The following is a 72,089-nucleotide window of genomic DNA, read 5'->3' on the forward strand; positions in this document are numbered from 1 at the left end:
CTGTAGAGTATGGGTATGTGGGACAGACCACGACTGAACTAAAGCAAGTGAGAGATCTTGTACTGGGTGTGTTATGCCCTAGTTTATTGTTTTGTGTACTTTGTATTTGTTTATATTGTACACCCCATTAGCTTTTGGACAAATGGGAGCTTGTTAGGGTCGATGCCCTAAATCTCGTAGGGTCCTATAGTTTGTAAACAATGTATGAACAAACTCTTTATGTGATTAATAATATATGATAATTTATTCATTTTGTTTATAAAATATGTGATATTTTAGTTTCATTAACCACAAACCAATAAATTAACATCCAAGGTTATCATTGTAACTTAAACATGTATGTGGTGACATATGGGTGGATCATGGTCTGTAGTATATGGATAAGGTTGGGTACCTTATCTTGGTGACACTACGAGTATGGCCCGCTTTGTAGGTGCTATAATTATTGTAAAGTGCTACAAATGATCTGATCCTGATCATTCATGTATTAGACATTCGAGCGGGGATATTCTATACAAAGAAGTTTGTATAAGACCGGACCACGAAATGTTTAGTCTCATTATATAACACCGTTCATAATATAGACTTACATTTCACTAGGATGACCATAGGTAACATGACCTGAATCCTGATTGAGTTGTGAACTCTTGCTTATGAGGGTGATCATTTGATTTGTATGGGTGAGCATGGCCAGATCGCCGACTCAACAAGCCTATCATTTTGGGAATTCGTCTGATTAAGGAGCTAGGAACACAACTACACAAGATGGAATTCACTCCTTCCTTGAAATATGGGTAAGTAGATTACTCCCTTAAAGGCTGATTCCGGGTCTTGAACAATGTGGCGCCACACCCTCTCCTGGTCCGAGAGGGGTTCAATCATAGTGGGATTATGATCTATTGTTCATTAGAGGAATAAGTGGTACTGAAGGAGTGAGATGTAACTATAGGGGCAAAACGATAATTTAGCCTAGCTGTACTTGCGAGCAATTTGTGAAGGGTCACCGTACTGTTGATTGGTTATATCCAATGGACACAAAAATATATCTGTAGTGCAAAGAGTGTAGCTGTCGGTCTTTAGTGGAGTGCCCGACAGTTAACGGATGGTGAATAATGTAATTAAAGAATTTAGTTAATTATTCATGTATCGTTGGAGCTTCAAGCTACAGATCCATAAGGTCTCCTTGGTAGCTCAAAAGAATTTAGTTGAGAATTAGTTTTTGGGTTAATTTGAATTGTTCAAATTAATAAGAGAGATTTAATTATATATGATATAATTAAATTGTTTTAATTATATATGATATAATTACCATGATGTATTTGATACATTATAATTTAATGGGAGGAAATAAATATTTGAATGTGATTCAAATATATTCTCTATAATTCATAGTTGTTAAATTTAATTTAAATATGATTTATATTAAATGCCATAAAATAGAGAAAAGAAACTATAGTATATATTTTATGTGATACAATATTAAAACTATAGGTTATATGTTATATTTGATATAACATATAATTTAATATACATATAATATGATAAGTTAGTTATCATATTTATTTATATTATTTTATTATTGTTTGAATAATAACTTCTCTCTTTTCTCTCCAACCACCTTAGTGGGTGGTTATTGTTTTTGTGGCAAAAGGAATAAAAGAAAGGTGGTTTTCTTCTTTTTCCTCAACGATTGACAATTTGTTGAACGATTGAGTGACAGAAAGTCTTGTGTTCTTGTTTGTGAGAGAACTCTCAATCTTTTACCTCCTCCACTCAAATATTCCCTCTTAAAAAAATAGTCGAAACTCACCATTCCTGGGTTCTTACCCTGAGAATACTAAATGCTCTTTGTGGTAGTGTCCAGTTTGTTTGGTATGAAAAAATCTTGAAGAAGGTCTTCAAGAGTTGCTATTTCTTTTCGAGGTTCGTGGCTGTTCGAGGGAGGTTTCGTGAAGAAAGGTTCTTCAAAGGTGATATCTTTTGAACTCTTTTTCTTGTAAAAAGCATATTGTAATTTATTTTGAATGCACATCTTGTATGTTTTTACTGTAAATTATGTTTTCAATAATTAATGGAATTTGGACGATTCGTTTCCGCTCAAGGATCTCTTCAATACGAGTTCCTTCAGTCTCTATATATAGTTCAAGACTCATAAGACAACCTAGGATGTTAGTTTATTGGATTTAGAGTTATTAAGACAACACATACAACAATCAATAACACTTATTGAAATAACATTGATAACTCTTTATTGATGACAGTAAATTATTTACATTTACTATTTACGAGTTTTAGAGCATAAAACGCAACAAACTCCCACTTAAACTAAAACTCTAGTTAGTGGGATGTACATAATATCGATAACCTAAAACAACGGGAATGGAAAATAAATAGAATAAACTAGGGCATCCATATATTAATTCCACATCTCCCACTTGCCTTAGATTGTACAATGTACATGTCTCACAGACCTAGATTCTCTAGATAACTATCGAACACTTAAGTCAAGAGAGCCTTCTTAAATAGATCAGTGATGTTGTGCTCTGAAGCGATCTTTATGACGATTACATCTCCTCGTTGCACAATCTCCCATATCAGGTGATACTTCCTCTTAATATATTTTCCTCGTTTTTGATTGCGAGGCACTTTAAAGTTGACTAGCTCCCCATTGTTGTCACAGTATAATAGGCAAGCCCATGTTTGGAACGATTTCCAAATCACTTAGAAACTTTCTGAGCTAAACTACTTCCTTTATTACTTCACAAACAACTACATATTCAACCTCCATAATGGAGTCTGCAATGCATCCTTGTTTGATGCTATGCCATACTACAACTCCCTCATTCATGGTGAACACTAATCCTGACGTGGATTTTCTAGAATCATTGTAAGTTTGAAAACCAGAATTGGTGTATTTCGTAAAGATCAAATCCTTTGTTTCATACATTAGCATGTAGTCCCTCGTTCTTCTAAGACACTTGACGATGTTCTTAACTGTAGTCCAGTGGTCTAACCCTGGATTGGACTGGTACCTACTGACTATTCCCACTGCATAACAAATGTCTAGCCTAGTGCAGAGTATAGTATACATTAAGTTGGCCACAACTGAGGAATAGGGAATATGTCTCATATTCTTAATTTCTTAAGGTGTCTTAGGACACTGTTCTGCCTAAAGGGTAGTAAACCCTTCTTAGAGTTCTGCATCGAATATCGAGTCAACATTTTGTCCATATAAGTTACTTGAGATATAGCCAACGTTCTATTCTTACAATCCCTAATAATTTGGATCCCAATAATATACTATGCCTCTCTCAAATATTTCATTTGGAATTGGGTTGCTAGCAATTTTTTAATATCAGTAAGGTACCCTACATCATTCCCGATGAGTAGGATATCGTCCATATAAAGTACCAAGAAAGTTACTTTATCGTTGATGATTTTCATGTAGACACAAGGTTCATCAATATTCTGATCAAAACCAAAAGGTTTGATCGCAGCATCAAATCTAATGTTCCAAGATCTGGATGCCTATTTCAATCCATAAATGGATTAATGCAACTTACAGACTTTTTGCTCCTGGCCTTGGACTATGAACCCTTCAGGTTGAGACATAAAGACGCTCTCTTCAAGATTGCCATTAAAAAAGCCAGTCTTGACATCAATTTTTCATATTTCATAGTCATAATATGTGGCTATGTTTAGGAGAATTCTTATAGACTTAAGCATCAACAGGGGAAAAAGTTTCCTCATAGTCAAATGCTTCCCTCTAGGTATAATCCTTTGCTATGAATTTAGCTTTGAAGGTCTGTACCTTTCCAGTTATATATCTCTTTCTTTTATAGATCCATCGACACTCATACTGAATTGTATTACATAGACTCGATTTTAAGGTTCATGGCTTTGACCCGTTGGTCCTTGTCTGTGTCATTCATTGCCTACTTATAGGATAATGAATCCTTAACACCATCATCTAGTATGACAACCTGAGTTTCATTTAAAGCCAAGTAACAGTTAGGTTGTGATATAACTCTCCCACTGTGTTAAGGCATTCTCGACGATTGAGAAGGATGAGACCGATCTAGAGTGTTGGGTTCTTAACTCTTGATGAAGGACCGGCTTCATTAACAACCCTTGTTGATTCTTTAGTAGCTTCATTTAATACTACTTTGCTCCGTGGTTTATGATCTCTCATATGGTCTTCCTCCAAGAATGTAGCGTTTGTTGATATAAACACTTTGTTTTCTTGAAAGTCGTAGAACAGATCACCTCTCATTTCCTTATGGTAACCAAGAAATTGGCATAACCTTGAACGAGGTTCCAATTTATTAAGATTTGTCACTAGTATATATGTAGGACAACCCCAGATTCTGAAGTAATGGAAACTAGTTTTACGCCCACTTCATAACTCGAAAGGTTTTTTAGAAACACTATTCTATGGAACATTATTCAAGATATGAACTGCAGTCTCTACTTCATACCCCCAAAACGAGCAAGACAATTGAACATAGCTCATTACAGAACGAACCATGTCTAACAAGGTCTTATTTCTCCTTTCTGATATACCGCTCTATTGAGATATATCAAGTGTTGAAAGTTGGGATTGGATTCCATGTTCTATCATATAGTCTTGGAATTCTAAATTCATATACTCTCCACTCTGATCAGATCGAAGTATTTTAATCGTTTTACATAACAGGTTTTCAACTTCAATCTTATGCTCCTTGAACTTTTAAGAGCTTCAGACTTATGTTCCATTAGGTATAAGTAACTATACCTTGAATAATCATCTATGAAAGAGATGAAGTATTCGTACCCTCCTAGAGCTTTTACATTCATTGGACCGCAAAGATCTGAATGTATGAGCTCTAGGGGCTCTTTGGCTCTATAACATTTTCTACTAAAAGGTCTTTTAGTCATTTTTCCTTCAAGACAGGATTCACATGAAGGTAACGAATCATCTTCTAACTCGCTTGGAAGTCCATTCTTTACAAATCTCCCAATCCTATTGAGATTTATGTGACATAATCTCAAATATTAGAGATAATGCCATTTAGTTTGAGTATTAGCAGTTTCAAACATCTCATGATTTAAAAGTGCTTTTGCTTCAGATGGTCTTAACATATACAAGTTGTTTTCTAATTTAGCTGAACAAACAGTCACGCCATTTATGAACGCTTCATTAAAAGAAAAAGAAACAGAATACAATTGTTCAATTAAGCAAGAAATAGATACAATGCTCCTTTTAATTCAACAGGCTACCATAAGGAAAGACAACTGTTGAAGATTAATAAGAAACCCTATCCATTACTGGAGTTTGCGTTGTTCCGAATCCTATAATCAGGCCCTCCAAAGGGATGGTCACTCCAGGACGGCACACAGGCGAATCATAGGAATCTCATAGTGCAACCTAATAGAGGAGACCATAAGATACATTGACATGTATCCTTCTCCCACTTACTGTAAACACTTTTCCTATTCACCTTAGTATTGACCCATGTAAACATTTTCGAAGAGAGGTCGCGCCCAGTGTGACACGAAGCCGAGCATGGATCTTACGGTATGAACTCTTAGGGATGTGAGAGCTAAAAATTGATATATCCCATATACCATTTTTCTCCCACTAAAGTGTTTTACCATTTTAGGGTTTTATTATACTTAGTTAAATTCCACCTAATGAATCTATCTAAGTATATGTCTATTATAACTCTTATAATAAGGTCTTTACTCTAATTTTCTAGGTGAATTAAACCATTTAATTAACCCAGTGAGATTGCATTCTAACAGGATTAAAGTTAATTCAACTCAAGTTCTGGGTCAGTTTTCAGGTAGGATGTATTTCATAAACCATCATTTTAAGAACCCTCAACCTAGATAAAACTTCACTAGTAGAGTTCCCTTATAACCTAAAGTCTTGTTTATCCTATTAGTCATATTTTAAATCTATCAAAACAGCTAGGACTTAATTCTAATCTTATTAAAATTAACGTGATATAAGGTCTAAATTAATTTTAAACATTTCAAAATTAATTTCAATTCGTTAAGATCCTAAGTTTTCAAATTTTTATTATAGGTCGACGGTTACTAAATATTAATTTTATAACTATTGCAAAATTAATTATTAGCCCTATAATCACGCTTTCTATGGTTTAATTGATTAACAATCAAATTCTAATTAACAAGAAAACTATAATACATGAATTTCATGACTTTAATATAACAATTATATTAAACTATAGATGTGTCATGCTCAATGCAAATTAATTTTCAACTTTATTAATATAAAACTTATATTAAACAACTCATGAAATTCCACCAAGCATATACAAAACATTAATAAATATAATTATTTATATTTACCTAAGTAAAGTTATGCATCATGCTTTTCCAATTTCACATATTTAACATATCAAAATATATTACATAACTCAAGAAATTATATTCAAATATGTTAAATAACTCATGGAATTATATTCACATCATGCATTAATACCATACATTATAACGCTTATAATATATTAAAATGCATGGACATGCTTAACCTATGGTGAGATTTATCTAAATGACATCCACAAAACATTTAAATAGCAAATAAACTGGTAATTTGGCCCCTAAGATAAAATAAAGCAATAAATTACAATAATTATGCAAATTTTATCCTAAAACTGCTTCTGCCACTCCAGAACCATATCAGACCAACTCAAACCAACCCGAACCGCTTCGAATCAGACCCCAAAACCACGAACCAAGCCAACCCAGTACAAAATTGGATCAAACCACTTTGAACCGACCAAACCAGATTGAACCACCAAGGACCGCAGCTGAACTGCACAACGCAAACCCTAGTGTCGCTTGTGTCGTAGCATTATAATGTCGCGACACTAGAAGCCAATTCTGGGCAGTTCGTCGATTGTTCTTTCGTTTTGGCCAAAATTGGTCTTGATCTTCATCACAAACAACCCTAATTCTCGATATGGACTTACAAAAGACTCGAATTACATGATTAAATGCCAGAAAACTTAGAGGCCTTTCCAGATTGATCGAATCAAACTTGAAATTCTATGACTAAAAATTATTGTAAACATTCATTTGCAAAACCACATTCACAAGGCAATTCATCCCACCAAACCCAGTGCAAATTTAAAAAATCTAAATTAATTCTAGGAGATGGCTCTGATACTGATTGTAGGGATAAAAGCCTTAGCGCAGCAGAATCAATCAAGACCTTTTCTCGAAATTAATTTAGAAATTGAAATACCTAGTACACTAGGAAAATCCAGAAAATCACAAAGACTTGAAAAAAACTTACTATAAAATTCTAGGTTAAACATGCTTTTTAGAAATAAGAAATCAATCCTACAAAGAAAGAGAAATAAAACTTATCCACGTAGATGACTCAAACGAAAGGGCCAATTCTCCTTTGGGACTGAAATCTCGAACACCATCAAATCGAAAACCTTCATATTCTTTGAAAAAATGAGGTATTAGTTTTTGGAAACCAATCTCAAAAATAGGGAAAAAGGAAGAGGAAAATTTTGAGATAAATTTTACAGAATCCTTCTTTATTACCAATTACACACCTTGTTTTGTAGGTATATAAATCTAATCAGGGAGAGAGAGGAAACGTGGGAGCTATCCCACGTTTCAGATAACTTCCGTAGGTGGGAGTTATCATTAAAATTTAATAAATTATTTAATTAATTGATTTAAAATAATTAATAATTAATTAAATCTTATTTAATTAATTATTTCATTTAAATCATATTTAAATGAGACATCTCCCATATAACCTATAGTTTTACTTCAATTAGTTTAACTAAATCGAATTAAATTAATAATTAGTTAATTACCAAATTAAATATGAAATATTTAATTTAACCTACATTTGAATCATATTCAATTGTATTTCTCTCATAACCTATAGTTTTATTGAATCCAATTCATATTAAATTTGAACTCCTTCAAATATTTAATTCTCTCATAAATTAATTTTGAATCATATCCAAAATTAAATTTATATTATAAAGTTTAATTAAAATATAAACTTTATATCATAATGTATCATTATACATTATATTATTTTCCTAAGTGAATTTGAACATTTCAAACTCTATTCAAGACATAATTACCTCAATTTTCTTTCCGATCTAGGAAGAAGACCTCATGAACCTATAGATCAGAAGCTCCAACGATATGAGATTAGTTGAATAAACTAATTAACCACATTAATCAATATTCGTTGACTGTGGATACACTCCACTAAGACCCACTACTACAGTCTTCTCATTGTAGATATATTTCTATGTCCACGAATATAGACTAATAAGAGCAAGTTAGTCCTTCACAAGTTTTCATAACACCAGCTGGGTCAAAATTATCATTTTACCCATGGGTTACTTCTTTTTCCTTAAGTACTAATGTTCTTCTAATGAACAACTTGTTAATGATCCAACCATTAAACAGAAACTCCTCTCGGGCCAGTGAGAGGGTAAGGCCCTTTGTTCAAGTCTCGGAGACACCACTTAAGGGAACACTCATCTACTTACCCTAGTGTCGGGAAGGAGTAAAATCCATATTGTATTATTATATTCTCAGCTCTCCACTTAGTCTTGTCCTCAAACTGGTAGGTATATTGAGTCGCCGAACTGGCCACTCTCACCCATACAAATTAAAAGACAATCTCTCGTGAACAAAAGTTTATAATAGACTCAAGATTAAGACTAAGTTGTTTAGGTCATCATATTGAAATAGAAACCTAACTAGTCAACGGAGCTACATCTAGTGGTTACTATTTCGCGGTCCGGTCTCATGCAAAATCATTGCATAGGATATCCCCATTCACATGTTGCCTACACGAACCCGTTGGATCATTATTTCCACATACAGTTCAAGACTCATAAGACAACCTAGGATGTTAGTTTATTGGATTTAAGATTATTAAAACAAAACGCATACAACAAATCAATAATACTTATTGAAATAATATCGATAACTCTTTCTTGATGACAATCAATTATTTACATTTACTATCTACAAGTTTTAGGGCATAAAACCCAACAATTAAAAGGATGATTGTGCATGGGCCTAAATTCTGAGGTAAGTAATCTTTCTATTGGAACCACCTTTGTGCCGGGCGATAAAATTCAAAGATAATTCTAATGTTTTAAGATTGTTTAATTCATGATGCTTGATTAGAGAGGGTATATGAGCTTATTTTAAATATGTTTGAAGTAAGTTTTGAGCATGAGCATGAATTAAATTTTTATATGATATGCTAAGAGGTTGTATGAGCATGAAGTTATATTAGCATGATTGTGGAACTCTGTTTTGATGCATGTAGTTTATGTTAGTGATGATTATCCCCTACCGGTAGTCATGTACTCACTGGAGGTTTGTGGCTCATTCGAGATTCACCAAAGGTTGTGATTTCCTTTGGGATTTCACCAGAGGTTACTAATCTCCTTCGAGATTTCACCAGAGGTTAGTGATCTCCTTCGAAATTTCACCAGAGGTTAGTGTTTCCTTCAGGACTCACCAAATATTTGTGTCTCCTTTGTGATTTACCAGAAGTTGTGATTTCCTTCAAGACTTCACCAGATATTAGTGATCGTCTTCGGGTTTTCATCAAAGGTTTGTGGGTACATCTCACCTACGGTAGGGCGGGTTCAATTATCCACTAGATGGCCATCCATGAAAAGTAGAGGTTTATGCATGTCTCACTAAAAAATAGCATCTACTAGACATAGATGCTTAGCCTGACCCCGACAGTGGGGTTACTTACTGAGTATTTCTTATGCTCATCATTTCTCATGATTCTTTTTTTAGGTAAAGGTAAGAACACGCCAGCGAATGACAAGCGGAATCCGTGAACGAGCCATTTAAACCAGTCATATGCTTCTGCTCGTGTTTTCATATTTTGAAAATTTCTAAACTTGATGTTTGAACTTAGAGTTCTAGTATTTGTGCTTTTAAACTTTTTATGAGAATTTTATAGTTTTGTTTTATGGTTTTAAGGATACCCTGTTAAGTGAATTTCATATATTTACTTTTAATAAAGTCTTTTTTTATTTTATAGTATTTAATTGGATGTTACCAAATCATGTAAAAGTGTCGTTTTGTAATGTATGCATGCATGTAGTAACAGGCTAGTATAAGTCCTAGGGAGACGGTTCAATACAATATTATTTTGTTGGAAAAATAACTTATAAAATAATATAAATTGTATTAATTTAAAAAGAAATTCAAATAGATAAAAACAAATATGCTACATAAGTACAAATGATATTAAATTAATTATAAATTAATTAATAGTTGTAAGGGCATTCTTGAAAAATATTATGTAAATTTTATACATTCCCAAATGGAAATTCTACGAAATAAAAACAATGATCACAATATTCCTAAATATCTACAAAAATAGGGGAACATTCAAAAATAGAAAAATAAGAGAAACTATCTACACAATAAAACAAAATTTTAATAGAGGCTAATAGAAGTCTATCAGTGTTTATCACTTCAGTGATATAAACTAATAGAATTCTATCACTGATAAACACTGGTAGAAATTTATAATGTCTATCAATGTTTTTTTTTTTGCTATTTCTTTAAATAGTTTGACATTTTTTCTATCTGTTAAAATTTTCCATAAAAATATTCTTACAAAACAAACATGGTAATCTAGAGATGTCGAATATCTATAATTTCGTATATTTATAATTCTGGACATCTAAAGATTTTGCTTATCTATATTTTAAAAAAAAAATGCCCCCTAGGGATATGTTCTCAATTTTCTTCTTATTTTCCATTATTATTTTTTAAAAGAACTTTTATTATTGACATTTAAAACGTGATAAGTATAGTATGAAATTTCTTTCACGTTTTTTTAAATATCAAATTTTGTGTTAGGTGAAAAAATCTGAAAAATGTCAAGTTTATATTACTTGATATTTTTCATAAAAACCTCAATTAAAAAGTACAAAATGTCACAACGAATGCCATTTTTCTAGTAATGTTTCCAAAATATGACATGTTTTTTTAAAGTCATTATTCGCCGCAATCACATAATCAATCGATCGATATTTTTTTACTTTGTTAATCAAATGTATGCTTCTCCTTGAGGCATTGTCAATTTAGTGGCCACTTTACTTGTAAATGATGCTGCAAAATACACACATTTATTTATCCTGTCCATAAATAGTATAATTTTTAACTGATCTTACAAAACCATCAAAGGTATGGTGTGAAGGTTGCAATCTGAGTTCATGCTTCTTCAAAGACATGTTACTAGTGTCGCGCTTAACTAAATAAAATGCAAAATTATGAATATGAAGAATCTGTTTAGTAATCATTTGATTTTTTTTTTTTTTTTTTGTTATTGAAAATTAAACCTATAGACATTAGGCCACCTCCAAATTTCTTCACGAGTTATCTATTTTTTACCATTGGTTTAAAAAACTAAGTCGGATTTTGAAAACTAAAAAATGTAGCTTTTAAAATTTTATTTTTGTTTTTGGAAGTTGGCAAAAAATTCTACCATTGTACTTGATAAAGATGTAAATCATTATAAGAAATAAAGAGAAAATAAGTTTAATTTTCAAAAATAAAAAACTAAAAAACGAAATAGTTATTAAATGGAATCAAGATACTCAATAACAAATATCATTTCACCAAATGGTGCAGCAGCGAGCAAGAACAAGAAAATCCGAATAACTTAAAAGTGGCCACTATTTAAAGCATTTGAAACCCATTACTTATTGAAAAAAATATAATATTACATGTTTATAGAACAAAAGTAGAAACCCATTATTTATTGAAAAAATATATATTACATGTTTATAGAACAAAAGTTTTTGTAACAAGAGATAAAACAATGAAAAATATTATCTTAATTAATGTAAGATTTCTTCGCTGTTGAAAGTTAAAGCAATGTTTTAATTTCAAGATAATTTATACATAAATTAACACATTTGAGAGTTAGTATATTAATGGATGAAAGTTGGGCAGACTAATGTATTGAAGAGTTAGAAACGTTAATGAATGTAAGTATATGACTTTAAATGTTTTATGTGTTTGCTACAAAAATTTTGGACTTTAGTGTGGTTAAAAAAAGTGAAATCAAATGTATAGTGTTGGTTTTAAAAAAAAAAAACGGATCTTTAATGTCGGTTTTAAACCGACATTGAAGATGGGATACAATGTTGGTTTAAAACCGACATTAAAGGCCTCTCATTTATTTATTTATTTTAATTTTATTAAAAAATATCTTCTTCATTTCATATCAAATCTTCTCTCTCCTTTCACTTCTTTCCTACCAAACCCCCTCTTCTCCTTAGCTTGGCCATATGAATCACTTCCGATTGTCATCGTCACTGGTGTTGCTTGGATCTTCGTTGTCGTGGGCTTCTTCAAGTGGTGGGTCATCATCGTGGGTGTTTTGCGATTGTTTTTCGTCGTCATGTGGGCGTTCTCCAGTTGTTTTTCATCGTCGCGTGGGCTTGTTCTTTCGGTGGTTATTCGTCATGGTTGTTCTTTCAGTGGGTCAGCTCACCGTTCTTTCAGCTTGTTCCGGTCGTGGAGGTGGGTCGCTGGTGTAGATCTATAGATTTAGTTGTGGATTTTTTCGATCCAGTCGTCTATTTGCCCGATCTACTCGTTGATCTTCTTATCCGGTCATCGACGTTGTACTTTTATCAGATCTGTCGTCTCAACTTTGTTCGCAAGTTCGGTGCTCGCCGGTGTTCCAATCTTCAAGCTCCAGTTCGAATCTCTTCAAGTTTTTGGGTTGTTTAAGTTGTTTGCTTGGAAAGGTAAAATTTTCTTATGAATTTTCAATTTAGTAATTTAAAGTTATTTCATTCATTTTATTTTTGTTTCAATGATTAAGCTTATTGAAATTTTGAAATGTTTGAATTAAATTAGTTGAAGAATATATACTTGGTTGATAGTCTTGCTTGGTGTAGTTTAATTGTATATCAAAGTCTTTTTCGTTCAATTATATATAAACTAATTTGATCTTACTTGGTTGATTAAGTTTGATTGGTGTGGTTCAAGTGTTATTTCATTAATTTTATATTTTGTTCCAATGATTAAGCTTATTGAAATTTGGTAATGTTGGAATGAAATTAGTTAAAAAATATGTACTCGGTTTATGTTTTGTTCCAATTAAATATAAAAAATTAGTTTATATATAATTAAAAGAAAAGGATTTTGATATACACTTAACTACACCAAGGAAGACTATCAACCAAGTATATATTTTCTAACTAATTGCATTCCAACATTAACAAATTTCAAGAAACTTAATCATTGAAACAAAACATAAAATTAATGAAATAACATTTGAACCAACCAATCAAGCTTAATCAACCAAGTAAGACCAATTAATTTATATATAATTGAAAGAAAAGGATTTTGATATACACTTGAACCACATCAAGCAAGACTACCAACTAAGTATATATTCTTTAACAAATTTAGTTCCAACATTTCAAATTTCAATAAGCTTAATCATTGGAACAAAACATAACATTAATGAAATAACACTTGAATCACGCCAATCAAACTTAATAAACCAAGTAAGACCAAATTAGTTTATATATAATTGAAAGAAAATGATTTTGATATACACTTAAACTATACCAAGCAAGACTGTCAGCCAAGTATATATTCTTCAACTAATTTAATTACAACATTTCAAAATTTCAATAAACTTAATCATTAAAATAAGAATAAACTGAATGAAATAACTTTAAATTACTAAATTGAAAATTCATATAAAAATAAAATTTTACCTTTCCAAGCAAACAACTTAAACAACCCACAAACTTGAAGAGATTTGAACTGGAGCTCGAAGATTGGAACGCTGGCGAGCACTGAACCTTGCGAACAGAGTTGAGACGGTAGATCTGACAAAAATACAATGTCGACGGTCAGATCAGAAGACCCACGAGTAGATTGGCCAAATAGATGACCGGATCAGAAAAACCCACAACTAAATCTATAGATCCACGTCGGCGACCCACCTCCACGACCGGAACAAGCTGGACAAACGGCGAGCTGACCCACCGGAAGAACAACCACGACGAACAACCGGAAGGACAATGCCCACGTGACGACGAAAAACAACCGGAGAACACCCACGACGATGGAGATCCAAGCAATACTGGTGACGACGACGATCGAAAGTGATTCGCACGGCCAAGCTAAGGAGAAGAGAGAGTTTGGTAAGAGAGAAGTGAAAGGAGAGAGAAGATTTGATATGAAATGAAGAAGATATTTTTTAATGAAGTTAAAATAAATAAATAAATGAGAGCCCTTTAATATCGGTTTTAAATCGGGATTGTAGTCCATCTTCAATGTCGGTTTAAAACCGACATTAAAGATCCATTTTTTTTTTAAATCGACATTATACATCCGATTTCACTTTTTTCAACCAACATTAAAGTCCGAAATTCTTGCAGTGAACAAAGAATTTTAAACCAGCAAGAACCATCATTCTTCGTATCCAAAATCAGAAGACGGGAATTAAAAGGCCTTCAATATGTCCGAACGTAAAAAAAATGGTGTTGCAGGTGAACTTCCATTAGAAATTCGCTTCAACTCTTCATCATTTGTATTCTTATGCATACAAAGGAATTATCTTTCAGGACCTGTACCAAATCTTTTATTGTCTACTGTTTAGCCACTTTTCAAGAAGATGACTTAACAATTTAGGTTTCGTTTGGCCACCATTTGAATTTTAGTTTCTTTTTTAAAGCTATTTTCTTTTTAATTCTCAAAATTTGACCTAATTTTTTTAAATTATTTGATAAAAAGTAGATAGCAAAAAGAAAAAGTTTGAATGTGAAAATAGTGTTCATAGACTTAATTTTTAAAAACAAAAATAAAAAACAAAATAGTTATAAATGAGAGCTTAACAATTAATAAAGTATTTTCAACCTGGAAAAAGGCTCTCATGAGAGCCAAAAGTACTTGACAAGAGAGGGAAAAAACATCAAAAGCACTTTAATATTTAAAAGTGCTCAAAACGTGTCTAGCTAAAGATTCTTTCAACAACAAACCAGTGACGTCACGTTAAACGTCATATGACATATTAATGAAAATGGAATCCTAATATCAAAACTAATGACAAAAACTAAGAACACGAAAACACGAAGCCATCAATAAGAACCTTGACAAAAATATTTGGATAATTTCAATTGCTAGTATTTTTAAAAATAATAATCAAGTGTATAACATCATTTTAAATAAATTATAAATATAGAACGATAGACTTAGACTTTTACGAGTGATATGATCTATCACAGATAGACTATTTAAATTTGACTATATTTGTAATTTTTTTTATATTATGTTATATCTGCTAATACTTTGAATCTAATGTCTATATTTGTAATTGTCAATTTTCAAGAGAAACCATGAACTAATCAACACAAGCAACTAAACATTTTCAATAATTAATATATGATTATCATAATTGCATAATAGTTTATGATAATTCAGTGATACCAAATCAACTTTTAATTTAATATACTTTAGAACAAACTAGAGTTTTAAGAAGAAAGTTGTACGAAGCTGTCAAAGTTTTATCACTGAAAATGAATTTGCTTGTAGTAACATGATGATACACCATTTTTTCTTAATCTAGGATACATGCACGATAAAGACATGTTTTTTAACCAAACATTTTTTTAAAATATGTCATTTTTTAAATAAAAACATTCAAAGTCAATAGGTTTATGCATTTAGGCCATGTTTATCCTTGGAAAACATAATAAATCGATGGCAATCTAAAAAGTGGACTCTATTTGATTACGTTTGGTGTTGTTTACTTGTGTTTTGTACTCGTACTGACATATGAAACTCACATCTAAATTTGAAATTAAAAAAAATGCAAACTAATTGACGAATAGAGGATGCTCATTGCTCAATCCAATTGCCTTTGAAAATCACACCAATATTGTTATCATTATTGTTATTGTTACAACATGAAAATTATGAAGTTGTCACATTTGCTGTTATCATCATCGTTTATTATTGTTACCATTTTCATTATCCTTTGACCCTAAACGGTAATGGTAACAGTAAATATGTCAAATTCATAATTAAGTAATGTGATCAAAAGCGATCCAATTACGTTTACAATTGTGATCCATTATAATTGATCTATCAATGGAATCCCATTTCGACTATACTAATTTTCATTATAGATTGATTACTTAAAAAATGAATTGGATGCATTTTGCTCTCGAATTTTATACTTTTTATCATGTCTCCTTAGTCTCCATAATTAATGTTTGACTATCTTTACTGTCTTGACTATCTTAATGGGCTACTCAAGCTCGTGTGTGCTTCAACTATTGAGTCAACTACTTTTCAAATTTGAACAATTTGTGTCAATTTCCATATCTGCCAGAGGAGCATATTGATGTGGTTGAGCTGTTGTTGACTGAGAGCCAAGAAAGGGTGAATTCTTTTTTCAAATTAAATTAGACATAAAGGTGACTTAACTTTAGGATTGTTGAAGAAATTGGCACAAAAAACAGAGACAATACAAATTATGGACATAGACTACTTTTTTACTCTTTCAATACTCACTTTTACTCACCCTTTCTAAGTTTCTCTAGCTTCCTTGAACTTCTTCTCCCTGACTTACAAATAGAAATATAATTCTCATTTATAGGTGAGATCCTTGAAGCTCATCCAAATGGATTTTTCTAGACCCATCGGATTAAAAAATATCCTACAAAATTCTTTGAAGTTTATCCTAGTCAAAAAGAAATTAAAGATAGCTTAAGTTATTTCTAGATCTTTTTTTTAGATATTTATTTATATACTTCAAGATAAATCTTTAGAGGTCTAATATTTAGATATTAAGTTATTTATGTAAATACGTCAAGAAACTTCTCGATAGTTAATGTTTTCTTTTACGGACTAGATAGTAAGTATTGCCTTCTACTTTACCACATGTTTAGTTTCAATTTAAAGATCCTTCTCCTTTTGTTTCTTTTCCCCCCTTTCTATGTGGTTGTTTGGTTGTCTTATGTTCTTTTCAGTGTAAAGTACTACTTTTGTCGCTCTTTGTTAGTAAGACAACTAAGACTCAAACACAAAATGATTGCTTTAAACTACTTGATTCATCAATTACTCGAATTTCAAAAACACTATAAAGTTTACAATAGTATCTTTTTCAATGCTATCGTATATGATATTTATCATGGTAGATTTTCTAACTTAAGGAAAACTGTCCAAATCAAATCTTGCCTTGCCTTTTTGGCAACATTAAATTAATCATAACCCAGAAGAATAGGATAATTCAGCCTTGATTACACCATCATTTTGCAAATAATCCTACATCATGTGTGCAAATGTAAGAAAAGGAAATAGATAAAGAGACTTATAAATTTTGTGTTCATGGTCCTTAGCACACAATTATGGATGACGAAACCAACACATCTATGGTTGTTCCTATCAAGAGAAAACAAAAATGAGAATCCATGAAGTTCTGTTTTGTAATATTGAATAAATTCTAAACAATCTCTTTGTTGCGTGAAATACTGTTAAACATCAAATTATTTATACATATAAACATAGGGGTATGAAGGGAAATAACCAATCAGCTAAGGTGGCTGAAGGAGAAGAAAACAGTTAGGACCACAAAAACGATATATAAAGGACAATAGAGTGGAAAGGAAAGGAGGGGAATATTTTGGTAAAAGCTAAGAGTGGCTTTTACAGGAGAAGACCACTAGCTCTCTCAAATTTGCTGGTTATTTTCCTATTTTGGTTGATCATCTTCTTTCTTTTTAGGAGGGGAATGTCTATTTGTTTTAGGATTGTTCTTGAAATGTCGATGGACTGTTTTGATAGCTCTTTAGAGCAGTGTTTATAAATAAATATCAGCTATATTACTCTATTTCCTTCTTGTTCCTTCTCGTGTTTTCTTTGTTAAGTTGCTTAACGTAGGGAAGAAGAACCTAACAAGTGGTATCAGAATCCGTTTCATTATGGGGCGAACGAGAGCTATGGCTCAGAAGCAGGTGGAGGAAAGAATAGAGAAGAATGAAAAGGAGATCTCATAAATGAAAGAGATGCTGATGAGATTATGCAAAAATATTGAGAAGCTCACTGAAGAAATGAGAAAGAGACTCTATCCAAAAGGCTGAAGAGTCAAGGACAATTGATGCCCATTGAATGAAGCTTAAAGGGAAGATAGAAGAGTTCGACTCGCCACCACGTATCGGGACGGGAGGACCTGATAAGAGTAAGTATAAGAGGCTGAAAATATCTGTCTTCACAGGGGAAAACCCGAAGTCATGGGTGTATAGAGCGGAGCACTACTTTGAGATCCATGAGCCGACGAATCCGGAGAAGGTGAAGATAGCTGTGATTAGTTTTGGACCAGACGAGGTCGACTAGTTTCGTTTGAGTCACAACCGGAAGGCGATCACTATGTGGGATGAACTGAAGAGAAAGAGTTTGAATACTTCAGACCGACCGAAGAAGGAAGCTTATGCGTGAGGCTGCTAAGAATGCGGCAAGAAGGATCGTACACAGAGTACGTGAAGAAGTTTGTAACATACTCGACTCCCCTCTCGGACTTAGCAAAGGATGTTTTCAAAGACGCCTTCATCAATGGACTAGAACCTACTCTGAGAGCAGAGGTGATTAGCAGAAAATCGACTTCATTAGAGGACTGTATGCGTGAAGCCCGACTGGTAAGTGATCGAAACATGGCCCTAAAGATAGCATTAACGGACCTAGGAGTTGTTGGGCTCGGAAAGAGAGAAGCCCAATCGAAGAAGGGCTCAACATTTGAACGAAGGAGTGGAAGGCCGCTGGACGCTCAAGCTACCAAACGAATCACCATACCGATGAAAGGAAACTATATGAAAAGAGATCCTCCCATGAAACGCCTATCTGATAGTGAATTTCGTGATCGGTTGGACAAGGAGAAAAAGGAAAAGGAAAAAAACGAAAATGAAAATGAAACACAAACGAAGATGGAGGAAAAGGAAGAAGAAGAAACACAAACGAAAATGAAAGCCATTGAGGTCAAGGAGAAGGCAAAAATTGCTCTGAGGTCCATGTTTGGGTTGTCTGCTCGAGGGACGATGAAGCTAAAAGGGGAGTTGAAGGGAAAAAAAATTCCTCAATCTAATAGATTGTGGAGCAACCCACAATTTTATTCATAAAAAATAGTTAGAGAGCTACACCTTCCGGTCCATAAGAAAAACTTCAACGTGGTGATTGGGAATGGTACGACAATACAAGGGGAAGAGGTATGCAAGGTACTAGAGTTGGAGCTCCCTGAGTTGACCGTGAAGGTTGACTTTCTTGCCATTGATCTTGGACAAATGGACCTGGTGTTGGGAATGTCGTGGTTATGTACAACGAGATTTGTGGGAGTTCATTGGCCTTCACTAACCATGTCCTTCTTGGCAAGTAATTCATAGGTCATACTACGCGACGATCCCTCCTTCACCAAGATCGAAGTGTTGATTAAGGCCTTGGCGAAGACATGGCAGGCAGAGGATCAGGGATTTTTGATTGAGTTGCAGAAGTTTAAGTCTGAAGAAGAGACATGGGTGGGAGAAGAATGAGAATCCACGCAGAGCAGAGCTGACGAACTCCTAGACATGATAAAAACATTATTGGAATAGAGTGAGGATGTGTTTGCATCTCCTTCAGCCTTACCTCAAAGAAGAACGGTAGATCATCGTATCCTGACTTATGCAAATCAGAAACCGGTCAACGTGAGGCCTTACAAATATGGCCATAGCCAGAAGGAAGAAATTGAACAGTTGGTTGAAGAGATGTTGAACGCAGGGATTATTCGACTAAGCGTAGCCCTTACTTGAGTCCTATCTTGTTAGTAAAGAAGAGGATGGAGGGTGGAGGTTCTGTGTGGATTATCAGAAGTTGAATCAAGCCACAGTGTCAGATAAGTTCCCCATTCCAGTTATAGAAGAGCTCTTGGACGAACTACATGGAGCATCGATGTATTCGAAGTTGGATCTTAAGTCTGGCTACCATCAGATTCGAATGAATGAGGGGGATATTGAGAAGACCGCGTTTAGAATTCACGAGGGGCATTATGAGTTCTTGGTGATGCCTTTTGGGTTAACAAATGCCCTGGCCACCTTCCAATCACTAATGAACCAAGTATTTAGGCCATTTCTTCGTTGATTTGTTTTAGTCTTCTTTGACGATATTTTAGTCTACAGCCCCAATCTTTCCAAACATGTAACACACTTGGGAATGGTGTTTAATATCCTTCACGATAATAAGTTGTATGCCAACAAAAAGAAATGCATCTTTTGCCAAACCAAGATACAATATTTAGGCCATTGGATATCAGCACAAGGTGTGGAAGTAAACGATGGCAAGATCAAGGTGATGAAAGATTGGCACCAACTGAAGAATGTGTCTGAGCTGAAGGGATTCTTAGGCCTCACTGGCTATTATAGAAGATTTGTAAAAGGCTATGGGAGCATTGCAACACCCCTCACCCGACTCCTTCAAAAGAACTCCTTCGTGTGGAATTATGAAGCATCTCAAGCGTTTGATCAACTGAAACAAGTCATGGTGACAACCCCTGTTCTGGCTCTTCCAGATTTCTCGAAGACTTTTATTATAGAAACCGATGCTTCAAGGTTTGGGTTAGGTGTTGTACTGTCTCGAGAATCCAAACCTATAGCCTATTTTAGTCAAAAGTTATCGACGTGAGCCCAAGCCAAGTCTATATATGAGAAAGAATTGATGGCAGTAGTGTTAGCTGTGCAAAAATGGAGGCATTATTTGCTAGGGAAGAAGTTTACCGTGATATCAGATCAAAAGGCTCTCAAATTCCTAATTGAACAACGTGAAGTCCAGCCACAGTTCCAAAGATGGTTGACAAAGCTACTTGAATATGATTTTGAGATACTCTATCAACCTGGCTTGCAAAACAAAGCAGATGATGCATTATCCCGAGTTCCCAATCCAAGTGAATTATGTGTGTTGATAGCTCCTTCCTTGATGGACAGTGAAGTCGTGCGGAAAGAAGTGGAAAAGGACGAGGAACTGCAAAGAATAATCACCATCTTGAAGAAGGATCTGGATGGAAAACCTAAATATAAGTGGCAACATAACAAATTCTACAAGGACGGGTTAGTACTCTCCATGAATTCCAGTTTGATCCCATCTTTGCTGCATACATTCCATGATTCGGTATTGAGAGGGCACTTTGGGTTCCTAAGGACGTATAAAAGAATGAGTGGGGAATTGTTCTAGCAAGGAATGAAGGGAGATGTAAAAAAGCATGTGGAAAGGTGTGAAATTTGTCAAAGGAACAAGACTGAGTCCTTGTCTCCAGCCGAATTATTGCAGCCACTCCCCATCCCTTGCCTGATCATGGAAGAATGGTGTATGGACTTTGTAGAAGGCTTACCAAAAGCAGGAGGATATGACTCCATCATGGTGGTGGTGGATCAGCTAAGTAAGTATGCCCAATCACTCTCAAACATCCATTCACTGCAAAACAGATAGCAGAGGTGTTCGTGTAAGAGGTGTTCGTCACCATGGAATTCCACTTGCAATCCTGACAGACCGAGATAAAATTTTCTTAAGTAACTTTTGGAAAGAGATGTTCCCATCCATGGGCACACAGCTGAAGAGAAGCACGACCTTCCACCCTCAGACAGGGTCAATAGGTGTTTAGAAACTTACCTCAGATGCTTCTGCAATGAACAACCTACTAGATGGAATAAATGGATTGCATGGGTTGAATTATGGTACAATACCACCTTCCACATATTGATAAAGACCACTCCTTACCAGGCTGTTTATAGGAGACCTCCTCCACCCTTGTTTTCGTATGGAGATAGGAAAACCACCAACAATTCGGTCGAGCAGCAGCTGTAAGAAAGAGACTTGGCGCTTAATGCCTTAATGGAGAACTTAACCTTGGCTCAAAACCGAATGAAGAAGCAGTCCGATAGGCATCCAAGAGAATTGAGTTTTGAAGTTGGAGATGAGGTTTATTTGAAGTTGCATCCCTATAGACAGAGGTCCTTAGCAAGGAAAAGAAGTGAGAAGCTGTCACCTAGATTCTATGGACCTTACCGAATCCTCAAAAGAGTTGGAGAAGTGACTTACAAGTTGGCTTTACCTCCTGAAGCTGCAATCCACAACGTGTTTCACATATCTCAATTGAAAAAGAAGTTAGGCCAAGGTCACCAGATTCAACAACATGCTCCAATTTTAACCGAAGAATTTGAGCTACAAACCACACCAGAGACAGTCCTAGGGGTGAGATGGAATAGGGAGCTAGCAACCAACGAATGGCTTGTGAAATGGTAGGGGCTATTAGAGAATGAAGCGACATGGGAAACAGTTCACCTAATGAAGCAACAATTTCCTAATTTCAACGTTGAGGACAAGGTGCATTTCAATAGAGGCGGTATTGTTAAACCTCAAATTATTTACACATATAAATATAGGGGTAAGAAGGGAAATAACCAATCAACTAAGGTGGCAGAAGGAGAAGGAAACGGTTAGGACCACAAAAACGATATATAAAAGACAGTAGAGTCGAGAGGAAGGGAGGGGAATATTTTGGGTAAAAGCTGAGAGTGGCTTTTGCAGGAGAGGACCACCAACTCTCTCAAATGTGTTGGTTATTTTTCCATTTTGGTTGATCATCTTCTTTCTTATTAGGGGGGAATGTCTATTTGTTTTGGGATTGTTATTGTAATGTCAATGGACTGTTTTGGGTAGCTCTTTAAAGCAGTGTTTATAACTAAATATCAGCTATATTACTCTATTTCCTTCTTGTTCCTTCTTGTGTTTTCTTTGTTAGGTTGCTTAACGTAGGGAAGAACCTAATAGATACAAGCCTAAAAGGTACATTTTCTTCTCCTCAAGCTCAATACAAATTCGAGAGCAAAATCCAAATATTAACAAATTGATGATTCTGCCTCCATGGAATGTTATCAGAAACAAGAAAAAGTCCAAACTTTCTCAGCATTGAATGAGGTATAATCTTGATGCAAAGAAACTAGGAGAATAACAATCTTTGTCAATACTCCTCTTAAAGACGTTTGAGAGATCGTTAAATACACAAACGAATCCAGATAACATCATGCCATGAGAAAATCTCGACTGTTTACCGTTAAGCATGTCGACTAATCAAAAGAAAGCACTTCATGCTTGCAGACTTTAGGCTGCAGAATCACAAACACTGTATCCCTGTGTAAACAACTTCAATTTTGTAGTTTCTCCAACTGACGAAAGCCATTCAGTTAAAATCTCCATTGTTATATAATCGGCATTACACGCCTCCTCAACCATTCTATCCATAAGTTTGAATGCTTTGTCCAACCAATTCTTCTCCCTAAGGGCTTCGAAAATAGTGTTGTATGTTGTGGTGTTCGGCTTCACCCTTCTAAATTTCATATCATCCAATAGGGAAAGAGCGTAATTGACTTCATTCCTTTTGCATAAAGAATCAATCAATATATTGTATATTACTGTATTAGGAGGAACCTTTGATGTAGCACTCATTTCCTTGAAAAGCTTCATGGCTTCATCAGTGTTATTGTTCAAGCAATAGGCATGAATAAGAGCTCCATAAGTGAAGACAGTGGGTAAAAGACCGTCCTCCTTGGTCATCTTTTTCATAAATTCGTGAGCTAATTTGAAATTCCCAATTTTACTAAAGTGGGAAATCAAAGTGTTGTATGTTACACAATCAGGCTTAACTCCAACCAGCTCCATTTCATTCAACAATTCATAAGCTCTATCTAATTTCTTCTTCTTACAAAACTCACTGATAAGAATATTGTAGCAAACAAGATCTAGACAGAACCCTGCCTCTTTCAACTTTGACACAACAGAGTTGGCATCATCCAACCTTCCAGCTTGGGCTAAACCACATATCAAAGTATAATACACAATGACATCAGGCAAACATCCATCTTTGGACATTTCATCCCAAAATTCCATTGCTTTGTTCATATTGTTGACTTTGCAAAAAGCATTAATGAACACCGTGTAAGTAACAGAATTTCCTTTCAAACCCTTCTGCTGCATTTCCCTGAAGAACTCAACTGCACTACTTATTCTGCTATGGTTGCACATTCCATTGACTAAAGTATTGACAGTAATTATGTTCGGCACAACTTGTTCACTTACCATCTGATTAAAGAGCTCATGAGCTCTCTCAATTTCACCTGACTTACAATACCCATCAATCAAACAATTGTACGTAACGGTATTGGGTGCACAGTCATCTAATCTCATCATTCCCATCAAGCGCAATCCTTCTTCTTGCCTCCCCACTTTACAGAGCCCATCAATCAAAGTATTGTACATGATTACATCAGGTGCAACATCCTTGGCCTCCTCTTTTTCCGCTTTCAGTTTCTCAAACACCTCTAATGCATCATCAATCCTTCTGAACTTGCACAAATGGTTGATAAGGATACCAAAAGTAATAACATTAGGCTGAATATTCATGTCTTTCATCTTTCGCATCAACAGATTCATCTTCTCAAATTCCCTTGCCTTTCCCAATCCTGTCAAAAGTGCATTGCAGGGTGCAGCATCCTTAAGACCATTCAACATCATCACGTTATCTAAAACATCCCATGCAAGATTTGTATTTCTATTCCAACAAAGCTTCGTGATCAACTGCGTCAATGTAATGGTATTTGGGACAACGTTATGTTTACCAAATTTGGCTACCAACCCAGCAATTTCATCTTCCTTGGCTCCCCCCTCCAGCCCATTCATCTTCTCCAACAATTTATTGAAAACAATATCAGCAGTTCTATCATTGGGTCGAAACTCCGAACCTGGAAGAAGCATTTCGTCGAGCACATTCAATGCATTGTCAACTCGCCCAGATTTCAGAAGCAAAGCAATGATCACATTACGAACTTTTGTGTTTTTCGCATGTGAATCGAGAGTAGAAAATGCAGCAAGCGCCTCATCGACCATGCCAGTCCTTCCAAGGCGCCGAAGCAGATGAACAGCACTCTGGGCAGTTAAGAGAGACATTTGGCTTGTTTGCGGCCTCTAAAGGCTCAAAATCAAATTAAGTCAATTGGGTTCTTGAGTGGCGAGCTCGATAATGGCCTATAGAGTGGCAAACAACAAACACCGATCAGATTCCAGCAGTGCATCAGTTCGAACATAATTTTTTTTTTTTTTTTAAAAAAAAAAATAGAGTTCTGTTGGTCCTCAACTCATTCTGTCAAGTTGTTGAAAACAAAGTTATTGAATTTTTTCTTACGTACGCTTCAGATTTCAAAAAGTGAAGAAAGCATACTAGTCCACAAAGTGAGAAGCTGGTGTATACAAGCAAGCGGCAGCCCTGATCATCCTGTTCTTTTCGTGAAGACTATGAACATGAAGCACCAAGAATCTATCAAATGCTTTACTCAAACAACCATTTCATGTACAATCAATTTTATACTAAATTAACTTCAACTATGGGCTAGATATGTATGCATAGAAGAAAGAGACTTTCCAGAACACAAAATTCTCATGTAGAACAATCCAAATAAGCACAACGACCTCACATAACAAATTTCTCTATCATCTAAGAATCTCCCTTCATCCCATTTAAAAAGAACAGTCCAAAATAGGTCGAATTTACGGCAGGATTTTAGATTAAATTTGACCCCATTTAGAAATTGGTTGAATTGAAGACAGAAAATGAATAAAGAAAAGAAATTCATCCCAGCGAACTCAGCAATGAGCGACTGAGAGAGGGAAGGGTTGCGGAAGACAGAGTGTGCACCTTGGCGATGAGCAGTGCGATGGGCAGTAGTGGGTTCCGGCGAGGTTGCAGCAGAGAGGGAGATAGGAAGAGAAGGAAGAAACGGGCGTTGCTGATGGAGGATGCCAGTGTCGGACTGCGGCGGAGAGGGTTCGACGGCGTAGGTTGTAGCGAGGAGGGAGATATGGAGAAGAAGGAAAAGGGTTGAAACAAAACGGCACAGATACCTCGGAAAATTGCTCAACTTCTATGCAAATAATTCTTTCTTTTTTCTTAGCTTCTTTTTTCTTAAAACATTAAAAAATATTAAGTTTAAAAATATCCCTATCATTGATTTTGGATGAAAATCATTGGTATTTTGTTTAAAAAAATCTCTTAACTTTCAAGATTTTTAAAAATTAAAAAAAAACTCTTATCATGAATGCGAACATAAATTATTACTGGCTACTACTCATTTCAAAAATATATTTGAATTTCTAAAGGTTGCATAAATACTCTTAGTCTTACAAAAGAAAAAAAAAATTAAATGCTCTCATCGCTACTATAGTGATGGTTTGAAGTTTTCTTATTAAAAAAGAATCAATTTCATCCTTATTTTTCTTCTATTTGTCCAATTCTCATACCAATTTTCTCACAATGAAATATAAACCAAGTTAAAATATAAATCCCACAAAATCTCACAAAATTCTAAAATCAAAATTTCCTCTTAAAATTTACCAAAATGATAATAACCAAATACAAAAAAGATTTTTTTAGTTATTAACACACATTAAACTACTAATGTACAACCTTGTTATGATATTTAAGTCCTAAGATCCTTTTGGTGCTTCCATTATCTTATTTTATTTTATTTTTTGTTTTATAATTTATATGCCTTAACGGTAGAAGATCATTTTTTTATGAGACAAACAAAATCAAATAGTTGACAAGAGGGGAGAAAAAATAGAGAATATAGGGAATATTAATTACTATATTGAAGTAAAGGAGAGAGAGGAAGTGGAAGAGATGAAAGGTGGGGTGTAAATAAGCGATAAGGGCATTTTTTTAAAAACTTTTTTTTGTAGGTAGAGAAACTAATGCAACTTTTGAATGTTTATAAGGTTATCACTTAAAACATGATCCACTCATATGTCTCTACATACATGTTTAAGCTACAAAATAACTTTAGATGCTAGTTTATTAGTTTGTGGATTAATACAACCAAATGTCAAATAAAATTTCACACATTTTATTAGAGAAATAAGATGTCAATATAATTATAAGCTATAGGACCCTACGAGATTTAGGGTATCAACCCAAACATATATATATATATATATATATATATATATATATAACTATTATAATATCAATAACTTTAGCTAGCCTAACGGTAAATGTGTCTCCTAGCTCCACCTTAGATCCAAGTTTGAAATACTTTCCTTTCATTTGTTTTTAGATTAGTTTTTTTAATTTATTTTTCTTCTTCTTTTGAATTTATTATTTTATTTATATGCATTTGGTTTTTATGTTTCAAATATATATTTTTTAAATTGTATTTTAGTTTCTTTATTTTATTAATTTTTGAAATAATTTATAGATCTTAAAGTTATAATTGAAATAGAGATAGAGACAACAAATTTTAATATATCAGAGATAGAGATATTATTGTTTTCATACTTTCTCATATTTTCGGCTCTATTTGACATCGAGATTTAGGTAAAAATGATTTCACATCCCAAGATTTAAAAAGAAAGAAATGATTTCAAATTTATATTTGTGTTTGGAACTAAATTGATTTGAATCACTCGAATTGAATTGTGTTGTTTTGATCCAACAACATAACAAAAGAAAATATTTCATTTTTCTCTTTTGCCTTTATAGTGTTACTTAAAATTATATTAATAATCTAAGAGATTTTTATGAAAAATATCAATTACATACCACGAATATATTAAAACTAGATGATTTTTTTTTCCCTAAAAAACTAGATGAAAAATTTTTAAAGAGAAAAAATGGTTGACATATGGAATTTGAAGAAAATGGTTTTGAATGATTGGATTTGAACAAGTTGAAGAAGAATTTTAATGAAACCTCACGTCGCAAGCTGCCCTTTCCTTTGCACATTACACCCTTTATTTATTTATTTATTTTATTCTTCTCTATTTCCACAAAGGCCAAATGGTGCATATGTCCAATTTTTCTACAAGATCGCTTTGTGGATCCTGTCCCATTTAGGCAGGGAATAGAGAGGAAGTGAGAGAAAAAAATTGAGTTAAATAGGGATGGAAACGGGAAATGCATTTCCCATCCCCGATCCCACATCGTTTTCCATTCCTACCACGATTAGTTTTTACATATTTATTTAATAGAATTATCTAATGTTATTATTATTGTAGTATAAATATTATATTTATATTTCAAATTTGATTATTTATTGAAAAATATAATGAATATATTTAAATTTAGATTATATAAATGAATAATTTAATTTATATTATTTTTTATACTAAAAAATTAATTAACTTTTTTTAGATCAAAATTAGAATGAAATGGGGAGCAGACAGAGTGGGGGGAATGACCGACCCCGTGGACATCTCTAATGGTGTACATGGATTGAATTTCAACATTTTTTTTATCAATCAAAAAATTTGGGACGTTTCAACTTGCTTTTCAATAGGCAAGGGGTGTTCGGCGGCTTCGTCCCTCGTCGAGCTCCGGCGGCGGTTGCGCTTCCACAGCAAGGGTAATTTCCCTCTTCTCTCCAATGGTCAACAATTTTGTTGATTTGGGTTTAAGCTGCAACATTTTCGACTTCGATTTAGATTGCATTATATACGTTTCTTGAATAGTTCGAAAAAGTTCAATTTGAGAACATTGGGTGTATTGAAGCTGCTTTAGTTTCTTAAGCTTAATTACTTTAGGTGGATTGCAGGGAAAGGAAGATGAGCTATCTTCTAAGGACCTTAACAAAGAAGAGAGAAGTGGATTCCCTCATTAAGGACACGATTGATAAGGTCCTAATTCTCCGATTTGGGCGGTGTTCCGATCCAGTTTGTCTCCTCCTCGATGACATTGTGTGTTACCAAGTCCTTGATTTTTCTTTTCTTCTTCTAGGGTTTATATGCTTTTTCAAAATTTGATGATTTCCCCACCTTGTGTTTCATTCTCTTTCAATGATTTAGCTTGCTAAGTGCGCACGAGAAGTATCGAAGTTTGCTTCAATAGCACTGGTTGATATTGATTCAGAAGAATTACAGATTTACGTCAAGTACTTTGACATAACTCTTATACCATCCACTGTTTTCTTCTTCAATGCTCATCATATGAAGATGGATTCAGGGTGAGTTTTATCCTGCTGGTCTAAGTTAATTTATTGCGTTTGAATATGTCTAGGACTCTAGTATGTATATGTAACATTGCATGTATGGTCCATCTGTGTGGCATTAGCTACTTGATTTGCACAGTAGAGCAGCTTAATATCCCTTGGGATTATTAGCATTTAGCAAATTGCTGTTGGAAGTCAAGACACCAAAGAGTATTTATTTTATTGTTTTTTTCTTCTTCTTTTTTTTTTTTTTTGATAAGAAACCATTTCATTGATAAATGAAATATTCAAGGTACAACAAATACCAAAGCACAAGATGAAACAACATAGCAACCCCATCTAAAGAAGGGAAAATACAATGATACCATGGGAGGGGAAGAACAAAAGGGTGGAAAATATAGAAAGAAAGATGTAAAATGGATTGATGATGCAAGAAGCCCCCCATAAACAAAGAGACCAAACAAAACAACCATCAAACTGAAACACATCCCCAAAGTGAAACAACACCCAAGTCAAAGCATCCTTGGCGATCAAAAAAGAAAAACTATGATAGTAGAGAGAAAAGCATAAGAGGATCAGAGAGCTAGATTCAAGCAATATGTAGAGGCAACACATTTGAGAGACTTCCTGAGCATATCATGTTGTCGAATGCACTGCATTGGGAGAGCAAGCACCAACGACGCGGGCTATGACGAGCCCTGGAAAGGTCGATGTGGAATGCGACGTGGGCTTCGGGGTTTGTCGCCTGATGAGAGGTGTCGATAGAAAGGGACTAACGAGACGCGACGCTTCCATCAGTGAGACACTAATGCAAGAACCGAAAAAGTAACAATGGCTAAGGCACGACCCAACTAGAGCACATCGTCAGCAGAAGGGACTAGCCGACCGGTGCTCACCATAGGCGGACCAGTTTGCCCAAGGTCCAATTAGAAAGAAAAGGTTCCACACGAGCTCCCGTTCTACAGCATAGTGGCAGGATTGATAGGGGATAACTTCAATTGTAGATAGAGTCAAATCTGCAGGGGTCATGCAAATACATAGGCCCTTCTCTTTTGGATGAATGGGATGGTTAAGAATAAGGTGCTTTCTGATCTATAGTCCCTTAGAGTGAGGGGTTAGGTAGGTAGTATTGGCCCGCTGACTTTTGGCTATGTGCTATGCGACTCTTGCGAAGCGAATGAAAGGAAGCTGGTGCAGTAAGCTTGATGCCAACAACTTATGTAGTGGTTGGCTAAAAGAAAGCTCGCTAAGCTTCGCTTTCCTCTCCCCTTCCCTTTTTCAATGAAGTGGAAAGTCTTCCAGCCTTTTTGATTGGTAGGCAGCCTCCTATTGATTGAATTAAGATTCTCTTAAACAAAGGTATTTGTGCTTGGATTGTGGCCTAAGATCAGCCTCATGAAAACCTTATATTCCTTGAGGAGGTTCTACCTTGTGGAAATGCTCTTTAATGGAACTTTAGGTTTAGCTAGACGTGACTAAGAAACCATCGGTTTCACTTGGTGGACCAGGAATGCCCGACTTATCAATATATCCGGTAAACTATTGGAGGCTCATGTAACCCATGCCAAATTAATCGTATTCTAGGCCGAAGCAAAGAACCTGTTCGGCTCATTTCGTACTGGAGAAACCCATGTATGAATAAGGATTAATTTTACTTCCCTACCTAGCTACTTTAGGTTGGGGGTAGGTCTTGGTGGGGAAGTTATAGGCAGCTTTCCTTACTTTGTGTCTGGAAACTCTCCTCTCTTGAGAAACTACTATGACACTAGAAGCATAAAAAGCAAAAATACATTCCCCTTCCAAATATTTTTAAAGGCTTAAGATGGCCTAGAGGCATATTCTCTTGGTGAGGTGAGGTGTAAGCCTTAAGGCAGTATGAGCCGTAAACCTCATTTTAATTTAAGAAAACATAATTAAGTCATAAAACATAAAATCTTATATATTCTTAACATTATAATATTCCTTAAAAGTACACAACATACTAGTTCCTTAAAAGTGTGCAACATGCTAAAAAATTAATCATGACAAAGAAGAAAAAATCTCAATAGTCCGTCTACATTTCATCCACAATATTATTATCATTATAACTACTAGGATCTTTCATATAGTCATCATTGTATCTAATAGTTTCATCCTCACTTTCATTGTCACTCTTAACATCTACCCATTCCTCTTCATCCAATGTCATTGATCTCTTTCCTTTATCTGTTTAAGAAATTAATTTTGTAAATAAAAGTTAAAACTAAGTTAATTTAGGAAACTTATTTAAATTTAATAATTGTTTTAATAAGTCATGTGCCTTCACTCTTAACATTTGGTTGTCTAGTCTTATCACTACTTCTTTGTTGAGAACTACTTCCTTCTCCAAGCTCATAAACATTGATGTTAGAATCATCATCATGTTCGACACAGATTTTGATTTTTAACAATCCACTCATCATCAGGTGGAACATTATCTACTAAATGGATCAACTTCTTCCTTGGAGACCCTTTTGCTTCAAGTGTCTATTCTTTAAGCTTTTATTGTACATGATGTAAACTAAGTTATTTAACTTAGTTGTGCTCAAATGATTTCTTTTCTTTGTATGCACCTATCCATGAAACATAAATTTATTACTAAAGTTGGAAGTCTTAGACAGTTTTTTGCAAGTAATGAAATATAATTAAGAACTTCCTATAAACTTGATTAAAGTACTCAAATTATGTTCACACCCAAATGCTAAACAAATAAGAATCAGAACTTTGATGGCAAATTTTGCTAGTTCTAATGATCCATCTCCAAATTGAGTCCACCAATTAATTGCATCATCAAATATCACATCAGTTGAGGAAACAAAAATAAATAAAAACAGGATATATTATCTTCATGATGCTTCTCGGAGATCTTTTTTTGCAAGATATTGCTTGTTGAAACCCAAAGAATCCTTCCCTCCTTCGAAATGAATCTATTTGAAGATTAGCTTTTGTTCTCTCGTTTTCATCAATTATCAATTTATCCATACATGTATATAATCCCAATCTGATATCTGAATGAGTGGAAAAATTATCATCATATTGAAAAATGTGGGTTCAAGAAATATGCTATAGCATATAAGTGTCCATGTAATTGAAACTCAAACCTTTCATCAATAATATTCCATATCTCGTTGTAACTAGCTTCCTCTTTCTTGAAGACTTTTGGTAATTTTCTCTTTTGGTGAATCCATGGCACCACATATAAATCCCATTTTAGGCACCTTTTCAGAATCAACTAATCTCAAAACACTCACCAAAGATTTTGTAGACTTAATTCATAAACTACAGTGGGCCAAAATTTTCTCTCTTAAAATTATTCTCTTCACTTCCTTTCCTTCGGGTTTTATTTTTTGCCCGAACACTATCTTGTCATTGCTTAGAAGTAAATTTGCTTGTAACGACTGTTTAAATTGGCACTTACTTTGTAATGTCAAATAGGTGGTAGCAAATCTAGTGGTGGTTGGACGAACAAGCTCCTCTTTGTAAAATACCAAACGTAATTATATATAAAGTTACTAACCTTCTTTGCCTTTATCAATGCATTCTTGTGTTGAGGCAGCTCACCAAGTTTTTCAAGCATCGAACCAAGACAGTGGGCAGCACATGGAGTGGAGTCCAATACAAATGCTTTCATTTTTCCATCAAATTTTATTTCCAACTAACTTATAATTAGATGCATTGTTTGTCACAACTTGGACTATAAAGTTCTCTCCAATTTCCTCTACTATATCATCAAGAAGTTGAAATTCTATGTTTGCATCTTTGATTGCATCTGTAGCATTGATAGAATTCAAAAAAGAAAAAAAAAAAAATCCACTTGATGAGTTTACTAGAAATTGAATTAAACTTCTTACTCTCGTATCCTTCCAACCATTAGATAAGACCGATATTCCGGTGGTCGCCGATGTCTTGCGTATGTCATTCACGATGCTTCTTGTAGTTTTCATCTCTTCCTTCAAAATCCATGAACTCAGTAGGGGTTTGGGTTGGGTCAGTTTTGTTTTTGGGTTGGGTTGGGTTGAATATTTTCTATTTTTCTTGGGTTGGGTTGGGTCTAGTGTTGTAAAAAAAAAATTTGAGTTGACCCAACTCAACCCAAATTACATATATATTAATAAAAAATATATATTTCTTTTAGAATTGATGAATTTTTTAGTTATTTAGGTTTTTCTTTTAAGAATGTTTGTTTTTGTATAAAGTTTGTAATAGATATTATAAATATTTGGTATGTAAGAATTTAGTTTTATAAGATTTTAGTTATTAGATATGTGTTGTAGATAAATTGAAGTATTTTAAATTAAGAAGAAAAAATAATATTAACCCGACAACCCAACCAACCGAACCCAAATTTTGAGGGTTGGGTTGGGTTGGAGAGACCATGTTTGGGTCATTTGGGTTGCCAACTTGACCAATCCGAATTTTTGGGCTGGTCCAAAAAAATGCCACAACCTAACCCATCCCAACCCTGTACATTCCTAGAACTTAGTTCATACTTGGTTGGTAGTTTCAAATCTCAACCATATAAACCATGGATCAACATTTTCACAAAAGAAAGACTTCTAGCCATGTTAAATGAAATACCATTTCAAAAAAGAATCTCCCAATATCCATACAAACAAAATTACTAGCTTCTTTTGCAGTTAAAGGATTAACTTTAATTTGAATCTTGTTATCACCTCCAACATCACTAGCATCTGCCACCATAAATCTATCCATTGGTCCATGAATACCTCTATAAGTGATATTACTACTTGAAGTTCCACCAATATAGTATATGCCTGCATCAGTCATATCTTCAAATTGTTTATGACTAGCAATTTTTTGTCATTTCTCCTTTTTATAAGTAACCTTGCATCTCGTCTCACTTCATTGGGAAGTTTATCACATGGTACAACATTTTTATGTGTTCCCCAAGATGATTTTTCATTCTTTTAACACCTCCTTTTGAAACAAGAAACAACTTGTTGTTATAATGAAAAGAATTAAATGTTTTGGAGATACAAACTCTCGCTAGGAGAGGGACAAAAAAAAAAAAAAAAAAAAAAAAGAAACAAATAACAAATACAACCAAATAGAGATACTTTCAAATAACTTCGATCGACAATCCTCTTTCGGTCAATGGATCGATTGGTGATATCCCTTATAGAGGGATTTGAGGACCAATGAATCGAATTGTGGAGGTGAAAGCTAGTGATGTTAATGGTGATAACAAGGTTCAAACTAAAGTCAATCCTTTAATTGCAAAAGAAGCTCTTAATTTTGTTTTTATGGATATTAGGAGGTTCTTTTTTGAAAATGGTATTTCACTTAATGTAGCTAGAAACCCGTCATTTGTGAATCTGTGTCGATCCATTGTTTATATGGTCGACATTTGAAATCACCAACCATGTGTGAACTAAGTTCATGGATAAAACTACAAGAAACAATGTGAATGACATACCAAGACATGGGCGGCCCTATATGAGAGGAAGGAGTTCAATTAATTTTCTTGTAAACTCACCAAGTGGAATAGTTGTTTTTTCTTTTCAAAATCTATTGACACTTTAGATGCCGTAAAAGATGCAACTGTGTTGTTTCAATGTCTCAATGATACAGTAGACGAAATTGGAGAGAACCTTGTAGTCCAAGTTATGATAGAAAATGCATTTAACTATAAGTTAGTTGGAAAAAATTGATGGAAAAGTAAAAGCATTTGTATTGGACTTCGTGTGCTACTCATCGTCTTGATTAATGCTTGAGCTAATTTGGTGAGCTTCTTCAGCACAATAATGCATTGATAAAGGCAAAGAAGGGTAGTAAAATTATCTTTAATCATTGTTGAATGTTAGCATTAGTGAGATCTTTTACAGAAAGAGTTTGTATGTCCAACCACTACTAGATTTTCTACTACCTATTTGACATTGCAAAGTATTTGTCATTCTAAACAGCCACTAGTATTTGTCATTCTAAATAGCCACTACAGGCAAAGTTTACTTCTAAGCAATGACAAGATAGTATTTGGGCAAAAAAACCCGAAGGAAAGGAAGTAGTTGGCATGCTGTAATTTATGCAATTAAGACTACAAAACCTTTGGTGAGTGTTTTTAGATCAATTGATTCTAAAAAGGTGCCTGCAATGGGATTTATGTGTGGTGCCATGGATTCAACAAAAGGGAAAGTTGCCAAAAATTCGGGGGAGACGTAATAAGCGACGAGGAGATATGAAATATTATTGATGAAATGGTGGGAGTTTCAATTTCCTCGAATCGTACAAGCTATAACATATATCTTGCACCCACATTTTCAATATGATGATAATTTTTCTACTCATTCAGAGATTAGATTGGGTTTGTATAAGTGTATGGATAAATTGATAGTGGATGGAAATGAGAGAACAAAAGCTTTTATTCAAGCTCATAAACACTGATGTTTCGGACCATCTAAATTGACTTATGACAGCTTTTATCCTTAAGTAGATGTCTTGGAGATTATGACTTAGAGTTCAACTTATTTTGATCGGACCATCTACTTAAGGATATACATTATCAAGTTTTCTTACACCAAATGTTTGTTAGGTCCGATGTTACTCCATCATATTAGTTGAACTGTTGAAGTGTGAGTGAGCTAGTCATACAGTTATCAAATAACAAGCAATAAAAATTAAAACCAGTACCAAGTTTTATTTTATGGTTATTGCCAAGTCAAAATTAAACAATAACAAATTTAGATGGTTTTTCAATTGCTTGTCTATTGGTAAAGGGACTTGTTAGACTCAAGGAGGTGACTTATTTTCTTTTGCTTGCAAATCGCACTTGGCAGATCTCAGCGTCTCACAGTTCATAATAAAGCCATTTGTTCCTAAGGTGCTTTGTAATGTTGTCTGGAAATTTGTGTGAATATAAGGTTTCTCAATGTCGTAATAAAGAAAAAAAATTAATGTCCTTGGGGAGCTAAATGTCCTGAAAATCAATATGTTTATCTGGTTTTTGATTTTTAGTGGGGGCTGAAGACAAGCTTCAAGTTCAAATAAGTAATTCAATTTACTGTTTCTCCTGCTTGTTGCATGTAGGTAAGAAGCGAGGAGCATATGCAAATGACTTATTTATTTAATGCTCTTCCATCAGGTTCTGGTGCTCTGTTGATATATTTGCTTATCACCTGCTCTTCCAGTGGTTCTCCCCTATTAAGCTGAAATCATGTGGATTAATCTTATTTATTCTATTTTATGAGAGTCTGTTAGGTATCTGATTCCTATACTCAGCAAACCCAACAAAGATAGAACAAGAACAGAGCAAGAGCTCTGATTACAGTTTATTGAAATAGAGAAAATGAGCAGAAAAACCAGTACAAGTAAAGTAACAACAAGACAGTAAGAAATCTCCTCACAGTAATCCAAGAAGAAGAATAAAAGGAAATGAAAATAAATGCAGGTACCCAGCCTATTCGAGAGGGCCGGTGATCTCTCCTTCAAAAGCTACCACAGCTTTCCTTCCTCAAAATTGGTCTTTTCTTGTCTTCCTCCTCTCGTTTTATAGCGCCTTAGTGGTCTCCTTCCACTTCTCTCTCCTTACGGTTTTTTCCCTCCTCCCAATTATTCCTTCCCTCTCTTCACATGGTTAAGCCCCTTTCACGATTATTCCCTTTTTCATTCACTATCCTTGGTATAATTCCTTCTTTACCCCTTCTCTTATATGTGTTAATAATAGGGGGTCTAACAGAGTCATGATTGGATTCACTAGAAAATCAATGACTTTTTTGTGAGGAAGAGAGATCTTTGAGTTTTGTGGATATCTTAATTGCTTTGAACTGAAGAATTTTCTTGAATCTCTTTTATAATCTCTCGCTCTTTTTTTTTTTTTTTTTCTTCGTTGGGGGGTTAAATTTAGGAACATCTACTTATGTGCCTCTTATATATTCTACGTGTTTTTTTTAAAAAAAAAAAATGATAAAAGGGTATTATTTTGACATGCAGGACTGCGGATCATACAAAGTGGATTGGTGCTTTTCACCAAAAGCAGGATTTTATTGATGTTGTGGAGGTAAGTTGTCACTGATTTTGGAACATAAATGAGAAGCTGTGAATGGAAAAAATTGGTGATTATGGACTTAATGATTACTTCACCTGAGATAGGTCTCAACTCAACTTATATTCCTAATCTTTAGTATCATAGCCTCTTCAAATACCTGAAAACAATGGAGAAAATCTTATGCTTCAACTTGTTAGATCTTTTCTATGGAATTTTTGCCTTCGGTTAGACAGCAACAATAGTTGTGACATCAAATAGCTATGGCATTTGCAATCTTTTCACTGGTTGAAAGAGCTTTTAGTACTCTTTCGTGGTTTGGCCTCTTATGAAATTTCATACCATCAATCAGTGGATTTTTTCTTTTTAAATATATATATATATATATGTTTATATATATAAAGAAGTTAAATATCACTTTAGTCCCTACAATTTTAAAGTTTGAAGAATCTAATAATTCCTTGAACTCTTGATTTGCATTTGATAAATCTTTTGACATATTCAAAATCTTTGACCTATTAGACACCAATTGGCCGATTCCTATTTGTGAATTGTCTTGTAGGACACTAACCTTTCAATTTTGTGTAGTGGCTCAATGAATTTTAGAAAATACCTAACAGGTTAGGTTCCCAACACATTTGAAAGTTCATGGACCTATAGAAACCTTTGAAAGATTTGGACACAAAATTTAACAAAAAAAAAAATGATAGTATTATTTCAAGTTCTAGTTTGGAGTTGGGTAGTTCTGGTATAATTTCTCCCCAAACACCTACACCACTACACGCACGCACACACACCCCTCAGTTTAAAAAGGAATTTATGGGTATTGGGTTATCAAGTATTGTCTGGATTTAGTTCAGGAAATTTGAGCAATTATGTTGGTCTTTCATTAAATATAAACCATTTTATCATTCAAATATCACGTTGGTTCAGTGATGCATAATTTGGTTGTCATGCATGTATTCTTTTGAAAACGGACTTGAAAAGATTCTTTCTTTTTCTTTTCTGGCAGGCAATATTTAGGGGAGCAATGAAAGGCAAGCTCATTGTGAATTGTCCGTTGCCTCCTGAGAGAATTCCAAAATACCAGTTATTATACAAGGATGTCTAGGAAATGAATGGGCATCTAAAGGCCTTACCTAATTTACCTTCCTAGTTTATATCCAACTATTTTTCAATGGTATGAGTCGATCTTGCGAAGTCCAATTTTGGTGAATATCAATCGAGTTGCCATATATAACTGAAGAATGACTTAAATGAATTGAGATTCAGTGACGAATGTTGCCAAAATGCTCTCGTATCTCCATCGTTTCTGTGCATTGAAGTATTTCAACATTTCTGGTATACATTTGGAAGTTGGTGAACAGAAGAAAAGTTTGTGTGGCCATTTTTCGTCAGCTACCAATAGAAAATGGAAGAAAATGGGGTTAAGTTGAGAAAGTTTAGGTTATGTACTTGTTCCAAGTGGCGAGATTATAGTTCTTCATTATCTCGTAATTTCTGCAACTAATTTCTCTGCTGTTAGCTTGCTAGTTTGCAGTGAGAGATTAATCATGTGTAAAATCACCTCCTTATATTTTGTAAAGCACATTAATGAAAATAGCGAATGTTTTCTTCACTGAATTACTTGGAAGCAATAGAATGAATGATTCAGAAGCTCTCTTTTCCTTTTGTGATTTGTGTTCTATTGTGTTGTGAAGCCTTTTGAGCAGGTCCCAAGTTCAAATTTTTGGATATTGGTTGGATTCATGAGTTTGAGTATGGAGGTTAGTCTCTTTTAAGATATTTTCTGCCGTGGATGTTGGAAAGTACATTTAAGTTGTTAATTGCTTATTGGGTTGGTTGTCGGGTTTGCTTCTATTGGAACTAGGTTGTTCAAGGTCTATCCTCTAAGGCAAACAATTACATGCATGGTCTTTTCCAAGAAAACAATCATTGATATGCAGGTCATTAGAAGGAAGAACTGATTCCTTGTGTATCATCTGTAATAAAATTATGAATGAGATTCCCAGCTTATGCTCCTAGTTAGGTCCTTGGTTTGACCTCCTATAATGAGAATTGAGGACCCAATAAGTTAACAGTTCGAGAATCTGAATGAGTCCAGAAATGATGTGAATAAGTGCATTTCAAAGAACTTTGTTGGGTTTGTGGTGAGAATAGACATGAAAAGTCAACAGTGGCAAGCCAACAGAGTGTAAAATGAGAAACTAACTGCTATCATTTGCTTAGGTATGTAAGAAACTAGATGGTAGTGACATGATTTAGAAGAAATACTTCAACCACCTTTATGGGAGGTCTTGCCCAAGTAGACTTCTGAAATATGTTTATATGATGAAATGATGTAGAGCATGTGCCAAATATTTGAAAGAATTGTCATCATTTCTACTTAAAAAAAAAAGAATCCAAACTTGTAGGATATGAGAGAATGAGTTATTTGCATGATGAAATGTTCAATCTTAATGTTTGGGCAGCATAAGTGCACAATATAACTTTTTTTTTTAAAGAGTTATGTGGTTGAGTTTTGTGATGTTTGACATTCTTAGCTAGTACATGTTAGAAGAAATGGTGAAGTTTAGGACCATTTCTTACTTTTAACTTTTATTGCAAGCCAAATACATACGAATACAAAGTCGTGTTGAATCAAAGTTGGCTAGAAAGTTACTTTCATATTTGGAATTACTTGATTAAATCCATATATATTAGGGTTGCCTTAGCCAGACCTTATATGGGTTAAGCGAAATGGTGGCTTCTTGCTAGAGAGAGAGTTCTCTCAAAATCTTCCTCCATACTTTGGGACTCTTATAAGTTTATGGTCTTTTTGGGTTGAGTCATAGCAAAGAAGACACTGTAAAGGGAGATTAAACCTTGTTGAGATTGGAGAGCAATGAAGATTAAAAACTCACCATACAATCTTCATACTTTTACTTTCTTGGTTAGTCTTCTTTGCTATGTAAAAGAAGATTGAACCTTGTTGGAATTGGAGAACAATGAAGATTAAAAACTCACTATATGATCTTCATACTTTGCTAAGGTATAGCTTTCTTGGTTAGTCGTTTTTTCTTTCTCTAATTCGTAAATAAATTCAATGGTTCTAATGCTTTCACTTGGGATTTAACGAGATTAATCCCTTGATATGATAACTTGGATTTGTCAATTGTATAACTAATATACTTTATATTTGATTTATCAATTAACCGATATACCAAATATAAAATATATCAATTGAGTGATATACCAAATATAAAGTATATTAGTTGATTGATATATCTAACATAAAATAATATACGGTTAATATATATGCTAATACACAAACGAAGGTAGAACCGGAAATATAAAAAGTAGAAATCAAATTTCTTGTTTATTTTTTCTACAATTACGAAGCTAAAAAAACCATGGTTAAATTTGAATATTTAAAAATGTTGTGTTTTTTCTAACAACTGTCCAATTTGTTATATTACTAAAAGAAAAAAAAGAAAAAAGAAAAAAAATTGAATATACCTGAATACAAGTGCTTGTATATCAACGATACACTTGATACACCTAATTATACATGTTGATATATGGAGGATGTACTTGATTTGATGTATCATTGTTCTATTTGAAATTCTATAAGGATAAGATTGAAACAACTTAAAAAATAAGCAAAATTAGATTTCGAATATTTTGTCATATGTGTAAAACTAAAAAACTGTTGGTATATTTACAAAGGATGGGAAATATTTTAACTACCTACTACAAGTTTCCTAAAAAATTGATACATTGATCATTCTTTCCGAACTTCGTAGCCAAAGCTTAATGGTAAAAGGGACAAAATTGAGAACATAAACATAATATTACAAGCACTCCTAATATTACTTAAATGAGAAATTTACTGGCTAAATTATAAAAAATGTTCTTAAATATTGTATTTTGTGTAAAAAATATCTCTAAATTTCAGGAGTTTAAAAAATACTCTTCAGCTTTTAGAATAAGTTCAAAAATAGCTTTACCATTAGTTTGGGATGAAAAACGCAAAAATACTCTTGAACTAAAAGTTTAAAAAATATCATTAACTTAAAAAGAAGTTAAAAAATATCCCTACTGTTAATATATGAACAGAAACTATTACTACCTTGTTGAAAAAATATCTCTATATTTTTAAAAGTTGCATTAGTACCCTAATCTTGTTGTTACTTACATGTATTCTGTAATCGTAATAAACTGTGGGGCTGTGTTGCCAAATTTATAATCAAAATAGGCAATCGAGTTTAGGAATGAAGGGTGCTCAATTTGATTATGCTTGCAAATTACGTGAGACTTACGACTATTACTGTTACCATTATTGTTGCAAATGTTAATACTGTTACAATATGAGAATTATGAATCTACCACATTTATTATTACATTTACCATTACCATTGGGTCAAATGGTAATGATAACGTTGATCTCTCAATTGATTTAGCTTGGGCATAGTTGGTTGAAAGGAATGTAATAGATTCATAATTCTAAGTAAACATAATAAAAAAAAATCAAATTATGTTTGCGATTCAGGTCTATTACGATTCATCCATCAATGAAATCTCATTTCGATTACAGTAACTTTCGTTACAAATTGGTAAACATTAAGTATGTGTTAATACCCAAAAATATTCTTTTGTGTTTGACTATTTATCGTTTTGGTGAGTTTTAAAGGGAGACTTTGATTTTGGAATTTTGTGGGATATTATGCTTTAACTTAAGGTCTTGATTTATATTTTGTTGTGAGAAAATTGGTGTAAGAATTGGACAAATGGGAGAAAAGTGAGAGTATCTATATGAAATATATGATATCTAAATAATTTTTTAAAAATTGGTTGTTTTCGAAAAAAAAGAAAAATTCAAACAAATTGATTATTATATCACAGTATGAGCATCTTAATTTTTTTATATTAAGAAAATTATCGATGCATTAGGGGTTGAGGGGTTGAACTTTAACTTTAAAGAAAAAGAAATAGAATCAATAATTGTACCTTTTTTTTTTCTTTCTATATATTGCAATTTGCAAATGATTACATTGAAGAAAACGAAAGTCTTGCCAAAATCAGTATTAATGAATGTTTAGCATGGTAGGTGACGCCACTTAATGGAGAACATGATAATTAATTAAGCCACAAAACTCAATTAGTGGGGGATAATATTTTCCATCAAATTTTCTTTATGTACATTCACCATTCTAGTGATTTCTAATCAATTATGAATTATGTGCTAACTATTTTAGAGGCTAACAAGTCTAGAGGGTTTGATGCCAAATATGGCTTCAAATAGTGGAATAATATTAGTGACTCAATAGTTAAAGCAAACCAACAAACAAACGCCACTTGCATCCTAATTTTCTCGTGGTACTATTTGGAAAAATATCTGTCAAAAAAAAAAATTTGTGAAGATGCCAAAATAGTTAAAGCATGATCGGATTTGTTCTCCTAAGGATGTGACGAAAAAGAGCAATTTTAACCGAGTGTGTCAAATCCTGAAAAAGAAAAAAAATATCCTCTATAAGAATACCTATCTTAGCAAGAGAAGTCTCCTTCATACACAACACATTAATTACCTCCAATACATTTGACTCCACTTCGAGTGGAGGGTTGGAACTAGCCCATTCCTATTGGACGATTAACAAACCCTACTGCTTCAACTTTCTAGTAAAATTGCAGTTCTCCAATATTCACGGTTTGGTTTGATTCAGTTTGACTGCCAAATCGAATGGAACCCAAAAATTCAATTTTGGATATATACCAAACCAAATCGAAATAATTTTTGGTTCAAATCAAATCATGACTCGATTTCGTTTGAACCAAATCGAACCATTTGTTTGGATTGATTTCAGATTTTAGGTATAATATATAATATTTATTATATATAAATAATATATATACATATAAACGATTCGATTCGATTTATTTTTGGTCTGATTTTCAGTTTTTATATATAATATAGGTCCGGTTTGATATATGATTTGGCATCCAAAATAGAAAATGAAGATAAATATTGTTTGTTCTTTCTATATATTGCAAGTTACACACATTATTCTATGGAAGAAATGAGTATTACCAAAATCAGCATTAATGAATGATTTGCATTGTAGCTGACGGTACTTAATGGCGAGCATGGTGATTATTGATCAACAAATAATTGGTGGGCATAACAATATTCCTAATCAATTTGGCTTTATGGATGGTGAACATTTTAGTGACGTTTCTAATCAAATTTTTATTATCAGATAAAAACCATTTTCGAGGCTAAGTCTAGACTGTAGGATTACATTGTTTCTATTGAGAAATAAGGAAAAAAAAATAAAAGAATGTTTTTACTATCTTATGGAAAATTTTGGACCCTATGAGAAAGTAAAAGAGAGAAAATTAAATTGAGGTTAAGACCAAGAAAATTGTCTCATTCAAAATAGAGCCAAGACAATCAGAAAACATGCCTATGAGAGATACCAATGGAGAGTGGGTGACACGATGGGACAACTCGACCCTATTTACCAGCTTGAGGTGGAGTCCAACTTGCCCCTCTCCTTTCGACATATGCCATTGAAGAGAGCACGAAGTAATTGGATTGCTTTGGTCTTGACAATTGGGCTGTCTAGTCTAATGGGTTCACCTCGGCCTTAGAAATCAAGGGCGAGGTAAACTTGTCCCACTCTTTGGGGTCTATTCTTGGTATGCCCTATTTGACACTCATTATTGGTCGGATCTAGCTTTCTAGAATCTTGTTTGTAAAAGGATGAAGGAGATCTTAGGTTAAGCTACTCATCAGGTAGGTTCATCTTCTTCCCGTAAAGTTTACTTTGACCCTTGTGCTAAAAGCTGACTTAAAAATTAAAGTGTTTGGGCAAGCACCATATTGATATATTATTTTGATTGTTTGTTAGTGACCTCTTTCCTAAAATAAAAATTTATTATTAGTGGCATGTTAAGGTCAAGTAGACAAATTTTCTTGGTTAGACTCATCAATAATACATAAATTGGCTTTGTCATTCTCCCGCAACTTGACAACATCATCCTTATTCACAAGTCATTTTAACATGTGAGTTTCAACATGTTTTGTTCTCACTCACATACTTTTCAAAAAAATTCTCAAGTTGTTATCCAACATAGAATTGCTCCAAGGATAACACAGTTAATTTTGAAGTTCTTATGATTGAACATTTGAAAAGAAAGGTGCACCTTATTAGGTAGTAACTGACAACAATATCTTTACTTCTCTCTTGAACTGCTTTTAAGATTGAACACTAACCACACAAACCAACACAAGTCCTTTTAGCATATTTTGTCCTCACTCACATGCTTCCTAAAAAATTCCAAGAAATCACCTAACCCTCAAAATAAGCACACTTAACTTTTAAGTTTCCATGGTTGAGCCACCGAAAATAAAAGTACACTTGTTGATATAGGTAATAGTTATCAATTACGTTAAACATTTCTTAACCATACTTTCATATTCTCAAATCCCATCTCATTTGAATGTGATCTCAATTCATTCATGTACCCTTCTTGAACTTGAGTGTTACACACTATTACTAATATACGTATTAATAATGTCTATCAATAATACACATAAAAATTATTTATTAATAATAGACATTTGTAGTCTATTAATATTAGTGATAGATGTAAAAATAATCTATTAGTAATAGACATATAAATGGTCTATAGATAATTACAATGTATCATTAATATATTAAAACAAAGTCAATAACAAAAGAAAGAAAAAAAAAATTACATAGTAAAAAAAAAAAAATCTATAAATTATTTAGGAAAAATAGTATATATAACAACCAGACTCAAAATATTTAGCACATATAGCACAATGTAAAAAAAAAAAAAAAATTTGCTAATATGACCAAATTTAAATCTACCTCCTAGAGTCTATAGACCATATCGCTAATATAAGTCTATCAGCGATAAAGTCTATCACGAATAGATTTTGCTATATTTGTAATTCTTTAAAAATGTTGATATACACTTCATTATTAGCCCTAGAAATGCTATTAATTGTAATCACGCTTATTTATTTGTAAGATATATTTGTAAATATGATAATTTTGTCTGGATGGTAATTTTGCAAGCTTTAAAATCGTACATGTACAAGTTATAGGTCTTCTTTAGATATAATATTTTGTAACATAAACAACAGTAAAAGAAGAAATCCTCTATCTTCAAAGGAAAAAAAAAAGATCCCAATGAATCTTATATATAATATTAGTATGTGTTTTGAAGATAGTGGTGTTTATATCCCACTCTAACAAACTTGTACTTTTTTAGAGTCTCCAATTCTTCTTTAAATGGAGCGTTAATGTCTTCCTTCACCACTTTATTTCAAAATAGTAATTTAAGAGGCGTCGAGGGTGCTAAGTTGGTTATTATACTTCGTGATTATTATAATTTGTAAGATATAATAATTTATAGGTTATAATAATTTGTGTTTGAGGTGCAGATCATTTTAATCTGGATTGGAAATAGTAGTAACAAAGAGAGGAGAACTAGAAAATAGGAAACCCTGTAACAAATAATAAATGAAGGATTTGAAATATAGTAAATTGTAGGTTATAATAATTTAAAATAATAAATATTATAATTAGAATTCCAAACATAGTGCGGATTATAATAGCCCATTCAGTAACTTCAAGTTGGTGCTCCGAACATCTCCTTAAATCTTTTTAAAAATAAATAAATTATATTGGTTTTCTTATCACTTATTTATCATAATTTTTACATGTTCTTATTCTAATTAAACATATAAATTCTTACTCAAATTACAAAATAAGTACAAGTTTTAAAACATTGTTTTTTTTTTTTTTTTTAAATTTCAAAATCTGGTTTAGTTTCTCAAAATACTTCTAAAAGTAAATAACAGAATAATAAAACATGATAGAAGTAGTGTTTTATAAATTTATTTTCTGTAAATTGAAAATAAAAAATGAATAATAATTTTTTTCTACAATATATGAGATAAGAGATCAAATATTTGACCTCGAGATTGATATTACATGGGATGGAAGGAGATTTTTAACTCTTTGTTTTGATTTGTTTCACCTTTTCAATGAATAAATCAATAAACGATGTGATTAAATAATAGTTTTAGCGGGAGGTTGGGGTTGAACAATTTTATAACATCTAATGACCGTACAAATTTGATAGGAGCGATAAGGAGAGGAATGTCAAAATGAAAGAAAAGTAAGAACCTAAAAGAGACACCATTCTCAAATGTAATGAAAAAATATAAATGGTATATAATATATTTTAGGGACAATTACAAATATAGTAATCAAATCTAAAATATTAACAAATATAGTATAATATAAAAAATATTATAAAGATGATAAAATTTAGCTAGTTTATCAATGATAGACCATATTATTGGTAGAAGTTTATCAATGATAAATCACATTGCTGGTAAAAGTCTATCAGCAATAGAAGTCTATTGTTAATCGACTTTGTTATATTTACAATATTTTTAAATGTTATTATATATTTGATTATTATCCTTAAAAATGTTATCCGTTGCAATTACCTATATTTTAATGCTCTTAAACTCTGAGATAAAAATAACATTCAAAACTACTTAAAGATTCAAATACAAACAAAAGAGGAAAATTGTATTTTTCTCAAAATCAGAAAGGACAATCATAGTTAATAGAGGAGGAAAATGAAATAACTTTTATGGAATCAACGTGCCAATGTTTTATTTGCAATTACACAAACCCACCATGGAGATTGCAATCTTGACCTAGGTTAAAATTGGTTTTGTTGATGTCAAAGTTAAGATAGAAGAAAATGCACCTGATTTCATGACAACAACGATAGAATAAAGAAAAGAATAAAAGCTCTGATGGGAAAGTCAGAGATGGAGAACTGTAATATAGAGAAAAAAGCAAGAAGTTTTTAGTTACCTTATATGGAGTTATAATGATTTTTTATAGGGGATTTGATCCAGGGTTTACCTTAATCCAACTAGAATTAGGATATAAGTTTTTCCTACTCTCAAACAAGCTAGAATTAAATCTTACTTATCTTATCTTCGTTTTTGACTTGTTTCGTTAGGTCTAAATTCACTCACAACATTAACTCCCACTCCCAAATTGGGATTCATAGCTCAACTTTTTGGTTCGTTATGAGCAGGATGCTTAGAGCTCAAATTGGGAGTATTATTTTCTAGAGCACAAAATTTTACAAAGAAAAAAAAGGATTATAACAAAATAATTATATCATTGATAACTCCCGAAAGAGCTATTTTAGTATCTTTAATCTTGCTCGTTTATTATGTTTAATGTTCTTAATGTCTATATATTTGTAGGATCTCGAGTAATTCATTGATTCTAAAGTCTTATGTATCATTTCGATGTTAATTTGGAGCTATTAGGAACTATATTGAACTTCATGGGACGAGAAATAACAAAAAAGAAATGCCCCAAAGCACTGATGCCGCACAACTGCATGGCACCATCACAAAGAGCATCATGTAGGCAGTCACTGTGACACTGCCCTGTAGTATCGCGACACCCATCATCCATTAGGTGTAGAGCACATGAACGTAGTGTGCAAGGTATAGGTGATAGCGTTGTGGTACCGCAACACCAACAAGATCCATCCAACATGTGTATATGGAGATACTGGGATTATTGTTCACTTGACCCTTAACGTTGTCTACAGCGTTGTAGTGCCGTTTCATATTCTATATATATTTCTCATTATAGGGTTTTTCATAGAGAGGATATGGGGGATCCATGAAGGAGCTTGAGAGGCATTCTTGTTCTTCTATTTCTTCTTCCTTTCTTGTAGTTTAGGCTTTTATTTTTGGGTTGTAATCTAACTTTGGATGTTGCCCAACCACATCTTTATTGTTACAATGTGCCTTCAAGGTTAGGTTTCTAGTTCAGGAATAGAAAATCCAATGTACATTTGGGAGATTTGAACTTCATTTATCAATGCATTGTAATTTCTTGCATCCTTAAGCTTATGGTTAATGTCAATATGTTTTTGTGAATGGATTGATGCCTTAGATCCTGATGCACATCTTTACTATAGATTTGAGCTTGAGCATTTCTCCCATATTTTATCTTGCTTTAATCACCTGAGAAACAAAAATTGAATTCGTGTATGTTCGAGATATAGACTATCCATAAATCTTCCATGCATGCTCAACTAAAGTTCAAAGAACAAATAAACTAGTTAATTAAGATATCCAATTAATTAATCATGATAAGGGAACCTTTAAGCTTAATACAATTGTTTTAACACCTATATGGATGCTATTGAACTTAGTAGGATAAAAATATATAGATTTATTAGGATGTAAGTCTTAATTAATAGTTAGGGCACTTGCCTGAATTTTCCAACAAGTTGCTAGTCCCTTATGCGAACGAGTTGGTTCAGTTGAGTAATTCAATGTGTGCTTGCTAATAAAATGTATGTTTAAAATGTATGTATGTTCAAATTACATCGGACTACCACCTACTCCTAGACTAAATTAATTCAATCTTAGGTTACATTTCCCCTTTATCCTTTCTTTTTGCATTATATTTCTTATCCACACACAATCCCCTATTTACCGCTTTAACTAGGATTTTGACTGAGTAAAACATATCTCGCGCTTCCCTACATATTGACATTGTCTTACTGCTAATACTATCCACATGTAGTAGTAGTTTGTATAGATTGATATTATGAATGTATTTGATTGATTAAATACCCCTAATATTTGGGCCACTTTAGTCATGCATAATTTAGTTAATTAATAAATAACACGAGTTAGATTTAAACAAAATCGCTATTAATTTTTATGTAGCATTAGAAAATTTCAAATTTGAAATAAAACATATATGAGATTTTATAATCTAATAGAAATCTTCAAGGTTGAAAAGTATTTTATTTTTTCTTCTATTCTAAGCCACTAGTATCTTGCATTCTTGCATGATCTTGTTTGTTCTAGTCTCTAGTATTTGCCTTCCGTGGCTTTCTAACTATGGGATGAAGTTTCCATGTCTTTCACCATAGAACTTTTTTCCTCTTAAGTTTTATTTTTTCTTTGATTTATGACTATATGAATGTGAAATTCTCAATGTCTTTTACCACAAGAATTTCCATGGGCTGGATTGCGAAAAAATTCAACTTGGTTTTGATTTTCTTTAATTATGAATAAAAAGGTAGAACACTCTCATCCCTATAGATGGCGCTAATTGTTGATGCCAAAATCTAGACAGGTGAAAATGCACCTGACCTACCCATGCCAAAATCAGAGATGATGAACTGTAGAATAGAGAAAAGAACTAAAAGTTTTTAGTTATCTCATATGAAGTTATAATGATGTATTTAGAGAGGATTTTACTTTAATCCTACTAGAATTAGGATATGAGTTTTTCCTAATCCCTACCAAATCAGTATTAAATCTTATCTTATCTTATCCTGGTTTTTGACTTATTTCGTCAGACCCAAATTCACCCATAACAAGTTTTGACATAGGAAATGATGTCTGAAGGTACTTCTTTAGGCACCTATTTTCTAGAGGCTCAACATGTAAGGTGAGAGGTTTCAAACCACTAACTTTTTAGTTGAGGACACACACATTAACCGATTGTATTATGTTCAAGTAGGTGAAGTCTACAGGCACTTAAATTGATTGTAAAGTAGATCATATAGAATAACTAGCACTAGAATAGTTTAGAATAACAAGACATTTACATGTAGTCATAAAGAAAATTTAGACATGTCAATTCGATCACAACTCAAACTGATTAAGACATATATCTTCAACCAACAAGTTTGTGATTCAACCCTAAATGTTGTTGACCTAAAAAAGAAAAAAAACAATGTAAAACATGTCCTAAGTTCGAAAATAAATAACTTATCTCCTCGAATACTAATATTTCAAGCGTATTTAGAATAAAAGAATTTTTCCATGTTTTTACGTTGGCATGTTACCTTCAATTTTTTAAATCTCAAGTGAAAGTGTGCTTTAGATTTCAGCCAAACACACTTTATATAAAAAGAAAATCAATGTCATTATGTGTACCATGGATCTTCTCAAATTTAGTCGACGAAAAATTATGCTTAGTAAATCTCCATAATCCTCTACTTGAGTAGGGGGACATATCTCTTGTTCGAGTTGTTATTCATTTGTCACTTTTAATTCAACCACACATTGGAGTCCATTGCGGATTAATTTTGCACAAACCCAACATATTAATCACTACTCTCCTAAGTCGCACTTTCTAACCATATATTTTAATATATAATTATAGTCACAATATTCATTATTTGTTTTCATGCAATTTAATACTAAAAAACTTTATATACGCAAAGAAAAACTCAACGAAGTATATATATCTAGGACTTGAATAATGGGCTGGATATGCGATAAACTTCATTGAAATTGATATGATCGAACTTTGTGGAAGTATTATATGAAAACTGTGTAGCCTTTCCACAGACATTACCACAAATTTGGTATTTGATGACAGTTTGTCATTGACATTGCATGCGTGTGATATGCTTTCACAACCATCCTATTATTTGTTGTCATCATATGATATGACGTAGTTGGCAAATGATGTCATTTTACAACCGATATCAAAGTAACCATCATCGTACATTACAAATCCAAATGTGACATTAAACCCGTCATCGTACATCTACGACGACAATTTTAGAATTATGATAGTTTTCTTGACATTGCATGTTTGATTTGATGATAGTTCATAATTGAGATCTATTTGGGTATGAGTACTGCACAAATTTCGACCATCAACTCCATCAATCATCTCCAATGACTATCTTTTACGACCAACTCAATCGATCATTTATCAAAAATTACAAAAAAAAAAAAAAATTACTTAGGTCAATGAAGTGTTTTAATTAAATACAAAATCAAAATTATTAGTTCATGTCGTCTTATATAGTAATTTTTACCCTAATGAGTTTACTTTTGGTTTCACCCAAAAAGTCTCATACCATTAATGATAGTTGTTCTCCCTTATATGATCATCCCTTTACCTAGCTGATGTGGGGGTTTTATCTTCAACAATAAAACATACATGCATAATAAGCCATAACATACAATTTGACATAAGATGTCATAAGAAGCCCTAAAATCCTGATGACCTACTTTGTTTTTTGTACATATTAACATTCATACATTCCATTAATGTGAAAATATATTGTAATTTTGTTGTTTGTATCAAAAAAGAGTATTTTGTTAATCTCAAATACAATGGTTCTCTGACTTAATAACTTCACTCTCTACACCTCAAGCACAAACTTCTTAACTTTAGATTAAACAACTGCATACCATAAACACATATTTCCTAACTCCATATTTATATTAACTCTAAGAATATTAACTCCAAACTTTATACAACTCAACGTGCAAAATAGCTCCTAAAGGGATATTTGAGGTTCCAAATTTGTTATTATAGTATGTGGTGGTGGGTTATAATAGTTAGTGTTGGGTGTAGTCTATTTTAATTTGGGTTATAATAGTTTATGTTTGGGGTGTAATTATTTTTGTTTGGATGAGAAATAGTAAACACTTTATCAAAGAAGAAAATAAATGATGAGCGATAAATAGTAAATACTATAGCAAAGAGGTTTTAAAATGGTATTTACTATACTTAATTGTAGGTTATAAATAATTGTACATACCGCTATTATATTTGGTACCCTAAATATGGAGTGGGCTATAATAACCCAGTCTACTAACTTCTAGTTGGTGCCCTAAATGATCCCAAAGTGTATAAATCATGTCTAGAAAATAATGCACATTTGATTTGATGTCATGTTATTGAGCAATGTAATTACAACTTTTCTTCTATACTAAAATGGACTTTAATATTGCTCCAATTCACTCTAGAAGTGAACTAATTCCTTCAAACTCATCAATCAAATCTATTCAAAACCATTATCTGATGAATTATGAGAAACCCACTTATCCTTTGAAGGACAACAATAATTCCCCATTAATTTTTTTTCTTTATATACCTCATTTTCCTTCAAGGTTTCAAACATATAGCTTCAAATATTTTTCTCATGAACTCACTTGGTGAGAATTAATAGTCAAATTAGATACCTCTTTTTGTAGGATTTAGAAAACATATAGTAATACACTACTTCATTTGGAAACCTTAGCTTTGAATATTATTCTCTTTAATGTGTCTAATTTATTATCAACATTTTGTAGGTATAATTACTCAATCCTTTTGTATGCTTATTATTCACAATATGTTATTGTCCTTGATTTGCAGTTGGAAAGAGAAAGGAAAATTGAAGGAAAGATAATGGTGAGTATCACTCCTAAGGTTAGAATGGTGAAAAACATCATGTTGGTGTTGTTGCTCACAAGCTCTTGGTTATTCCTTATTGATGGGAAGAGACCTTTGCTTCATGATCAACTGAAGAATCAACACCAAGAGCAGCATCAAATTGAGATTGAGGATAATAAAATTGAAGTGAATGATAAACATCATGAATGTCATAGGACTAGTTATTCATGCTGGAAAACAGATGAAAAGGTTGGGAAGAATCCCTGAGCCTAATTTGCTAAGTTAATTTAAGCCCGTTTGATAATTATTTTATTTTTCATTTTTTTAGTTTTGAAAATTATGTTTGTTTTCTCACTATTTCTTACTCACGGTTTTCATATTTCCTTGGTAAATATTGAATTTTTAGTTAATACAAAAAAAAAAAACTTTTTTTTTTTAGGTTTTTAAAATTTGGCTTTGATTTTGAAAACAATGAAACTCAATAGATGGGAGTGGTGTCTATAGACTTAAATTTTCAAAAATAGAAAACCAAAAACAAAATGGTTATCCAACGAGGTTTTGAATTTTGTTTTCTGTTTTTGAAACTCAATTGGCCAAGATTATAAAAAACACTCATTTACTTTGACATTTGTTTCAAAATTATTCTTATTCTTTAAAAGATTGCAAAATTACCTTTGAATTTTCATAAACACATTTCAAAACTATTCTAGTTGTTGGAATAGAAATCCTTTAGAATTTTGAATACAATTCGGGTTTCTAGAATATTAGCATGGCGTTGGTGAGACAATTTAAATCTTGATTTCTACATCAAGCCATCACATCATTTTAAGTCTCAATTTTCATTCAAAAGTCTAAAGGATTTTTATTTCAAGAGTAGTTTTGAAATGTTTATAAAAATTCAAGAGTAATATTGCATTTTTAAAAGACCATGAACATTAATTATGAAACAAATGTAAAAGTTTATGGCATTGTTTATTTATGTTTTTGTAATTTAACCATTTAGCTTATATATGGTACTTTCACCTATGAATTTTTTGAAGTTTTCTAATTAAAGCCAAGCTGAAAAAACTTTTAAAAAAATTGAAAATTAAGCTTGTTTTAGTTTTGTTTTTGAAATCTCGTTAAGAATTTAAATGCCTTTTTCTACCAAACTTGAAAACCATGTTTAAATTGTGTCGACATGAATTTTCAAACATAGAAAATTAAAAACAAAATCATTATCAAATGGGTTAAATTATTATAAAGGTCAAGCTATAGAGTCTTTCTCCTTCTATATATGTGTATGTTTACCATAGTTATTACTATAGTTATGAAGACATCATATGACTATTTATATAATAAAGTTATAGTGTGGCTGTGCAAATTATTAGGGTATAATTTATATTATCTCATTCCTCCCTGTCTTGAAGGCTGGGAGAGAATGTACTTTATTGTAGTTTTATTTGTAATATGATAATGAAGTTTGCATAATGGTTGATGTTCAAGTGCTATAAATTCATCTTTTATTGGCTGATTTCATTAGTTTCTTGTTATTATTATACTATATCGAGAGGTAGGGAGGGTTAATATGCATGGATCAAGGTTTAATGCTGAAAAGATTTTAATAACTATTTATTTTTCGATTTCAACAATATTCGAAAGATTGATATTAGGGTCGGAGGAAACTTAAAAGGATTCTAGAATTATTATATTTATCTTTTTTGTTAATTTTTTTCTATATTATAAGTAAATTAGAAGTGAATAGTTTCTAATTTTTCAAAAGGTTAAGGGCTACTAGCAAAATTGGTAAAAAAAAGGTCAAATATGTAAAAGAATGGCTAAACCTACACTTTTCTTTGCAAAAATGGCTAAAAACATTTTTCCACAGAATATTCTAATTTCATTGTAGTTGAAAGTATCCATGAATTCACTCTTAAACCCTTGAAAGAAAAGGCTACGAAAAGGGAGTGAATCAAGGAAAAAAAAATGTTAGTTTAAATCCAAAATAAAAATTTCAAGGCTACAAAAGATAGTGCATCCAGGAAGAGAAATCTGTTAGTTTAATTCAAATAAAAATCTATGTGATTAATAAAAATACAAAATTTGTGATTCCCATTTAAAACAATTGGTGAGAATGCTTGTAAAAATAATTTAAAGAAAAAAAAAAAAAGAAGAAAACACTAATAGAAACCCTTTTGGGATCCATACTGGTAAACAAATGAAAATTTGTGACAATTAATTCCCACTATTACAATTATTAAACACCATAAACACAATTCATATAATAGTTCAATACATGTAAATAACAGACACATCTTCATATCAAACTTGTTAGAAATCTCTTACAGTACAGGTCCTTGACGATATAATGGACACTTCTTCAGAGACCTATTTGACACTTTTAACCATATGAGGTTCTTAAATAAACGTGACCATGCGAGTTCCTTAAAATAAACGTGGCATAAGATAGATTTTGTATATAATAGACACTTCTTCAAAGATGTATTTAGACACTTATTAAAGTATGGGTCTTCGACAATAATAAACGTTGTATAAATAGTAAATATATGTTGTATATAAAATATACACACGTATATATAAGTATGTGAAGTGTTTTAGATGTTGTTTTAACAGAAGTAAATAGTTGTGCTTTGTTTCAATCAATTTGGTAGCAAAATGAAATTTTTGCAAAATAAAAATGTCGATCACTATGTTATGCACTACCATTTTCATCCAGAATACTTCGAAGCTCATTCTTCAAAAGCCTCTGATAATTAGTGGTGCATCTATTCATGTTAAGTTTTTGACAAAATATTAAAAGTGTAGTTGGCTCATGTAAAAAAGATTTAAGAAAGTCATGAACTTGTCTCATATTGAAAATATTTAGGAAAGTCATGGGCTTGTCTTACATTGAAAAGATTTAAAAAAGTCATGGACTATAAGCACTATAAAAGGAGTGTGTTTCTTTGGTCTTCAATGGTCAAGTTAGAAACACTTTAAGCTTAGTGTGCTAACTCTAGTTAAATTCTTTTTGTATTCTCTAGTTTGAGAGTTGAAAAAAAGTGTGAGTAGTCAAAAGTTTTGAGAAAGCATTGTAATTGGGGTCGGGAGAGAGAATTATTCTATGTGATTGTAGCAATTTTTTACATAGTGGATTTTTCTGGTTCGTAGTTTTTCTCCGAGTTGGGAGTTTTCTACGTAAATTCTTGTGTTTCCAGTTTTGTTGCTTTCTTTTAATTTTTCTATTTATTCTTGTGGTAGAAGTTAGAGGTTTTTTCCCCAATAAGTGGTATCAAAGCCATGCCAGTAGAATTTTCAAGTGCCGAATAGAGATGTAGTGGAGCCTCGAAAGTAGTCATGGTGTAATTCGTGGTTGAACTCTACTGGATAGGTGGGGTGCTCCGGTGAAGAGGAGTAAGCATAGATAAGAGTTAGATGGATGGAGGACTATTTGAGGGGAGACTATGTGGTCCTTTGTTCGAGTGGAGGATTGTTGAGAATGCAACTAAAATCCAACATCTGTTAAATAAAGGGATGATCATAGGTTTATAAGCGAGGACAACTATCTCCAATGGTTTGAAGTCTTTTGGGTAAAACCAAAAGCAAATTAAAGCCATGAATATTTATGCCTAAAATGGATAATATCATATCATTGTGATGATAATTGGAGCGTCATTGTCACTATCAATTCATACCCATGCTATGTTGGTCAACACTAGAAATACAAGGAATGATCGACTAATAGGTCACAACAAAATGACAATTGATAAAATTCTTTAGAAGTTGTATTTCACAACGTGCAGTATGACCCGAAATTCCTCCACACTTCACTATTTCTTTCTTGTATTGTACATGTTTTTCCTTTGTATAACATTTGTGAATCGGTAGTACATCAATACAATCTCAAGCTTATATCATTAGTTTATAAGTAGTAAGATTAGTGATTTTGAGACAAAAAATTTAGGTGTATCTACAAAGTAATTGCAATAGATAGCACTTTTAAGATTAATAATTGAATGTATAACAACATTTTAAAAAAATTGTAAATATAGCAAAATCTATCAGTGATCGACTCTATCATTGATAGACTTCTATTAATAATTTGGTCTATCATTGATAGACTTCTTTCAGTAATATGATCTATTACTAATAGATTTTGTAAATTGAATTTAAATTTTGCTATATTTACAATTTATTTTGTGTTGTGCTATATCTATTAATATTTTAAGTTTAGTTGCTATATTTGTAATCGTCCTTTACCAGAATCCATTCATGACTATGAAAATAATGATTACCAAATCAAAATGTATGTTAGTAATTATATACTCTTTGTTACAGCATTTAACATGGGTTAAAAATAACATTTCAATTTTCCATTATTTAATAATCCTCTAAGATTCCAATGGCGACAAACAAGTTGACTAAGCTACTATAACAAAATAAAATAAAATAAAAAATAAAATGAAGTGCAATCGTGGCTTTATCAAAGGACAAAGTGAAACAATGAGTTGACCAAAGCATTGGAAACATAGAATCAACTGAAAACAACCAAATAAGACTTAGTTCTATTTGGGATCGTTGTAGTTTTAAAAATAATTACTGGCGTCTGTACTTTTAAAAAATCTACTGTAAAATGAATTAAAATAGTGTTTGGTAAATAAACTTGAAAAAATAGGTTAGATTATTTGGTAAATAAGTAAAAAAATCTCATTTTAGATATAATGACTAAACTAGACTTATAATTAATTTTTTTGTAATTTAAAATTTTAAGTAATTTTTTAGTATGATAAATTTTGTTTGTTATAGATTAGTTTTTAAATATTAAGAAAAATAACTTTATTTAAAGAATTGAATGTGGTATATACTTTTAAAACAATGATGCATTTAATTGAAAAGTAGAAAACAGATTTGATTAAGTGAGAAATAGATAATTATATAAAAGAGTAATTTTTATAAATAAAAAAATCAAAGTATTTACCATCTATAGCAAAAAAAAAAAAAAAAAAAAAAGAAATTCAAAAGGACGTCAAGTTTCCTTTTTTTTTTTTCAAATTTCCTAAAATATCCTTGCGATTTGAAATCCGCACGTCTTCACCTACAACTTCTTCCTCGTCATTCTTCAGCTTCTTCCTCGACGTTCTTCCTCATCGACGATGCCTTCTTCCTCTGCATTCTTCCTCATCAATGACGCCTTCTTCCTCGGCATTCTTCCTCCAACGATGTCTTCTTCCTCATCGACGACATTCTTTCTTGACCATGGTACGACTACTTCCTCGATTTTTTTCTTTGATTTTCTGCACGCGTAGGTCTATGGTTCTTCCTTGATTTTATGCATGCGTCCATCTATGCCTTCTTCCTCATCCATTGTGTCGTGGTTCCTCGACCATGCTATCCTTCGTCCATATTCGATAAGGGATTCTTCGGTCACCCACAATTTCTTTTCTTCTGTCCGGTGACTTCATTATGTTGTCATTCTCCTTATTCTCTTCTCTTCTTTTCCTTCTCTTTTTCTTCTTCTTCTTCTTCATATCTTCTCCTTCTCTTCTAGGTTTTTAGAGTATTGGTATGATGTAGGCTTTCTTCTTCTTCTTCTTCTTTTCTAGGTTTTTAGGATTCTATCAATTTGGTTGTTGTATTTGTGTTCTTTTCAATCTTTTCTTAATCTTTATTGTTCTTTGTTTTTTATTTGTTTTCATGCAAATAGATAGTTTTTTGTGTGAATATGTATAGATGTGAACATTTATCTACCACTGATAGACAGTAAAAGAGATCTATCACTGTCTATCAGTGATACACAATGATAGTGCTCTATCACTAGTGATACACTGTGATCGAGCCCTATCACTATCTATCACTTATATAAAGTTATAGATCTATATATATTTTAATATTTTCTTATACAATCTTCTTTTATTTTTTTTTCTTTTTTTAGTAACTTGATACCATGGTTAATGTTCTCGTAGTTGAATCTTAGAATTCTATCAATTTTGATTGTATTTGTGTTCTTTCCAATCTTTTCTTAATTTTTATTATTCATTATTTTTTATTTGTTGTTATGCAGACAGATAGTTTTTTGTGTGAATATGTATGGATATAAACATTTCTCTACCATTGATAGACAATGATAGAGTTGTATCACCGTCTGTCACTTATATTATTGATAGACAATTATAGAGCTCTATCACTCTTTATAACAGTGATTGAGCTCTATCATTGTTTATCACTAATAGACAGTGATAGAGCACTATCATTGTCTATCATGAAGGAAATTGAATTCAAGATTTTCATGAGTAGTGGAATAGATCATTCCAAATTACAATCATGATTGAACATTACAATTATAGTCGTAAACAAAACAAATAGTTATGTAATTGTTACTACAAATGAATAAGGCGAAAACTACAAACATTTGTAGACTCGTCTCCATGCTTCTTGCTCACAAATGCTCGAACACTCGAATAACATGACCACAATATTGTACGAACACTTCACACTCGTCCTCAGTGATTGCCTAGGTCACGAACTCCCCAGCAACACGAATGGCCTCCATAGAACCTCGAGGCATCGAGTTGAGTATGACACCACCAAGAAGGTTACCATGGTATTCTCGGTGTGAGAATCCAAAGGGTGGACTCTGTGTGAACTTGGAATGAGGCAGACGAAGGAGGATTCAACAATCGTGTACAAATTGGGCAAGTGGGAGAAGACAGAAACCTATCGCATAGGTCGATGTCCAATCGTTTAGCTAAAGCTAAGCGATCATTTAGCTCATCACTTAGTACCATATCTGTCGCCTACAAAACACTACACGATCGTTTACTTTGTTTAAGCTGTCGCTTAGTAAATCTGTAAGCTTTCGTTCCATGAGATTCTTTTTGCGAGAGAGGTCTCAAATTTTTCAACTTTTTGAAAAAACTTTTCAAAACTTACTAAAATTAGGAAAACAATTTTCTTTTTATCTCACGGTTACAATGAACCACCAATAATCTCCCACTGAATTGGTTATTAGAGAAAAAGATTTAATGTGAACCCCGAATCCAAATTTTACACTTAAGTGTGTTTTCTTATCTTAATTTTCTACTTAATTGTGTGTCCCTATTTAAATTTGTATAAATAAGTTGAGTAGGTTGACGAGAAAGTTAGTGTGAAATGGTGAAGAAGGAATGGGGATTTGAAAAGAAAAATATGGAAATTGAGTTTGGGAAATTTGGGAAAAATTAGCTAAGTATGGAAAATTTATGTGAAATGCGTGTTGTGCACAAAGCACTGGAAGGCAAGTGACTAGTGGCACAATCGTGTAGAAATTGCACGGCGAAGAACAATGTTCGTAGTAGCTAAGAGCGAGATCGTTGAGATCGAGACCAGTGAGATTGGAGAGGAAATGGGAGAGAGCGAGATTGGATAGAAGATGGGAGAGAACGAGACCAGCGAGAAAGTTGGAGAGAACGAGAGTAGAGAGAGCGAGATTTTGAGCTAGAAAGTTGGAGAGAGCGAGAGTGAAGAGAGCGAGATTTTGAGCGAGAAAAGGGGAGAGAGCGAGACCAGCGAGACCAGCGAGAAAGTTGGAGAGAGCGATACTGTCGAGAGCAGAAAGAGTGAGAGCACCTATGCGTTAGCCTTGCTTTGTCCGATTCGAACGTCACGCTCACGCTCGCCTATGCATTGAACGACCGAGCAAGCTTCTGGGCGATGTATTTGGACGCATTGGGGTGGATTATGCATGTAAAAACCCTAATTTGAATACAAACAAAGCTTGAAGACGTAAGGGCAAACGTCAATTAAAATCTAGGTGTCTGATTAAGAGAAATTCTTAAACCCTAAGAAATTGTGTTGGATGCGTTTGGGAAGAACACATTGAACCAAGGTGAAGTCAGCTTACGTTGATAAAGGGAGGATTAAACATTTGACCATGCAGCCAAGTAGGTGCTGTCAATCCCACGAGCAATTTGAACGTCTATAAATAGGGAGTTGGGATTTCATTTTCAAATCACACAAAAATCATAAATTTCGTAAAGAAAGTAGAGGGCAGTGAGGTTTAGAGGAATGTGTCAACTTTGGACGAGGAGATCTTCCAATCTACTCCTGCGTTTGGAGTGATTCTAAAACCATCTAAAAGTTCTAGAAGTCTAGTTGTCATAGTAGGCTGCCGGAGGAAAAGCTCAAAGGAACTGGGTTGGAGGTTGAGAAGAAGGCAAAAGGGTCAGACTGTCGGATCAGTCTGGGCCAGTCTTGAAGATTTTGAGATTCCGACCAAACCACGAGGAATTCTGAGCTGAAAATTTAGATTCCTAAGACATTTTAGAATAGGTTTGTAGAAGGAAGTATTTCCAAATAAGGTACGGAACTATGAGTAATATAAGTTGTAAATTGAATCTGGATTCTAGGGATGAAAAAGGGACCTGAGAAGCTACTAGAGTGAAAAGTTCCTAAGAGTTCGAGGTGAGTGGCTAAAATGTTTTCGAACTAAAATGTTTTTAAACTGTTTTGATTACAAATGCTTTACAGAAAGCATGTTTGTGAAAATAATTCTCATGCCTACTAGTTTTATAAAGTGGTTTCCAAGCAAGTTTGAATTGTGATTTGAACGCATGCATATTGTTGAAAAACTATTTACATATGTAAATATATTGATTTTATCCAGCATGCGTTACCATCTTTAAATCCATGTTGTATATGTGTTATACTGTACATACTTTAAAGAAAAAAGTTGTTTATAAATAATTTTGGTAAAATGCGATGTACAAGGAGAAGGCATCCACCCAACTAGATACTAAAGTACAAGGAGAAGGTATCTATTGGTACTAAAGTACGTTTGAGAAGGTACCAAGCCAACGGGATACTGAAGTACGTTGGAGAAGGTATCCTAGTAGCTCGATACTGAAGTACAAGGAGAAGGTATCTGAGCAGTAGTACCTAATGTGGCCACAGGTGAATAAAGTCAGAGATTGAGCAAAAGGGTTCTCTCTGGACTAGTAGTTGGTGTTGAGATTATTTTACCAGTTATACAGTACTTTGATTTGAGAAATGATTTTACTGTTTTATGTTTAAAACAGCTTTATATAATTTACGCTTGGAAAATATTTATGCTGCAAAAGTTTATATTTCAGATAAAACTATTTTCTGAAATTATGCATGAGAATTTACTATGTTTTCTCGGTCACTCACTGGGCGTAAGCTCACCCCGTTTTCAAATGTTTTTGTTCCCCCCCCCCACAGGTAGCGGTCAAATCCTCTGAAGACAGCTCAGTATCTGCTCTACCACTAAAGGACGAAAAGACTTGTAACCGTTTGCTAGGTGGTTACTGTTAATATTGTACACATGTTACTATTGTTCATATAGGGACTAGGGTTTGTGGGTTTTGGGACTTGTAAATCTAATGTTGTAAATACTCTAAACATATTAAGTTTCTAAGTTAATAAATTGTGGGCCTACAGCCGTCCCGTTGCATATAATTTGTATTTGGTATCAGAGTTATTCCAAAAAAGTTTTTAGGCAGTAAGTGTCAGCCTAAGGGTTGATAACTGCTGTAGTCATGCCTTTCTCTAGGCTAAGAGGGTGATCTGAGGCGGGGTGTGACATCTAGGTTGGTATCTTCTACCTTAGGTCTTGCTAATCTATTAAGAAATGGTGCCTTAGGTACATACGACTCTACTTTAGGAGGAGAGTAATCACATACCTTGGGAAAGATAGGAGTCTCCTTTGGTTCACTTTCCTTGCTCTCTTGTTCATTCATTACCTTTTCTTACTTCTTTGCAGAGGACTGAACCGGGTTTGCATCTTGAAAGGAAGGGGGATTTCCTTACCACTTTTGAGAGTGATCGCACTTACATTTGCATACTGCGGTTGAATGGGGAGCTTTCTGGATGATTTACTCTCAAGCTTGCTTACCACAGTTGCAAGTTGCCTGATTTGTGTGCCTAAGTTTGAGAAGCCTTGTCTAGTCTCTAGTTGAAAGAATTTTGTGTCTTGTTGAAGTTGTTTTGTTTCTTGTTGAAGTTGTATGTTGTCTTTTTGCAAATTGTGGAGTTCCTGTTGAAATTTCAAAGAGTGGTCAGCAAGGGATTTCACTACATCCTTGAGAGACATACTTGAGGAGCTTGAAGAAGATTGATTTCGATTCTCATATTGCCCTTAAGATCCCTATTTGAAATTGGGATGATCTCGCCACTCTTGGTTATAAGTTTTCCCATAGGGGTCGTACTTCCTTTGGAAACCTCAAATTGCATTCACTTGAGGTTGACCTCACGGGCAAGCTTCAGAAGCATGTCCAACCATACCACATGCTCCACACGTTTTAATTTGGGGAAGTCATCCTTGAGCAACTTGAGTAAAAAGGGAAACTAGATTAGATACTTGAGTTCTTGACTTACCAACCTCTTTAGCCTGAACAACATTGTATTCGAGAGTCCCTGATCCAAAATTCTATGAATTTTCTGCCATGGTTGATATTAGCTCACTAGCCTCAGTGGGCGTTTTGTTAGTTAGAGCTCTACCGGCGGTCGCATCAATGTGCTCCTCTCAGGAGAAGGGACTCTCCTACCAATTGCTTTATTCCATATATTTCTTTTCTAATATTATTAGCCTTAGATGCAGGGAAATATTTTTCTAAAACCTTTTTCTTAAGACCATTCCATGTGGTAATCGATCCTGTTAGTAAGTAGTACAACCAATCTTTGGCCACACCCTTCAAGGAGAAGGGAATGGCCCTAAGATTAAGTTGTTCTTGCATTACCCCATGTGGGCGCATACCATCACATACCAAATGGAATCCTTTCATGTGTTTATGTGGGTCCTCCCCTGGATTACCTCGGAAAGTAGGTAAAAGACTAACTAAATCGGGTTTTAATTCAAAAGCTACCGTATCGGATATACTATACATAATGGTTGTTGAGTGTTATCCGGTTCGGCAAGCTCTCTTAACGTTTGCTCCCTTTCTTCACCCATAGTGTTTGTTTGTGTTAGTTCCTCTTCTTGACTTGATTCTTCAAATTTTCCTTGTTCTCTTATTATTTTTTCTTTTCGTAGTCTCCTCTCCTCATGGTCAATATCTACAACAAAATCAAGGCATACTCTGAGAGGAGCGGGTTATGCACAAATGGAAAGTTTAATTAAACTAACTACTTTTGTTTGTTACTTTCACCCTAGATGGGTTAGTTAAGCTGTATGTTGACAGAATAGTGAGCTAGTTTGGAGCCTCAGTTTCGATAGTATCAGATCGAGATTTAAGGTTCACATTATGTTTAAAATTTTTCATGTATAGCTACTTGGAAAGATTTTATATTTCAATATACAGTTCTAGTACAGTTTTAAGCATGAGAACTATGTTTTATTAAGTCACTCACTGAGCTAGTAACTCACTGATGCGTTATTTTATGAAGTGAAATTGTGGATGAATTGCGTTGAGCACTCAAGTTTTCTCAATGGAATCCAAGTGTAAACCCCACTGAGTTCCTGGTGAATCTAGAGTCAAACTCAGAGACTTGTGAAAACAGGTTGCAGCGGTAATTTTTAGAAAACTTTGTGGTAACCAAATAAATCAATAGTTGTTGAGGTTGTTGTTTACGATGATAAAAAATAAACAAATGCGGTAGATTTGAGAAAAGTCAGTTGTGTGATAGATGCACTGAGTATGCGGATGAACGAGTTGAGAAGGTCTTTAGCTAGCGTTACTTGGGAATGCATCAGACTATGCGATCATGCTATAACCATGCACAACAAGTCATTTTCCAATGCAAATGCGTTGCTCTTGAATCTAGGACGCATGTGTTGAATGCAAAAGTATCCATAGAGCTTATTCCTAAGTCTCTACTCTTTTCCTATGTCATGATGCAAGATGCACAAAGGCAAGGTGACCGCACACAATCATATCCTATTTTTAGGATGCATGCGATGTGTTAATAGCAAAAAATGCTTATTCCTAAGCTCCTATCTCTTGATTATGCGTTCTAATCAGACTCTCTCGAGCCTAGATTCTGACCTGACCTTCCAAGCCTAGATCCTGTCCTTATACTACCCTCCCGAGTATCTCTAATGGACGAATGAAGCATACATAATACAAGATAATCACATAGAATGAAGATTCCCAGTTGTGCTAGCTAAACGCTTCTCAACCCATTCAGCAGATTTAGCGACTCATGCATAAATAACAGAGAGTGAACAGATATAGAGAAGTAAATTCCATTTCGATAAATGAGTTTGAGTACAAAATAACAATGGAAGTTAAAGGTAGAGAGTCTGGTAGCAATCCCATTCCTGCTGCTACTGAAGGTGCCCAGAATGAATGGATTCTCTGGTAGAGGGGAGTCGAGGTGGAATTCTTTGGTGGGCTGGCTTAAAAGAAGCCCCATCAAAAGGGGCACCATAATAATAGTATAACTAGGAAAAGTACGAGAAATAAAAGAAAGGTGCTTCATGTAAAGTGAGATGATTCCTTACTGATCGAGGCTTTTACATTGTCAATCTCTATTCGGTTCAAAAGATATTCTTGATTCCGCAGTAGTCAGCCCTCTCTCTGTTCTTGAAGCTTTCGGCGCTCTCCCAAGCTTACCAGAACGATTTTCCGGCACAACCACCTCTCTCGCGTCCGCCTTAAAGTAAAACAAAATCTAAACTATGAACAAAACTTGTGAACTCGTGAGACGGTGAATTCGTGAACTGGTGGAACCTCTTTTCTGACGGATGCCTCTGGTATTTATAGTGCCTCCGGGGTGAAAGGCGGCTTCTCTCAGATGGGATGGCTTTAATTTCTTGACTGATGCGCCGAATATTGTCATCGAAAAGCTGAATGTACTTGTTATCGTTAGTGGCTGTCAACTTAATTCAGATTCGACTGTCATCAGCTTTCTGTCCCATCGTGATTAATTATACCTTTCACCCAGATGCGCCCACCAAGTTGCGGCAATCCTTCTTGAGGAAATATTTGCGAACAAAATCACCGCAAAGCCTTGTGTTGATGCTGCGCTCGACCAATGATTTCCTATGATCGCAATTTCTGCCTTGCGTCAACGCATATTCTGCATAAAAATACAAAAATCAACTGTTCCGACGCGATGAACACATGCGACCGCAATATTATGAATTTGATGCTTTTTGGACGCAATTTAACATGTTTTATCAATGCAAACCAGCATTGTTTTAGAACTTAGCACTATGATAACGTACATTTCTGCCCGTTATCACACCCCCAAATTTAAACAATGCTTGTTCTCAAGCATAAACGAAAGATTTCCTTTAGCAAGTCGACCGCAATGTTCTTTTCCTAGATTTCTCAAGGATACTTCATTTAAAACTTATACACCAAAATTTCCTTAAGTCTTATTCAAGTCTCCTTCTTAAAATATTTCTAAGACCTAGGAACCGCAAACTTAACCTTCAAAAGGACTTTACTAAATTTTGAGACATTGCATGATTTATTTCAAAAAGAAAACTTTTCCACCGGGGTGTCAAATGATTTTATTCTTTCATATTTTGCGACATTATTATTATTATTATTTTGACCTTGCACCGATCCAAGTGTCTTACCTTCGTTTTGGCTTGCCCCCACGTGTGTCATGCGGACATCCAACTACGAGCAATGCGCTCTTTCTTAGACTAAACTCATATCTACTTGGCAGCAGAGTTGCGGTCATTTATTTATGCGTTGATCCTGGTGGCTTACTTTCGTTTTGGCTTGCCCCTACGTGTGTCATGCGGACATCCAACTACGAGTAAGTGCCTTTCACAACTTAACTCTTATCAATATGGGTTTCCCATTGCGTTGATAGTGGAGTTGTTATTTTCCTTTTCTTTTTTCTCTCTCTTTTTTTTTTCAAAATAGCAAGGTCGAAAATAAATACCTCACCCCCAAATTTAAAATGCGGCAATGTCCTCATTGCCAAAAGATTGAAAGAAGTCATGCGATGTTCTTAGAAAGCTTCGTAAAGAGAGTTTGAAAGAAAGCTAGCAGACCCCTAACTTCTAGAAATATTTCATGAGGTGACTATCTTAAGATTAATTTGACTCTTGTATATACGAAAGAAATAGAAGTATGTGTTTCATCATTGAAATCATAATTGGCAAAGAGACAGCATGCGATAACTTACTAAATTTATCTATGTCAAATGATTGTGGTAATCAAAGAGGATGTGATGATAAGACTTTTAAAACTAAAATGCGTTGCGATAGTGCAAAATTTGAAATAGAGATAAGGAAGAATACACCCTCAAATTTGCGCTGTCATCCGCATTGTGTATTGATGCATCCTTCTTTGCGGCGATCTATCTTCTTTGGATTGCGGTGATGGAGTAAGATAAATTGCTTCTTCGTGCAACACTTCCGCAATCCTGTACCTCAATCGTTAAGAAAAAAACAGTGAGAGGGTCAAATGATTTTAAACCCAACAAATTTCTTTTTTAGAGAAGTAAATAGATAAAGCTGAAAAGATATGGTGTAAGGAAAATCAGAGTAGTAGAGAAAAGTTGAAGATTTCATGATTCCCAAAACTTGCGTCCTTGATGAATTTCGATCATCTGATAGCGTAGGGAACATCTACTTCCTTCTTCATTCAAGGTTTCTTAGTTCCACGGACTTGAATTGGCGATGCCAGCCTTCTCCATGATATGCTTTTACTTGTTGCCCATTAACTTTAAACATTCGGCTCCCGTCTTCGGTAATCAGCTCTATCGCACCATGTTGGAATATTTCTTTAATGATGAATGGTCCGGACCAGCGTGATTTTAACTTGCCAGGAAAGAGCCGTAGCCGTAGCCGTGAATTGAAGAGCAAGAGCTTTTGTCCGACTTGGAGGTTTTTACCGCATATATTTTTGTCGTGCCAACGCTTGGTACACTCCTTGTAAATCTTTGCGTTCTCATATGCGTTAATCCTCCATTCTTCTAGCTTGACCAGTTGCATTTTTCGCGCTTCTTCTGCTTTCTTCAAATCAAAGTTCAGCTTCTTTACCGCCCACAGTGCCTTATATTCCAACTCTAGAGGCAAATGACATGTCTTACCACATACCAACGGATATGAGGACATACCTATGGGTGTTTTAAATGTAGTCTGGTATGCCCACAATGCATTGTCAAGCTTTGTTGCCCAATCTTTTCGTGAAGGCCTTACTACCTTCTCGAGTATCAGCTTAATCTCCCGATTGGACACCTCGGCTTGACCAGTCGTCTGCGGATGGTATGCAGTGGCCACTTTGTGGAGAATGTTGTATTTGCGCAGCAGCTCTTTAACAGTATGATTGACAAAGTTAGACCCCTCATCACTTATTATGGCACGCGGAGTGCTAAAACGAGTGAAAATGTTTTTCTTCAGGAATTGAGAGACTACCGCCGCATCACTTGCGGTGCATGCCACTGCCTCCACCCACTTGGATATATAGTCGACAGCTAACAAAATATAATGTTTACCATTCGAGGGAGGAATGGTCCCATGAAATCAATACCCCATACGTCGAACAACTCAAGCTCCAAGATGATGTTCATCAGCATTTTATGTTTCCATGAAATGTTACTGGTGCGTTGGCACCGATCACACTTCATGGCGTAGTCAGCTGCATCCTTAAACAATGTAGGCCAATAGAATCCACTCTGTAAAACCTTAGCTGCGGTGTGCTGTCTTCCAAAGTGCCCACCATGTGGTGAGTCATAACATTGCGATAATATGCGTTGTTGAGCAGCATTTGGTACCATAGTCGGAGGATCTGGTTTGCCTCTCTTTTGTACAGATTCGGCTCATCCATAATAATATCTGCATTCATGTTTGAGCTTCCTCTATTGGTGATAGGTATAATCTTCAAGAAATTGTTCGCAAACAAGATAGTTGACTATGTCAGCAGGTAATTCTTCAATATGGAACAGCTGCTCATCCAGGAACACAACACTCACCTCAGACTTATTGTGGTTAACCTCAAGGTTTTCCAGTCTAGACAAGTGATCCGTAACTTGGTTCTCTATCCCCTTTCAGTCAATTATTTCTATGTCAAATTCTTGAAGGAGGAGAACCCATCTAATCAACCTCAGCTTTGCGTCCTTTTTTGTCATCAAGTACTTTATTTCTGAATGATCAGTATGGATGAGGACCTTCGTCCCTAGTAGATATGCTCTAAATTTTTCCAACGCAAAAATTACCGCAAGAAGTTCCTTCTCTGTGGTGGTATAATCGGTTTGAGCAGGATTTAATGTCTTACTCGCATTTGCGATAGGATGTAAGATTGTTTTTCTCTTTTGTGCCAAAGCTGCTCCCATCGCATACCCGATTGCATCGCACATTATTTCGAAAGGAAGTGTCCAGTCAGGTGCAATTAACATGGGTGCGGTAATCAGCGTATTTTTCAAAACTCTTAATACGTTGAGGCAATTGTTGTCAAAATCAAATTTTCTATCGGCCTCCAACAATGCACCCAATGGTCGTGCTATTTTGGAAAATTTTTTGACAAAGCGTCTGTAGAATCCAACATGCCCCAAGAAACTTCGTACAGCCTTCACGCTTGTTGAAGGTGGAAGTTTTTTGATTGCTTCGATTTTTGCTTTATCCATCTCTAACCCATCTCGAGAAACCTTGTACCCCAACACTATGTCCTCCTTTACCATAAAATGGCATTTTCCCAGTTAAGCACCAGATTCCTCTCTTCGCATTTCTTCAGTATTTTCTCAAAGTTGGCTAAACAGACTTCATAAGTGTTCCCATAGATAGAGAAGTCGTCCATAAAGATTTCAATAGAGTCCTCAAGATAGTCTGAAAAGATGGCCATCATGCACCTTTGGAACGTGCTTGGCGCATTGTAGAGGTCTAACGGCATGCAGTGAAAAGCAAAGGTTCCATATGGGCAGGTGAATGTGATCTTGTCTTGGTCTTCTGGAACAATCATAATTTGGTTGTACTCTGCATAACCATCCAGAAAGTAGTAGAAGTCATTTCCTGCTAGACGATCTAGCATTTGATCAATGAATGACAGAGGGAAATGATCTTTTTTTGTGGCTGCATTCAGCTTGGGGTAGTCCATGCAAATGCGCCACCTGGTGACGGTCCTTTGCGGTATTATTTCATTATTTTCATTCGGGACTATTGTCATGCCACCCTTTTTCGGCACACTACAAGGGGCTAACCCACGTGTTATCTATTATAGGATAGATGATGCCCCCATCTAACCATTTAATGATCTCCTTTTTAACGACCTCTTTCATTGTAGGGTTGAGCCTACGCTGATGTTCGATTGTTGCCTTATGGTCTTCTTCAAGACGAATGCGGTGCATACAGTACGCTAGGCTGATTCCTCGAATGTCGGTGAACGTCCAGCCAATTGCTCGCAAATACTTCCTCAGAATGCTCATCAACGCATTCTCCTGGTCTTCGTTAAGTTCCGAGGAAATGATCACTGACAGCTTCTCATTTTGCCCCAAAATGCATACTTTAAATGGGTCGGTAGGGTCTTTAATTTCAATGTCGGTGGTTCTACTAGGGACGGTTGCATTGTTTTTCTTTCTTCTTTTTTTGTCGGCTTTTCTTCTTGGTTTTCGATCATCTTTTCTTCCTTTCTTGTTTTTGTTATGATCGCATTACAGGCAGCAATGGATACACTTGCATCCTCTTCTTCATTTTCTTCATTAAACTTTTCTTCTTCAATCAGGTTCTGGTCGTCATCTGAGTCAGGCAGGTCTTCTTCGTCCAGAAACTTCATGGCATGGATTATGTTGAACTTGAGCTTCTGCCCATTGATGCTCAAAGTGATCTCCTCTTTATGCACATCAATCTGGCCACGACCTTTTGATAAAAATGGTCGCCCCAGAATGATGAGAACATCTTTGTCGGCCTCGTAATCCAAGATGATGAAGTCAGCTGGTAGGATAAATTTTCAATGGTGATCAGCACATCCTTCACCTTTCCCTCTGGATGCACCAGAGATCTATCGGCCAGTTGGAGAGTCACGATCGTGGGTGCAAGTTGCCCCATATTCAGCTGCTTAAAGATTAACGGAGGCATCAAATTGATCCTGGATCCAAGGTCACACAATGTTTGCCCGATGTACAGTCCTCCTAAGGAGCAAGGTATGGTAAAGCTCCCAGGATCGCTCATCTTCGGTGGAATTATTGATTTTGAACTTTGTGTTAATGCCACCATGGCAAACTTACCAGTGCCCCTCTTCTTGGTTACCATCTTCTTTAGAAACTTTGCGTGGGCAGGCATCTCCTCAATTGATTCACTGAATGGAATGTTAATGTGTAATTTTTTTTATCATATTCAGAAAGCGTTGGTACTGTACCTCTTCGTTCTTTTTCTTTTTCAATCTCTGTGGGAAAGGTGGTAATTGCACTCTCACAGTCCTCTTCTCTGTTGGCTTTGAGGTCGACGCAACTTCTGGCTCTATTGCGTCTTTTTCTCCTTCTTCTTGCGCCACCATAAGTTTAGGTTTCGCCGCAATGGGAGCAATCCAGCTAGGCTCCTTTCTTTCTCCCTCCATAGTTTTTCCACTTCGCAATATCACAACCTGACATTGCTCTTTACCTGATCCCTCCGGGTTGCATGGGAGTCCTATTGAACTTGGCAAAGTCCCTTGCGGTCTAGTCTTTATCTCACTTGCAATCTGGCCCATCTGTAACTTTAGGTTGCAGATGGATGTAGCCTGACTTTGAAGCACCATTTCGTTTTTCTCTATATATTGCTTCAATAGGCTCTCCAAGGAAGATGATTGTGGTGGTTGCGAGCTACTGGCTTGATTGCTTGTCTGACCGTTGTTGTGTGGGAAGAATCCAGGTGGCCCTCTTTCTGCTCCGCAGATTGGAAATTCTGCTGCTGATTCTTCTATGCAAAATTGGGGTGGTTCATCCACCCGAGGTTGTAGGTATTCGAAAAGGGATTATTTTTCTCAAAGAAAATAGACTGTGGATTTTTTGGGCATTCTTTCATCGCGTGCCCATCACCACAAGTCGCACATCTTGTGGTGTTTTGACTAATTGCGTTGATTTGCCCATTTTACGGTGTTGGGCTGCTGATCGTTGATGCTTGATTTTATGAAGTGGAAATGTGGATGATATGCGTTGATGAAATTGCGTTGTGTACTCAAGTTTCCCCAGTAGTTTCTCTGACTTTCTTGGTAAGTCCAGAGTCGAACACAGGGACTTGTGAAAACAAACTGCATTGGTAATTTTTATGAAAGCCTTGCAGTAACCGAATAAATAAATTGTGGGTTTGTTGTTTGATTGCGTTGACAAGAAATAAATAAACAAATGCGGCGGAGTTGAGAAAAGGCAGTTGCGTGATAGATGCAATTAGTATGCGATGAACGAGTTGAGAAGATCTTTAGCTAGCATTACTTGGGAATGCGTCAGAATTTGCGATCATGTTACAACCATGCACAGCGAGTCATTTTCCAATGCAAATGCGATGCTCCTAAGTATAAGACGCTTTTGTTGAATGCAAAAGTGTCCATAGAGCTTATCCCTAAGTCTTTGCTCTCGTCCTATGCGATGACGCAAAATGCATAAAAGCAAGGTGACCGCATACAATCATATCCTATCTCTAGGATGCATGCGATACGTTGATAACAAATAGTGCTCATTCCTAAGCTTCTATCTCTTGATTATGCATTCTAATCTAGCTCTTCTGAGCCTAGATTCTAACCTAACCTTCCCAAGTCTAGATCCTGTCCTTAGACTACCCTCCCGAGTATCTCTAATGGACAAATGAAGCATATATAATACAAGATAAACGCATAGCATGAAGATTCCCAATTGTGATAGCTAAATGCTTCTCAACTCATTCAA

The 72,089-nt window shown here is 34.1% G+C and overlaps 3 protein-coding genes and 1 pseudogene across 7 annotated transcripts; 2 read left to right on the forward strand and 2 right to left on the reverse strand.

Annotated features, from left to right (window-relative positions):
• Positions 1-21,927: 21,927 nt before the first annotated feature.
• Positions 21,928-22,338, forward strand: LOC150033784 (uncharacterized). The gene has a single exon (XM_090317067.1). The coding sequence runs from the start codon at positions 21,928-21,930 to the stop codon at positions 22,336-22,338; it is 411 nt and encodes a 136-aa protein (XP_090173193.1).
• Positions 22,339-22,984: 646 nt separating this feature from the next.
• LOC120086306 (uncharacterized) lies at positions 22,985-26,033 on the reverse strand. Of its 4 annotated transcripts, none has more exons than XM_039042877.2 (3): positions 25,784-26,033; positions 25,278-25,381; positions 22,985-25,116 (listed from the first exon to the last, which is right to left on the reverse strand). In XM_039042877.2, exon 3 carries the CDS (start codon positions 25,036-25,038, stop codon positions 23,197-23,199), a length of 1,842 nt encoding a protein of 613 aa, XP_038898805.2. In that variant the 5' UTR covers positions 25,039-25,116; positions 25,278-25,381; positions 25,784-26,033; the 3' UTR covers positions 22,985-23,196. The 4 variants fall into 4 exon arrangements, with proteins under 4 accessions (XP_038898805.2, XP_038898803.2, XP_038898806.2 ...); XM_039042875.2 differs by having other exon boundaries at positions 25,310-25,381; positions 25,784-26,032; XM_039042878.2 differs by having other exon boundaries at positions 25,227-25,381; positions 25,784-26,019.
• A 1,829-nt stretch (positions 26,034-27,862) lies between these two features.
• LOC120086707 (mRNA splicing factor, thioredoxin-like U5 snRNP) lies at positions 27,863-38,742 on the forward strand. Of its 2 annotated transcripts, none has more exons than XM_039043473.2 (5): positions 27,863-28,487; positions 28,677-28,818; positions 28,927-29,084; positions 37,035-37,101; positions 38,099-38,742. In XM_039043473.2, exons 2-5 carry the CDS (start codon positions 28,687-28,689, stop codon positions 38,195-38,197), a joined length of 456 nt encoding a protein of 151 aa, XP_038899401.2. In that variant the 5' UTR covers positions 27,863-28,487; positions 28,677-28,686; the 3' UTR covers positions 38,198-38,742. The 2 variants fall into 2 exon arrangements, with proteins under 2 accessions (XP_038899401.2, XP_038899402.2); XM_039043474.2 differs by having other exon boundaries at positions 28,286-28,487; positions 28,666-28,818.
• LOC150033785 (uncharacterized) lies at positions 31,890-33,875 on the reverse strand (annotated as a pseudogene).
• Positions 38,743-72,089: the final 33,347 nt, after the last annotated feature.

This window comes from Benincasa hispida, chromosome 9, assembly GCF_027475165.1.
Source record: "Benincasa hispida cultivar pf3 chromosome 9, pf3_genome.v1.1, whole genome shotgun sequence".
In the NCBI taxonomy this organism is placed as follows: Eukaryota; Viridiplantae; Streptophyta; class Magnoliopsida; order Cucurbitales; family Cucurbitaceae; genus Benincasa; species Benincasa hispida.

Excerpts from the sequence above, each read along its gene's own strand:
- LOC150033784 (XM_090317067.1), top strand. The coding sequence starts at position 21,928 with ATGGAGAACTTAACCTTGGCTCAAAACCGAATGAAGAAGCAGTCCGAT.
- LOC120086306 (XM_039042877.2), bottom strand. The coding sequence starts at position 25,038 with ATGTCTCTCTTAACTGCCCAGAGTGCTGTTCATCTGCTTCGGCGCCTT.
- LOC120086707 (XM_039043473.2), top strand. The coding sequence starts at position 28,687 with ATGAGCTATCTTCTAAGGACCTTAACAAAGAAGAGAGAAGTGGATTCC. Across the intron at positions 28,819-28,926 it reads GTCTCCTCCTCGATGACATT|CTTGCTAAGTGCGCACGAGA; the intron begins GTGTGTTACCAA and ends TCAATGATTTAG. Across the intron at positions 29,085-37,034 it reads CATATGAAGATGGATTCAGG|GACTGCGGATCATACAAAGT; the intron begins GTGAGTTTTATC and ends TTTGACATGCAG.